Source organism: Xiphophorus maculatus, chromosome 16 (genome assembly GCF_002775205.1).
Source record: "Xiphophorus maculatus strain JP 163 A chromosome 16, X_maculatus-5.0-male, whole genome shotgun sequence".
NCBI classification, from domain to species: domain Eukaryota; kingdom Metazoa; phylum Chordata; class Actinopteri; order Cyprinodontiformes; family Poeciliidae; genus Xiphophorus; species Xiphophorus maculatus.
Window position 1 is genome coordinate 14173657 of NC_036458.1, and position 72089 is coordinate 14245745.

Here is a 72089-nt window from a genome sequence, read left to right on the forward strand (position 1 = left end):
TTAGGTTTTGAGTTGACAAACGATAAAGTTTGACTTAACTGTATGTGAACTTTGCAGCTTTTGTCAAATCTTCTGTCACTGAAAGAATATCCTCTCTCCTTCAGTTGAAATTCTGGCTTTAGGACAGATATGTGCCTCAAATCCAAGTTACACAGATATACAAGCTGCAAGCATATGTGGTGGTGTTAACATTCAGTCCTGGTATACTTAAAAAAAAATTTATTGGAAAGGACGAAGGGGCAACTGAACCAGAGCCATATTTGTAGCTAAAAGCAGTATGGTAACTTTTCTCTGCTATGAGCTGCAGATGGCTATCCTCTATATTATCCAGTAGATTTTCTCACAATTATATTTTTAATTATTAGTATTATTCAGTTGTTAAACATGTAACCATAAACATCATTCTAGTCATTCTCTTTTAAGCTTTGTATGCCAGTGATGAGGCAGCTGCTGTCATGTACAGTTTGTGAATGTATGGCTGTAAATGGAAACTATTGTTTAAATAATGGCAAAATTTGACAAAACATGAATATGTCTACAAGATATCTCACATAATAATAAAAATTAAAACAACTGAAACACAACATGCTACTCCTGGCTGCCTAGACAGAAGTCCATTTCATGTTGGGTGTTTAGTCAGCAGGCTGATAATCTCATCTGTCCTGACTTTCTGTTCATCGGTCTCTGACAGTCCCTATAAAAATCAGCAGTTTTCTGAATTACTACTGTTGAATTTCTCCTCTTCTTATCGATCATGAAGCCACACTGCAGATAAGTACTTTCTGGGCCTCTGATCATCCCATGATGCTGAGTTCCCTTTTTGCACATTTCCAACCATTCTGTTTTTATGCTATGTTTATGCTCTCTTTATTCTTTTTTTATTTTTTATTTTTTTACTTTTAGTTTAAAAGCCCTTAATATGTTAACCATAATTATCTTTCATCATTTCATCATACCGTCCCAGGCAATTTATGTTACACTTTGTTTTAAAGTGGTTGAGTGTTAGCTTGAAGAACGTTGTGAGCATTTACAGTTAAACAATGGTCAAAGAGAAAGAGAAGGTAAGGTAAGGTAGCAAGAAAGTCTGACCAACACTTATACCAGGGGGGCTTATTACAAATATTGATCACTGTGGTGTATCGTAATTGCTGAATATAATAAAGGATTGATTAAGGCAGTCAAGAGAAACAAGCTCAACTATAGAATGAGAAACATGGGTGAACTCCTCAAACATCCACATGTTACAATCATCTTGTGCTTGGTTCAGCAACTTTGGATGAGGATTGGCAAAATATGATTTAATTATTAATTCATTTTCTAATTTTCCATTTTGATTTTCATAATTTCAGTTATACACTTACACTATTTCCTGTTCTGCTTCACTTTTCCACGACCATTGTCTTCCACTCCCGTCATTAATAATCAAACAAACCCCCTCAGGAGGAGAAACGTTTATCATTTGGAGATCATTTCAGCAGTATTCGTCTGTCCACAAACATTTTAGTAGACCCTCAAGAGTCAGGTCTTTATGTAATGCATCAAGGTATCAGCACCAGGTCCCATCTTCTCCTTTTGCACTCAACATTTAGTGTTATAACACTGTACCAAAGGTATCATAAAAATATATAAATTTTTTATACATTCTTTTTTATTGAAGGATATATTCCTTCAATAAGCTGAATATATTTTACCGTATAAGTAATGGTCAATGTCAAAGTCCAATCTTTTACTTTACTTTGCAATTCAGATTAATCCTTTTACTTCCAAATTTGTTTGGAGTATCTCAAGGAAATTTGCAAAAATCTTCACATCTGTCCTGTAAAAGCTTTTGCATTATTTGAGTTGTATTTTTTTCTCCATTTGAAGACATTAAACAGTGATGGGGCTTTTTGTTGATTTTTCAGGCAAAGGGTCTGAGGCCAAAACTCCCAACTGTGTGTGAAGTAATCAGGTTGAGAGGTTGAAAGTCTATGGGGGACAGATAGATTGGGACTCTGTAGAATAATGGAAAGTAATGTCTTGAGGCAACTGTGCCAGTCAGACGAGCAACTTACTAAACGTACTGATCCATCTATATGCTCCAATCCACATTTGTTTTCATAAATATGTTATATTTGTAGCCGGGTGGTAAACTTTGGTCGAATAAGTGTACTGTTTCAAAGTGTTGGTTTTCTTTTATATTACAGTAGCAATGCTACTGAATTATTTTTGGTTCAGTTATGTAATTTTATTTGTTTTTCACATTTAAATATATGCAGGTAGTTGGTCTTGGGTGCTGCACATTTTGACCACATGAGAGCAGTGTTTCAAGGTGATTACTGTTTCCCAAGACGGGGCAGGAAATGCATCTTGTTGTCTTCCTGTGTTGCTATGTTACATGTTGAACTTGGATGTGAACTGTACGTGTTTTATGTGCGGGATTTGGCAGAAAATCGGTAAATATATACATGACTTGTTGAAATATGTCGGTACATTCTCGTTTATGTGCTGAGCAGTCAGTATTTTAATAATATGGTGTATTTCTGAAACAGAATGGTTCAGGGAACCTGTATGTCCATTTCCTGCACGTGACAATAAGATGTCTGATCATCGATGCGCTCCAGTATTAAGAGTGAACTGAAATGTTACTGGAATGTAAGTGTTGATAAAATAAGTGATATCACAATTCCATGTGCTCTAAATCAGTGTGATGTAATGCAGCTCTGTATTTTGTTTGTGCAGCCAGAGGCCACTGCCGTATTTCTTTTCTTGTCTTTTATATATTGCATTTTCTTTTTTGTGCATTTTCTCTGTTATTTTAGAGATTGCCACATTTCAACAGTAGTTACGTTTGGTACGCATATGTTCTGATTTTTGAACAAAAGTAAGAAACAAGACAGCGTTGTTAAATATACTGCACCCAGTTATTGTGTCCTGTGAGGCTAAGTAATTCCCGGGTCTACATATTGCTACCAAAACAACAACATCGTACACAAAAGTGGTTGAAAAAAAAACAGCCATAGAGTAGCTGTGATACAGTCAAATTTCTTATCATGAGACCCTGTCAGTTTGAAATTGTATCTATTTCTTTATCTGGTAAATCAGACCAGCAGCTAGACACAAGTTGAACTTTAGGGAGTACTAATCGGAAAGTTAGAATATCTTCTGAACAGCTTTCAAATTGCAAATTTGCTGCTTTAGGAAAGGGTAAGCTTATATGACCAAAATAAAACAACATAAAACTATAAACAAAACAAAAAATCTCATTCACCTTTCAACATCTCTTCAAATGTCGAAGAGATGTTGTGTATTGATACTTAAGACCTAATTGTTTAATGCCAGAAACTATATCTACATCTGAGCAGCTGGCTTCTTCTTGGGCAACAACCAAAACAGTCAGTTGGCAAGAAAGAAAATATTTGCTGGATTTACAAGTAGGAAGTTGTGCCAAGTGAGAAGTGTGCTACGCTGAACTTGCTAAGGAAATAGGTTATTCATTTTAGTAATAATTACCAAAAATTTTAATTTCTGATAAGATTTATGCTTGTAAAGTAGCTGTACATCACTAGTGTCATGTGTTACTGTCCAAGCCAAGCACATGACAACAACCTAAAGTCCACTCATGCAACAATTAGCAGTCTAAATACTGTACTTTGCTCGCTGAAGACTAGCTATGAATATTTCACAAGAAACAAAACACATACAGTGCATGTTAGAGAGCAAAATAGTGCATTGAGAGTCAGTCTAACAGAAACCGTCCTTAATGTACAAAGTGGTTTATCAAATCATTTACTGTAGAAAATAGGATACATCAATATTTCAATGTACCTGACCAGAGAAGCATTTAAAGAAACAACACAGCAGAAATCCACATTATGGCATAGATTCTGTATGTGAACAGCGTGAAATACTGCAAACAGACACCTACTACAGGAATACTGATAAGTTATTATACAATGTGTACCGAGCTGTCTTGAATTATAGATCAGCAAGAGTAAGCAACAGTAGATGTATTCAGAGACTGAAAGATAAAATCCAGTGCCGCTAGAATAAAGAAATACAGACCAGTCCTTTGATCCTTTCATGTAAGAAGTCAAAATGGGTTTCTAAAATTATGAAACATCAGGCACATACAGAGACATGAAAGCAACAATTCACATATTGTACACACACTCAATTCAAAACAGACCAACACTCCTACGCCCAAAGATGAGAAAACATTCACACATACAGAGTAAACGCACACACATGCTCTCAGAACCTCCAAACCTACATGACTCATTTCTTAACTTCAGCCCACTTTTAACCTCCTGTTGTGTGATTCTATGTCTCAGTTCAAAATCGTGTGTTTCTGTACAAAGTAAAAGGGAGCTGATTGTAATTTTTCACATAACCTTACTTTGTTTGACGGGAGCATGCACATCCCACTCCCTTAGCTGCCAATTAACTTTAATTAATGAGCCATGGTACTTTACCTGCTAACAGTGTCAGACTAATCTACTATAAATGTAAACAAAATTAAAATTAAAACAAATGTGAACAGAATGAAGCAACACAATTAAATCAAGCTCTTGAGGCTACAACCGCGCTACTGTTTCACGTTTCTTGTTTGACTGCAGTTCAGTGACATTGAAATATATGAAGTGCAATTGTTGTTTACTAATGCTGACAACAACTGTAAAAAGAAAACAGAAGGATGTAAAGCAGCTAAAATTAACAAGCATAATATATTGTTGCCACAACGTGTATGACATTAATTTTTACATAATTCATTCAACCCAAACAAAGTTTATAAAGAAGAGCTAATTCAGTTTGGACCTGTTTTCTATTGCAAATGAAGAGAAGTAGTGCCCCAGCTGTCTTTATTAATCTTTTCTCACTATTTCCATTTCTGAAGGGGAGGTCATGTGGGGTTCATATTCCACATAATATATAGAAGAAGCTTATTCAGGACATAGCTTCTTCTAAACTGTGTCCTGAACAATTTGAGTTTGAAATAACAGAGATTCAGTTGTTAAAAAAAAACAACAAACAAACATAAAAACGGGTCAGTTAAGAGCAGCTCTTAGCAGGGAAACTCATTCTGACCAGCCATTATTAGCAACCAAGTGCTATGCATAATGAAGCTCCTTCCATACCATATTACTGCTACCTCACAGCTCTAATTTCATAGCTCCATAGAATTTCATGGACAAACTATGTCATTTATTTTACAGCAGATATTCAATCTGCCCAATTACTGTCAGGATCCTAGTATGTGTGTGTGCCATGGTGACATCTTCCAATATGAGGTCAAATAAGGAGCTGTCAGACAAGAAACCTTGATTCTTATTGGTTGAGTGAAGCTTCAGAATGTCTTGAGTTCCTAGTTCTACATACTGGAGCTTATTTTATGTCTTTGATTTTCCTGCTCATATTAGAGATGAAATTGTCATCCACTGAAACAACAAATAAATGTGATTGAGAAGTTAAAGCGGCAAGGATATCTATATAGAGATAGATATCCTCTATCCTCTATGTATTACTTGCATGTTGCAAGTAATACCACAAGAATGCCAACCAATATAGGCATGTTGATCAGTAAAGTACAGTTCTATAATCTGGTTATTGTAACATAACAGCTGATATTTTATAAGGATTGAAAAAACAGTGAAATAAATCACATACAGGACAATTCGTAATTAAATGTGACTTGATAACTACTCAACTACAAGAAACTACAAAATTGCCAGAAGATCAGATCTACATAATTGACTGTATACAAAATATCACTGTGAATAAGAAAAGGGAGATGTTTCTACCAAAGATAATTTGCATGGTTTTAGTATTTAATTAGTAAGCTATTTTATTGACATAGATCTAGGGAGAAAACTGTGTATTTCCTTATTTTATTGCATTTTTTTATTTTGACTTCAGTCTGAATCACTCATATCTGTCTTCCCCAATCAGCTTAATAAGGTCAGATATGATGCTGATAGCAATCTAAAATCCATGCATGGTGCCTCGATTGCCTTTGAGGTCCCGAGACGTTATCCTCGTGAGGCACGGGAGAATTCATATAATGACTGTTTTCCCAGAAGTGCTCCGCTGTCCTCGCTGATCCGGCACCCAAAGCATAAGTGACTACAAGATAAATGAATCTGCAACAATATGAAACCTTCAACTCTCTGTGCTACTTCACTACCTCACCATTATTACTCTCTTGCATGATTCACTGAGGTCATTCCCTTATGGGGCAAAGGAGGTTACAAACAAAAGAGGAAGTGAGTCCCTACTTGATAAACTCATCATAAGAACATAGCTTCTCTTTGGTTCAACTAGTTTTTCTCTACCTTCAGGCACATATGAAGATCTGACGGTTCAGTAATCCAGGACAGCCTTTCCCACCAATTTAGACACAGGAGAGAGTTGGTGGAAGGAGATGAAAATGATGAAAACATTTTCAAAGGCAGTGATGCAAGGCCATTCAAATTAGGGTTCTAATGTGGCGTTGCCTGGTAAAGCAAAATGGCACAGAGCTAGCAGGCACTAGCAGTGGTGTTGCTCTTAAAGATCATTTTCCTCTTTTAATGGCACAGACACCTTGTTTAATAAGCTGGGATTACAGGTCATAAAGAGCAGCGGAGCGTGTGCTTCCACACAGGATGGCAGACAAATAAAAATAGACAGGCAAGAGTAGAAAGCAAGTGGAGAGAGAAACATGATGGAAATCTTAAGTAAATAACATAGAGGTGAATGAAACACAAAACTAAGTTTTTCAACTAATTATAAATTAATGCAAAAAATGTAAATCCTCTATTACATAAGTATTTCTTCTGACTTTGCCTCTTGTAGTATCTGACTGATGAACCTCCACAGCGACTCACCTGCAGTTTGGTTTAAAGATCAAAGTAGCTCAGAGGGGCTACGTCTACTTTTCTAGCACCTCTGGGAGATGTCAGTTGTACAAATATTAATTTTGGGATACTATAATTTAATAAATTGCAGCACATTTGGCTTTCCATAGCAGGGGGGCTCTTAAACCACAACCACAGGGACAATTTGGAGAAAAATAAATAAATAAATAAGAACAATTTTATATAACCTTATCATCAGGAATATATTTTATCCACAAACAGGTGTGTTTAAAAAATTTTTCTTGCCCATAATTTAATAGCTCATTTCTGAGTCTTGATCTGAAGTGAAGTGTGACATTTTTCAGCTAAAACAGATTACTGTTTTAGATATTTTCAAAATGTACAATGGACAGAGACTGGCAATTAGAAAATCTTTTTGATAATCTAAAATTGCAGCTGCTATAAAAACTTCATGTCCTTGCTCTGCTTTTTTTCTCTGCACAATAAGACAAATGATTAAAGTGAGACAATGGTTCTTCTTTGTCTCATCTGGCTCTTTATTTTGTATGAGCCATTGATCACATTGAATATGTTTGAGTGAGACATTTCTTCCCCCTCACATGTACACTCTTGAGGAGGTGTCAGAAGTCTTAATGAGTTGTGCGTTAAGCGTTATGTGGCCTCCTGGTAGGATAAACTCAAACAAACATGTATCAAATATTGTTTATTAGATTAAGAGCTTCCGACAGTTGAGTTTTTTTGTTTGTTGAAATATAGTCAAATCTTGTATGTGCAAACATTTCAGTATTATCATTTCAACTCAGTTGTCAGAATGGAGACTAATTTGATCAGTCTACTATATAAATGGAAAATACTATACTATCAGAAAAAATCTCATCAACTAACATCAACAGTTAAAGCAGTTACATTTTTTTGTGATATAAAAAGTCTGCCAACTTTCTACGCATTTATTTTGGACCTTTCTGTGTGGAACATAGGGGGGAAAAAAGGGAGTTTAACCTAAAATTTAAGTTATGTTGAATAAATTAGATGACTGAAGTCCTAAATAAAAGTGAAATTTCAAAGTTAGAAGCCCATTAAGACAAGCATGATAATTATAATCGAAAGGCAACTTTTCAAATCAAGAAGAAAATTATAGTAATATGAATTTACGTGCAAAAGAATGAATAGGGTAGGTGTTTGTTTGTGACTTGCTCCTAATTTGACTTTCTTTCTTTGCTTGATTATAACTCCACATAGAAAGTTATTTCTTGGAATGAGTAGGCGTTCACACCTCTCAGTGCGCTCCATTTGAAACTCCATGGCAACACTCTCTTTTCAAAGTGATGAAGAAATTTAATCATTTACATGATATAACGTTTTTTGTGGCTTGAGCTTTTTTTTTTTAGATGCTCAATGAGTCAAGATAATCTTTTGAGTTTTTTCAAACTGTAACAAGAACAGCACATGAAGAGATTTTCTTGAAATATGCAGGTTTATTTTCCGGCATTTTTAGGAAAACATATTAAGATTTTTGTCCAGTTCTTTATATGTGTAGGAATTTGAAAAGGCTATGGTTTTTGGATTTTTTCTATTACTATTACAACCAATAAAAAGGTTAATATTTTTTATTGAGAGAAAAAGTTTTATAACCTGCTCAGGTAACACTTTTCCAGTTAAGAATAACAGAAGCTATGCGAACGTCTCAAAAACTGTTAATCACAGGTGTTATCAATACTACACTGTTCACACAACAGTATGTCTTCCGATCTTGGACTTTTCATTTACTTCCATTCTAACTTCAGTCCTTACCCTAAACCAAATTATTACCAGTGCATTCCTAATCCTAACCTAAACTCAATTCACACCTCAGTCCTAATTCTAACTCTTAACACAAAACAGCATCTTTTTTTATGAGGCCCGAACATTGGGCCCCATAAGGAGCAGTCGGTCCCTACATTGTAGTATTTGTTAGAAATAGGGACCTTACACTGTGTAAAATACAAGGCCACACACACAATTAGATTATTCTGAAACCTGAATCTACCTGGAGTATGACTAATCCTGGTGTTAATTAACCATGTATAGTTTTGCTTACAATGGCCACATAAAGTTGCCTTTACCCACACATCATTGACATGTCACATACAATATTGGTGTCGGTTTCCTGCCCAGGGATATTTTAACATGCAATCTGGAAAAACAAGGGGATCAAGCAACTAATCTTATTAGAAACTGACTTTTATCTTTTTTCCCAAGCCACTGTTGATGGTTTTGCCCTTTCTCCATCCCCGATTGACAGCAGACTAAAGGTGTAATTTTTCAGCTTCTGTCACTTATAATAGGCGATGTGCAAAAATTCTACATTACTTCAAAGCCGTAATATTGAAAGAGTTGTCTCAATTGTAGCAGCACATCTTTTTTAAAGTCTGCAGTTGATAAGGATAAGAATTATTAACCACAGATCAAGCCAACAGTGCCAAGAGAACTCCAGTTTTTATGAAAGCGTTATCAATCAAATAATGCTGTTGAACAGAATCGCAGTAAGGGCCATGTCAATAGATTCAGTTGAAAGGAATAATATTTGTATCAAATACTGTGTTAGCTCAACCAGAAATCTGAACAAAATAGATTTTTCCGGACAAAGATAATAAATTTCTCCCCATTTAGTTCAGTTATTTAAATCTTGTTTAAATCAATATACAACACTGTGCAGCACTAACAAGCATTATACATGATCAGCAGTGTGTTGATGATGAAAGCTAGTGAATTTTCTTTCTTAAGGGTATAAGCAAACAACTGAAGCCCAATTTTTTCTTTTTTGCTGTGCAGCATTTAGAAAAGAACCCAGTGGAGCGTCTGTCATTACATTATGCTGACGCTTTCAGCTAAATACGATAAAAACACTCGCTAACTGGACCCCTGCTATCTCACATGCGTCTGTGATGGATAACAGCAGAGTTTTACAATCTGTTCTCCCACCTCCATTCACAGGGAAGAAAAAAAGAAGAGAGAGAGATCAAACTGGCTTAGCCCCCTCAAAACACTTTTAACCAGTTTCTGCGCAGTCAGCACAAAATTCTGATCGAAGGTATTAGATAGCCGGTCTTAATACCATAAGCCCAGGCACCACTTCACATTGGATAAAAACTAAGAATGATTTGCAATGAATCAGCATTCAGCCACCTATACAGCTTTGTGATGGGAGCAGACCCACAGCCTTCATCTCTTGCCAGGATCTTCAAAGACTTTATAGGAGCAGCAGTGAGGCAGAAGTTTAAATCCTGTTTCTGGTTTACAAAATCATCAGTGGCTTGTTTGCATTAAAAATACAGTGCATAATATTCATAACCTATGAAACCTTCCTCAATTTGATACATGATTTTGTTTAGATATTATATGATTGACTTTATAATTAAAAGTCACTACTAATTTCCTTCTAATTCCCTTCCACTAATTTTACAATTAATGGAAAGAAATTTATGTAATTTCCTTCCATTAATTGTAAAATTCATTTGTAATGAATTCATTTGTAATGAATTTTACAAATACAAATATGAAAAGGATATAATTTGTTTGTGTTCAGTCCAGTTTTTTTTTACCCCCCCAAAATAAAATATTTCTGAATCTGTGAGCAAACAGTGTCAATTAGTGAACTAACACATTCTTAGAGACCAGGAAATACTACAGAAAGGTCAGGAAGAACATTTTCAATAAGCACTGTTAGGTAATATAAACAACATACCAAGTGTTCAACATCTGTTCAGCAAGTCATCAGAAAATGTATGGCGCAATGGCGAACCTACGAAAACGTGTCTATCCAGCTAAATCGACAGGCTGGACAAAGAGAGCATGCCATGTGTAATAGCAAAAATGGTAACAGGAATTTATGAGGATGATGCTGACAAGAGGATATAACGAAAACAAAATGCATACTTACAGGTATTACACAAAGAGAGCAGATCTTCAAACCAGAATGAGTGAAACAGAAGAAACCAGGAGAGAACAAAGCAAATCAAGATCTTAAAAACTGAGGATGTTAAGACCAGGGGAGTGAACTTAGTCTCTGACACTTGCACTTTTTGATTTTAGGGTGATTTTTCCCAGTCTTGTTTAGTACGTTTTATAGAAATTCTACTTCATTTGTCATTGAACTAGAGTTTGAAGTGCACTGCTTACCCTTAAAAAGGACCTAAATCATTACAAGACCTTTTTTGCCGAATGAATGTTAAAGAAACTATGAAAAACCTGTAATCGACAGGTTTTCCCTGTCCCAAACATTTTGGGTTTTGACAAAACAGCAGATAAATAAAAATTACAGATCACTTCTGCAGCGGTGGAATGGATGGATGGATGGATGGATGGATGGATGGACGGACGGACGGATGGACCTTTGTTATGACTTATTTATCTCTGTCACTGAATCGCTGTTGTGCTGAAGAGCCACTTTTACAGCTGCACTCAGCTGAGTTTTTTGTCTCAACAGCGTTATTGTTTAACAAAAAAGTATAAAAGGACAACATTTTCTTACTTTGGAAACTTTTCTTTTTCTCTAACAAGAAAGTTTAGGTGAAAGAAAATATAATCAATGTTTTATTATTATTATTTGATGATAAATGATTCTCTACAGTGTGTAGTTTAAGCCAAATGGCATTACACTCTGTCAAGAGAAATTGATGATAGCACTGCTTTATGTTTACTTATCTCTTCTCATCATACAAACTGTTATCACATATGACTGTCAGGAGCAAATTGTCCATATGCTGCTGTCTGCTGTTAAAATGCATCAGTCTGCTGCTCAGCCAGCAGCAAATGTTAGGCTGACACTCATCACAACCAATATGGGAATCTGATTCCAGCCTCCCTATAACCAGTTTCATTTACACAGAGCTTTGTACTGAGTGCACACCCACACACACAAACACACACACGCGCGCACGCCTACACACACACGCACACCCCAACCCATCTCTGCATCTCAGTCAAACTACCCAGGGACCTTCACTCTCTGCCTCATATATCACCTAGATAACACAATACTTCAGGGGGATGCCTGTTCAGTGGCCTGACAATGTCAGTAACAAATGAAATGGCTTCTTGTATCCAGTTGTAAATATAAAATATGGTATTTTTTACAAAAAAGATAAATCATGTGATCATTGCACTCAGCTCAACATTGAGATGAAATTCGTTTTTAGTTCATGGTAAGTGGGACAGATAATGCTCAGAAAGTTGGAGAGAATGTGTTATCTGACTTTGGAGAAGGACAAGAAATGACATGGTCAAAGTCGCTACTTAAAAGTTGTTAGTTTTGTAGTAGTTAGAATGACAAAAAAAGCTTATTTAAGAAGCAAAATGCCCAATTTATTGCAAACCCTTAAAAACAACAGAAGTAATCCTTTTTGTTAGACTTCGGTGAGAAGAGTCTCTGATAAAGGTACAAAATAGAGACAGGAGCTCTTTAGTCTAAAGAGCTCTTAAGGGCTCTTTAGACTGAAGAGCTGAAAAGGGCTGAAATACAAAACAAACAAATGCATTTGTCATACCACAGCATTCAGTTTCTTTTTATATTGCAGATTTTGTTTTTCTATGAACTGCTTTGTTTGAATTAGAAAACTGATTGATATTAATGAGGAACCTGTATGCTGTCCTTTTAATTGTTGCCCGGCATAGAAAACAAAAATGAAAATTTTACCAAAGTAAACTAGTCAAGAATTTCTTTTCAACTGTAACAGCATGCTCTGCAGAGGAAAAAAAATAAGATACAACCTTGATGTTTTTAGCAATTACTTTCTTTCTCATGCTTGCAGTTACCAAAATCCTGAGCTGCTGTGCTATTATCTGTTTGTTTTTTTATTGACTGCCTTGTAGTGAAGAATAACTTTTACCACCTAACAGATACATATTCACAGATATAGGACCATTGAGTTGGAATTGCATATGTGACATATGGCAGTACTACATTTTAATATTATGCTTATGCTAAACTCTCCAGTTAACTAGATTTTAGATGTCTGTCTGTCACATAGCGACTAAACACCCTTTTTGCATCCAGTAAGAACTTGTGTACATATCATGAACTAAAGATTCAGTAGAGAGCACAAATATTGGCTTCGGCCAATAGAAAATCGTTTCAAGCGGCACATTTATAGCTTTTACAGTTTAAAGATAATGAAAAGTTAAACATGAAAAGAGTTGTCCACTCAAACCATTCCTAGAATGCCCGCTCACAGTGGTCTGGATGTTCATATTTTATTTCATGTTGTTTGTTTTATCTCGTCTTTTCAATAGCAATCAGAATAATATTTGATGAAAGGATGATGATAGACAGCTTGCTATGATAAGCTGCATGATCAACCAGCTGAGCAAGAACTCACAGAATAAGTTGTGCTCAGAGACTGAGGCTGTCCAGCAGAACTGTTAGCCGGGCCCAACACAGAGCAGCCCTTTTGGAAACAATTACACCACTGATTTCTTGTGCCACTGGTTTCATGGGTATTGCTGTGACATTATTCTGCCTGAAGTTAGATGGAAGTTGCAGCACATTTAAAAACAGTTTTTAAAACTGATTTCTTTTATTTTTTTTTAGATACAAGGCCATCGGTGACCACAAAAAAAGAAGAAAAAAAATCTATCAGCAATCTAAGAACAATAACAATAAGTAATTTTCCCAAAGTAACAGCATTGATGATGTGATGCTGGCTGCTATCGGTGGCAGATTTTTTTTTACAAAGGTCACTGATGGAAAATTGACTTTTTGTGACAGAATAAATTATTTTCTTGCAAGTCTGGCTAAAAACATGAAAGACAAAGAAAAAGAAAAATGTATGTACAGTATATATTTGATTTAAGAGATCTTATCATTTTTAGTTTATTGTCAGTAAGTCTGAAGCAAATATTTTTATTAGTCTAAGATGTTTTCACTTCTCAACATTCAGGAGGTTGAACATAGATGGGCAGCCTGTCAATCAGGTAAAGACTGTGCAGGCTCGTATGACTTCTTAAAATTGTCTTTTGAAGCTGATGAAACAAAATAGTGGCTTTTAGAAATCAAGACTTTCTTCAGCACTGAAATCTTTCATATCCCACCTGAAGATTCAGAAGCTTTGGGTTTTTCTGTCGTGAATGAATAAAACTAGAAAAGAAGAAAAGTCATAAAAGATGTGGAAATTCTTTTTTGAAATTCTTCCATGTTTAATGAACGGTTGATCCCTTAAGAACAGTTGATCCCCTGCAGAATGCCTGGCAAGTCACAGTAGTTGCCTTTGCCGTACTGTGTAATGCTGACATACAGCTTGGCTACAGAAAAGAAAGGCCTTCACAATTCCTAGCTCATATTTTTCAAGCGAAACACACAATAAGCTGGTATATAGAACATGTCTTGGTTGTCCAATTGTACAATAAAGGCTTTACGTTTCTGCTAAGGGACTCCTTGTTTTGAAATTTGAAACTGGAAAGAAAAAAATAGAGAATCTATCTTACTTTGCAGGTTTATTTCTTGAAAATTCACCTTGGACACTGAACCAATGAAATTATGTTGTAAGATCCCATTGAGACCAAAAGCAACCTTCCTAAGGTCAAACCACAAAGTATATATCCTCTGTTTCACAAAGATGAAAAGCCTCCAGAGGGCTGTTAATCCATGACCTGAGTGATATCCATCTGACCTTCAGCTGCTACAAAACACCCATGAGACTTGTGCTGTTAGCACGCATCACAGTTCTCTAAAATGGGACAAACTGAAACAGAGTTGATGACAACCTGTAAAGGAAAATGTAGGAATCAGGGAAAAAAAATGCTGTTAATCTCTTGTGGAAAGGGGTGTAAATATTAATTCAGCTCAACAAATGACACCATGTGCACCATGTTGGGTTTGCAAAGACAATATGAGATTTCTTTTTAATGAATAAATAAGATTCCCCTCTTTTTTCAAGATAGCGTGAAGGTTTCATAAATCACTAACATTGTTTGAAAGAATTGGTAATCAAAATATAAAACCTCAATTCAGGCTTGACCCTTCACTGTATGTAGCACCCGTTCTGTTTCATTCTGTTAATGGCAAAAGATAATATTAAAAACCACAAATCTTAGGCTGCTGTTTTAACAAATCTTTGCACCTTTCTCCCATTCAACATTCATCTTCTCTGACAGCGTAAGCACCATAGGCTGATGCCTGTTTCTAGTGTTCACTGGACATGTGGCTGGATACACTCAGCACTGGTAATCTTAATACATGACTCCTGAAGAAAGACAGAAATCATACAGATTGAATATAGATCGATTTTAACTTTCTTTAAAAAGAAAGGAATGAATAATCAGTGTGCAGTTGAAAGGCCTGGTGTTGACTCCAGTTTTTTTTAATGTTTTGAATGTTATTGCTGTCAATCATAAAGAATGCCAAATTAAACCTTATTCCTGCCTTACATAGCTCATGCGTGCCACCCCTTAATGACCAGTAACTATAATCAGATTACTCACATTGTTTGCTCTGTCTGTATGTAGTTTCTTGAAATAGGTTCAATGTGCAGGGGTAGAAGTCTTAGGGCAAAGTTTGAAATGTCTAGCAAAAACATGAACACCAAGCAACAGAGAAACAACTCTGTTTAATAAACTGCTTGTTGCTATATGCAAAGGTGTGTGTTTATGAGCAGTCCACACTATTACTTGACATAATTGCAAAAAAGCAATCCACTTAATGTCTAAGAAGACGGTGAGGTCAGAACAGAGTGTTTTCTAAAAACAATGGTGTGTCTTAGAAGGAAGCTCTAATAACCAGTTGCCTGTGTGCAAATGTAAGCATGATTTAGCAAATCCTGTTGTTGAGGTAATAAGATGACAAATGCAACATAATAATGGTGGAGTTTTCAAAACGGATGTGCACACTTTAAAATACTGCTGTAGCACTTTTAGGAAACCCAAACAAAGCCAATTACTGCTAGCAGGGAATAAGAGTAGTGAAAGGGTTAATTTGCTCCAAGTATAAAGTGCTAATCCCTGAAGGTTATTTTTTATCTCACGTCTTCCTCTTTGCTGCTCTCCCTTAATCTCTACTCCTTCATATCTTTCTGCTGCCTAAATGAAGTAGAGAGACGACTGGATTTCCCATAAAACTCTTTGATGGCAAATGCACTTTGACTTTGAATACAAATGCCACCTTTCACGAGCACCTCAGCCAGGGATTATTATAAGGCATTTTATACATCTATCCAGCTAAAGGTCTTACAGACTCATAGAACAGAATAGAGTAGCAGATTGTATGAATACATTTGTGTTTCCACGACTGCTTTGTGTTTTATACAAAAAAAATCTCTTAACAGCATTTCCCATGTTCACTACCTTTTATGGGAATGTGAGGAATTTCCCTCACCCAAGTCAAACACAACATACAGAGGATTCTTTTCTGTTGTTTTTTTTTCTACATATGTGTGCCAATCAATGTCTTTTTTCCTCCTTTATGGAGCTGCAGTGGCTTTACAGTAGGATGCTGCTCCCTCGATTAAAACAGGATAATGTAATCCTGCAGCACTGACATGGATTATATGTCTCCCTCATTGATCTATGCATCAATACCCCAAAGAGCAGACATCTTGCGGCGCTGACACTGAGCATAACTCTGAAATTGAAGCAGATGGACTGAGACAACACTGCTGAGGACGCGTCACATCAAAAGCAAGCTCACATTTCATCATATTACATTTCTTATAGGGCATTGAAACCATATCTTTTCTTGAGTGCTGAGAGTATTAATAATGAAACAACAGAACCGTTTTTTGTAAAGGTTCAGATCCACCTAGTTTTTTTTCCCCCCTTGTGTAATTTGTTGTGGAAGCTGCAAATTTAGATATTTTAACGAAAACAAAATATTTTATAAAGATTATATAAAGATTGTCCAGAAAGACATGTATTAAAATCCCTTGCTTTGGAAATAATTATTTTGATGCCATATATTGTATTTTGCTGTAATTGGGAAATTATTTTACACAAATGAGAACATTTATGTGAATGTGAAATGTGAATTTGCTGCATTCACATTTAAATACATTGAAATATTTGAGATTAGTGTTAATTTGCTATGCTACATACCATCGGTTGGGAGGGATCAGTTCCTTTAACTCTGGTTCTCTTACCTCTGTTTTAGAGTTTTTTTTATTTTTTTTTACAGCAGTTGATATGTGTTAATAAATTACTAGGTTCCTGGAAACAAAAAGATAAAGTTTCAATAGAATAGACTGCTGCTTAAGTATTTGTTTTGTAGGCTTTTTGTCTCAAATGTAGTGAATTTTGTGCTTGTTACATTTTCTTATTTGGTTTTTGACAAAAATATCAGATTTTTTTATTTGTTTAATCTGCTCCATCTGTTAAATTAGTTATTTTCTTTGAAGATGTTTAAAATTTATATTGAGGAAGATGGTCAAAGGACCTAGAATTTATGGCTCTGGTCTGCTAGCAGTTAAAGGTCCAGTGTTTGGGATTTGGTGCCACCTGCTGCTTAAACTAAAACATTCAAAACAAATGGATGTCACAAAAACAAGGAAAAACCCTAATAAACAGAGAGTGCCAAAAAAACAAAAACAAAACAAACAAAAAAACATTTGAATGTTACTGTTGTAAAGAAACACATTTATGCATAAATAAACAGCAATCACACTTCTGCTGATAAGTGTTAATCATTGTTCTTTTATGCTTATTTGACTATTTCATCTTAAAACATGCCAAAGGCAATGAAGCCAGACCAATTATTTTATCGACATCCCCTTCTGTTAATCAAATCAAGACTAGAGGCGGATCCTGTACATGGTTTCTTATCTTAATAATTAATTTTGTCTTTCTGAATCCATCCCCATTGGTCTAGCCGATCAAAACATGCATGCCTTTTTAATTACAAGAGACTCATTATAAAAAAAAGTGAAACATACTACCTTCAGAAATTATCACTACTTTTAAGAAAATAATTTAACACTAGTTGTCCTGAAATATATATAGGTAAAGGAGGGAAGGTATTTAGAGTTTGATTATTTATTTATTTTGTTTTACTTTTGCTTTGGGACATCCCTGTGTGTCGTACATCTGATATTGCAGATGGCACCAGAATGGCTGAAAAATTATTTAAAACAAAAAAAATCAACTACAACACTGGAAATGGTGGAGACTACACTGAGAAACGGACACCAAAACAAAAGAAATAACATCGGAGACAGAAACAAACTATGCTATGGTGTTTAAAGGCTGATTTAATTCTCCTGCTGACATATTAGAATGGCCATCCTGCTGGATCATTCTGATTTGTATTAGTTAGCTATTTAATGCAGCTGCTGGGATAGGGATTTCACTTTTATTTTATAGTGCTTTCGTGCTGCAAGACAGCTGGGAGCAACTCCCACCCTGGGGTACTGATTACTCATCCCACCATTGAACAGCAAGCATTACTATCGGATTCAGGGATTCCAGTGAAATAAAGCAGCCTGCACTTAGATTCCCTTTAGGCTGAGCAGTGGATGTAGCCTACATCAGAGCAGGACAGCTAATGGAAACGGCTTTCATTAGCTGCCGTGAGAAATTCTGGACTGCTTTAATGAGGGAGAAAAGATGAGTAAGGCAGTTCTCAAACTTGAAATATCACCTCCGGATGTGAGCTGAAGTAACACCTGCATAAAGTAGGTATTAAAAAAAACTGTAGTAAAAAAAAAATAATTATTGCTCCTTATCTTGAACCTTAAACAGCAGTAAAGAAATTCAAGTATGAAAGAAAAAAAAAAGCAAAATAAGTGCAGGTTAAAGTATATAGATCTCAAATACATCTTTTTTATGAGAAAGTTTTAAACAGAACACAAAAAGACAAAAATGTATGTCCCATATAGTTGCCCATTTTTTTCACCATTGTAGCTGACAAAGAACACAACGCACTTTGCTTTGAAGCAAGTTATTTCAGTTTTGAGGTCACAATTCATGTTTCCTTCTGGATTTCATGTTTATTCCTGAGTTGCAGCAGAAGAAAGTCACTTGAAACCGAGTGTTCCCATTTTCACTCCAAGGTTTACGGCAAATCCTAGCATGAAACCAACTACCAGCAGCATCATGCTTAAATAATAATTACATCTCAGCGGAAAGTAATTAATGTTTACATCTGATTGTATTTTTCTGTTAATAGATCTGTTGAATGAGAATTTGCCGTTTCATCTTTACCAGTTTTATTGAATATTATCAACTTTTTCAACTGTAAATAGCTATGCCTCATCAAGCCTAATTGATGCAGCCTCAACTAAGAGAAATACCAAAAAAAAAATGTCATATCCTATTTGAGGTTGTCAGTTCATGCTGTGATTAACTAGAGGTTCTTCATATTACACTGTAAAGTTTACTAAATTTTAGCAAAGCATGCTGCACTTTGACCAGCTTTATTGTTGTGTTTAAATGCTTCATTAATGAAATTATCTCATGTCAGACATTTCAGACATTTCATAGAAAGACCACAAAATTTAAGGAGTTAAGGTCAACCTTATGCGGCATTTGGTGAAAAAGGAAACATTTAAAACAAAATGGGCACACAATCTCATATCTTAGTTTTACCAAATACAAACAGGCGAGATGCAAATCTTCTCATAGAGTGTTGAAGGTTTTTTTGTAAGTTTGTTTAAGATATCAGAATTTCAACTCTTCTCTTTAGTTCTGTGCCACATTTTTGCTCTGCTCAGACATTTGCATGCCTCACGTGGCACTTGTTCTGTCCAATAATACTACTTTTATTGGACATTTGGTCAAAGTTAATTTGAAGATCTTAATGGTAAATTTTTACTGCCAAGAAGTTGGAATGTTTTTATACTGGGTGTGCTGAGGTTTAAAGGACTTTATTCATCTGAGAGAAGGTTTTAGGAAGCATTATGCAAGCCAGCACGGCATGTTCTTCCTCAGGCTTTGCATTGCAAATTACATATTGCATAATGAAGGCACCAATATTGAAATGTTTAAATGCACAACCAACTCTGAAGCAGAATGTTTTCTGTCAGAGTTAATAAACCTGGACCCAGCGTGTTGTGTGACATTTTGCAAGATGTTTAAATGCAGTCACTTTCAATGGGTTAGCTGCAAGAGCATATATTAACTTTTCTCTGGAGCGTTTCCTTAAGGGAAATCCCATCACTCAAAATTATGAATAGTTGCATTTACATATATTATAATGGTTAGGTTATTTTCGACCCGATCTTTCAAGACTTTTTGAGTAACTTTTCAGTATTTATCCATATAGGTTTGGCACCACAATGGAACCAGTATGATGTGTTGTAATTAAGTTGCTTTTGAATTTGTTTAAAAAACACATTTAACTGCGTTAATGGATAAATGTGATCATTATGTGGTTCTAACTGATCAACAAGGTCAAGGATTTATAAGTTTATAAATAAACACAATCTTGTAAAATCTGGTTTTGATGGACGCCAAGACCAAATTTGATGGCTGAGATTAACCCTTGTGCTGTAGTTAGCTCAAGAGCAGAAATAATCTAAATACTATCCAAGATTTTAAAGCTTCAAAAGGGACACTTTGATAAATTACCGTATCCTTCTTTTGTTCAATCAGAAATGCATTTTAACAGTTAGAAAACAGTTATTACAATAGTAAAATATGGCCACATGGACAACACATGTTAACTAACTTATAAAAACTGCAACTACTGTTAAATCAGGAGTGTATCAGTAGACCTGATTTAGGAAAGCTTTGACGATCTGTTCTTTTTACTTGTGTTATCCAGATATCCCTGAGTTGGCTCGATGGTGCGATTTGCAGACTGCAGAGAAGAACTGGGTCATGTTGTCCCCAGTGAAGAAGCCAGGTGGGAGAGACCCATTAGCCAGTAACTGAATCCACTCGTCAGGTGGTGGTAGGGAGGGCAAAGAACAAGCCTCTACAACGTAATGAGACATCGTCACCCAGAACTTACTCTCACAAAGACAGACAATAAACATCACGCTGCATTGCAGGGTATACACACTCACACACACACCCACACACACACACACACACACACACCCCGTACAAACTGATGAGAAATTATAATTTTCACTCAAACACATCAAATCACATATACAGACATATATTTTGCCTCAAATATTTTATTTCTAATTTTTCTGCTTTCTGGTGTCATCTAAGTTGTAAAATACTGAGCAATAGTGCCTCAGTATTCTCTGTGGTCTCAGAGAGACTGCAGAGAAGTCTCATGGATATGGATATGTACCACAATTTTAAGAAATATATTTATTGTTATTTTTACTTAATCCAGTTAAAGTAAATTAACAAATTACTAGCTACATTTCACCACCTTCTACATGAGGATGGTGAAACCTTTGGCATTTTACCATTATGACAAATCTATTGGTATCGTACAGCATCTGAAAGGTAGAAATGGGCATCGTCACAGTTTTTCAGGTTAAGATCAGGTTACCAGGTTCAGAGGTTGGTCAAGCTGTTTAAGGAAAAAGCTTAGTAGTTGCAGTGGTGGACTAACTTCCACAGAGCACACTTGTATGCAAACAACCAATGATTTTACAGTTTTTACATCTGGCTGGCTTACAAAACTGTGCTGCTTGGTTTGCGTTGTATTCCATGGAGAATGGAAAGATTTCCGTTCACCTGCTGGTTACTTGATCTCAATGGGAAAAATGCCCAAATGCTGTTTTGCTTCCAGGCCTGTGAAGCCTTGTACTCCGTTGCTAATACACTGGGGTGTTTGTGTTGCTCTCTTCATTTTAACCGGATGATTTTTGATCATTTGTGCTAATGTTATTATGTACCAATGAATGGCCCATTTTTGTGTAGGAGGAGTTTCCAGTACAAAAGCCTGGAGTAGAAGATCTCTCATGAGGATTGTGCAGTCTGTGCCTAAAAATGCACAGACTGTGAGAGCTCAGTAGCCAAGGGCAAATGTTGCTATAATTTCCATTTTATTACTTTGAAGATTTTTGAGTTATTTTTCCATTCGTTTCTTGGTTTTGGTCAACTTTTTTTTTTTTTTTTTGCAACCATATGCATATACTTGCAAGCCTCACAACTCAACCCATGTTGTTCCAGTTTTCGCATGACAGGAAAGTTTATTGTCATTCAGCCCCTATTCATTAATCTTCAGATTTGCAAAGTCATGTGTGTTTCAGTGCTGAAGTAGTGGAATAATCCATATCCATCATCCCCAATTCCAGACAAACAATCCCTTATGGCATCCCTCCCAGGCCACATCAAAGACAAAACCTCCCTTTTTTCAGAGCATCCTGCTGTCTGGACGCCCATGTTTTTGGTGAGTGTGTGAAAGTGGCAGGGAGGTGATGCAGGGATGATCCAGGCTCAGAGTAGAGAAGCAGAGACTGCTAGTGAGGAGAATGAATAGTGACTGGAGCTCAGTCTTGTGGCAGCTTAATGACTTGCGGTCAGTTGACTCTGTCTCAATTAATCAGACTGCTCTTTCCAGCCTGCCTACTTCCCCTTCTCTCTCCTCCTCCCACTTTATTCTCCTCTTGGCTCTAATTTTTGCCCTCATCTCCATCCCTTGAGGGGGAGACAGCATCTTGCTTCTAGTCTTGTTTTCTGCTTTTCTGTCCCTGCTTGTGTATTTCCATCTCCATGTTAACTCATTACTTTTTCTTTCACATTCTCCTCGACGGTTCCATTTGACTGAGCAATTTTTTATTTTTTTTTTCTCAGCTCTGCATCAATAGGAGAGTGAAAGAATGGGGCCATTTTAGCATCATCCTCCACCATCCATGCTTTTTTGCCCGTTTAAATCTATTGAGACACAGGGTCCTCCAAGTCTCATGACATTAGGTTTAGAAGAGGACTTATGCAGGCATTGGCTGCTGTGAGAATTGTGTTGAATATTAGGAGGTGAAATGAAGTTTGGCAACACAAGTGCATCAAACGCAGTAACTTCTGGGAAACATGGAAGTGTGGGTAAGATGCTGGTCAGCTCTCTCTTGTCAGAACTTATCTGCTTTAGTGGATTTCCCTGGAGGGTCTCGCTGGCTTCCCAGGGTGGTCCTGACTTGGCTGACATTTGGAGGACTGGTCTGTGATGGCCTTTAGGGCTGCTTTGTGCAGCAGCCTGTTGTTGCCCCAGCCTGTCTCGGCTTTACCCCTCCCTTCGTCTCTCTTTTTTTTTTTAGTCCTTTGTCTCTGTGGATTTTATCTCTAGTTGTCACACATTTCTCTCTCTCCGTCACTTTTCTTTCTGGCTTTTTCGTTCTGCACTCATTTCATTTCTGTTTCATTTTCACATTCTCTCCCTCCTGTCTAGCTTTCTCTCTCACTTTCTTTGTTTGATAGCTTTTCTTGGTTTTTTTAGGGTTTTTTTCAGTCTCATCTGCTCTCTCTGTCAGCAGGGTCACTGCTGGCCAGGCTGCCTTGGGGTGGGTTTTGGGGGTTTGTATCCGCTGCCACATGCTCGAACGAACAGAGAGCAGGTATGGGTCTTCTGCATTAACCGGACTGACCCCACCCTTTTAGCTCTCCTGTGTAGAAAGCAGGAAACAGGGAGCAAGCAGAGGTCAAATACTCCAGGAGGAATTATATTGTGAACTTGAAGCAGCACTGATCCATTTGTGGGGACTGTTGCTGCTGTTTGGGCCCCTTCTGATGAATATCTTGATTTTGCATGTTCAATGGATCTTCTTCTTGAAAATGTTGATTTACAAAAAGTGAAACTGATGAATGATAGAAGGAAAAGCACATAGAATCAAGTGAGAGGTAATTCCTCCTTGAACTGAAGTGCAATCAGTACCTCAGTTCTTGTTTTTTTTTTTTGCATAAAATGGTTAAAATGTCTCTTTCATAAGAATATTTTCTGTTGGTTTCTTACTTTTTGTCTGTGTTTTGCGAGTCAAATAAACAGACAAAAGGTTTAAAACTCTCTTAAGGAGAAAAAATGGTTTTCAAGGTTTGCTATTCTTTAGCTGTGAAGAGTCACAATCCCTGAGCTTCTTGTTTGGATGTCAACTTGAGGAGGATAAACCTTACAGCAACCGGGTTTTAAAATGGAGATGCAAACAAAATATTTGGATCCACCAATTGTCATGCATCTTTTCATTGAGCTATTGAAAAGTATGCTTTCATGTGAAACTTGTTGAGAGTAAAATAACTGATTTGCCTCACTCTGTCTCTTAAAAGTGATTAGATTTTTATTTAGAGTCTTTTACACAAATTGTCTTTGTTTAGATTATAGAAATAATATTTTCATGCTTTACTTCTTTGTCCCATACACAAGTATATCGTAGATATATGACAATTTGTTGAACTTCACCTGTGAAGCACTTCTACGCTGACAAAATGTATTGAATATGAATAAGTCCTTATTAATAAAAGTGCTTGATATTTTCCGAATAATAATCCAGCAGAAAACTAGAAACTAAACGAATAGTAAAATGTTAGCATAGTAGTGCTTCATCCAACCACAATATCTGTTAAAACACAATAAATCCTGGATGTGGAGAAAAAAATAGTATTTGCCTCTTAATAGTAAATCTGTGATTTCTTAAGGCAAAGAGTTAAAAAAAATAGTAAAACAAACATAATAAAAAGAGATTGGATGTGTAATTGAAGCTAATGTTTTGTTCAAGCAACAGTAGCTCAGAAAGGTCAAGAAAATGCAAAAGCCCCAACAGAACAGTCTTTTGCATCTCGTTGACTCTTCTGTGCCACCGTACTAAATATTTCATGAAGCAAAACAAAAACTGTGTTTACGTTTGTGGTGACTTAAAAACTCCACCACCTGAAGGTAAAACCTTTAAGTTAAACTGACTGACCTTATCGGGCATCTGAGAGAAAACCTCCCACTTCTAACAGCCACAAGCTAAGGACAAGCAGAAAAACAAAGGTATTACACGGGCACAAAGAGTCAGCTTAAGAAATACTTTATAAAGTAGCTCCAAACTAAGCTTTGCGTGCACCTTCACAAAGAAGTGAAAAAAGTCTCTCCACCCTTCTTCCCCCTTGCTCTTTAGCCTTCCCAGTGGTGTACCAATCTGTAATTACAGACTCTATTTGATTCTAATCACCAGGCTGAAAAGACAGATACCACATCCCCACCTATAAAATCCTCCTACAAAGACCTGGGACCGTGCAAAGCTATATTTCTCCCAATTATCTAGTTGGGATCGACTGGCTCGGTGCTGAAGTTCTCACAGTGTGTTTGCCAATTTGCTGTGTCAATTAGATTTTCTCCTAGGTAAGTAATCAGACTCGGGGAGAAGGTGAACGAGGGAAAGATGAAGGGAAAAGTAATTACAGCTTTTTGGGAGGTTGGCAGCTGCTCCAAAGTTTTTTCTGTACCACCCTTTTCTTTTTTAATCCCTTTTATTGTTTCCCATCAAGAAAACAGACTAGATGTGAGAACAGATAGCTTGTACACAAATAAAAAAAAAATGTGCAAGTAGAGTGCATTCGAAGGCTTTATTGTTCCGGTTCAAATTCTGCGGAAAGACAAAAAACAAAGGAAGAAAATAATTAACAAAACACAAGACTAGTGTTTAATGAATGCAAAAATCTACTGGCGAGTGAAAATGGATGCAAATGTTAACATTTGGACATAAATTTCTTGTTCAATGGTACATTTTGAGCGGAAATAATGAGATAAATAGAGAAAGAGGGAATTAGGTCAAGCTACTCTCAGCTGTCCTGCCTGTCCTTGTAAAAAGCGTTCCAAGTCTCTAAGGTTTAAAGGCCTCCTTGCAATCATCCTAATCTTCCCTCTGCAGATTTTGCATTGGATTCCAGTCAGGACTCTGTCTGCTCCGAAATGTTATCATTACTTCTGATCAAAAGAAACATTAGAAAACTACTTTAAACTTAAATCTGACAGGGATATGAGGGATTTTGGTCTTAACGGTATATTTCTCCATGTTAACATGTTAGATAATGCTAATCTAAAACAAAACAAATAAACAAAAGAAACAGTAACACTTTATTTGACAGAGTGTGCATAAGACTGACATGACACTGTTATAAACATGACACACCTGTTATGAACATAAAGGAGTTTATGAATGTCTATGACTGTTGTCATGAAGCGTCATTCAGTAAATAATGACACGTTTAATGAAAGTCCATTAAAAGTCTAAACTTTGCATTATTTTGTAAATAATTCCACTTTAATGCAAAGTTGGCACTTTTAATGAACTTTCAATGCAAATTCTAGAGCAACTTTTCATTAAGAGTGTCATTATTTACTTGCTTTTTTCATGCTTGGTGATGAAATGCGGTGCTTTCCTCTAACATTAGGAAATTATAAGTTTGGGTCCCATTTTTAATGGCAAGTTGGGAAACTTGTTTTATTATTAGAACATTTTAAGTTAGAAAACATTCTGGTAATTCAGGACAAATTCCTTTTTACATCAAAATAAACACTGCAATGTTACATTTTGATTTTGATTGAAATGTTTTTTTGTTCCCAAAGTCATACCATGTGAAGAGTTTTGAAGTCATTTTAACTGACGTGCACAAGAACAATGTTTTTTTGGGTTTTTTTTTTTATGTTTATGCAAAATAATTACATGCTACTTTCTTAGCGTGACGCTCAGCAGGAGTGCAGACAGTAGGGAAGTGGGGGCTTGTTCTGTCAGACCGTCAGTTCCCGAAACTACACAAAAAGAACTTGTAGGAAGACTTGGCTTTATCTTAGATCAGCAGGAAGAACTCTGCTGTACACGTAACATCAGTTTTGCGCCGAACCATTTGAACACAGAAACCAGTTCCCAACTATTGTTCAAGTCTTTCAAACAGCATTTTATGAACAAGCATGTCAAAAACAGCACTGGAATTGAATATTATTAAGACAGAAATTTTAAATCCATCACTCTCAAGATTATTCAAAACTCTTACAAAGGCATTCTCGGCACTGTGATGTGGTCTACAACCTGACTGGAAAGCACCGAAGAGAATAATTTTATAATGAAGCGGTCCATTTGTTCACAAACTGGCTGTTTGGTGATCTTTGTCAAAACAAAGTGAGATTGTTAGATTGGATATGGACCTTTAGTTACTTTTTGCTTTCCATAGTTCAGTTATCAATTTATGCTTTTCTGTAGAACCTCTTTTACTATTCAAGAAGCATAGTAGTTTAGCTTTATTTGCCCACATTTTCCAAAAGTTGGGAATCTCTGGAGAAGTTAGCATGTCTATGGGTCAACAAAGACTTACTTAGTTGTTTTTCTGAAACCTTACAAAAGAAAATGGTTTGTAAACCTCAGAGAGGCCTGGGTTTCCAATGTGAAACTAAAAAAATAAACAGCATCAGTGTCATTAAAACTCCTTCACTGTTTCCAGCAAAGCGTTGGCTTGCTGGCTGATAAAGCAGGCACTAATACAGAATAAAGCACCGGCTTTAAAAAACAGAGCTGTAGCGTAAATGGTTTTGGAGGATTAACGTGGGTTAATGTCTTTGTAGGTCCTTCAAATCAAATGCCTGTTAATTATGTGAAATGGCCAAATGACACGAACGTCATTGAACAAAATACGGAAATGCAACTACACTAAAGCACATGCACACACAACTAACTTTAGCACCTAATAACGTCTTATCAGCCTTTTGTTAATTAAAAGACAAGCAATACATTCCATCACTTTGTCACTTCCACAAGAGTGAGATACTTCCTGGAGTAATCACTCAATATAGTAATCACTTAATTTCTTATTTATGTGGTGTGTGTTTGTGAGTGTGTGCCTCCATGAATAAATGTGTAGGTGTATGCCTTTGTGTTTGTGTGTTATTGATTTACATTCAATCTGTGTAATTGCTTTCACTAAACTCACATCTGGCTGAGTCCATGTCAGCACACAGATCAGCATGAAGAAACAGTGAACTTGTATTCACATGTTGAAACCATGGTTTTAACATGTTTTTCATTAGGCACACATTTCTGTATTAAGATGTTTTAATTGCTCTGGTATAATATTCTAATCTTAAATGTCATGTTTTCATTAGCTGCAAGCAAGAGATTATTATTATTAACGTAAATAAAATATTTAAAACATAATTCTATGTGGAATTAATGTATGCAATGTGCTTAACTTGTGAGTTACTGAGGTACATGAACTTTTCATTATTCTAATTTATTGGATGGGTCTGCAGTTGACAAGGACTGCCAGAGTGAGGCTGGCTCAGAGGTAAACTATTGCACACATTTAGCGACCCCTTTCATTGAAACGGGAGAGTAAAATGACATAGGTGAAAAAAATAACATCTGGGAGTGTGTGTTCCACAGCTGGAGACACCTTACGTCTTAAGTTTGAAAAAGCAAACATGTAAAATTGTCAAGCACAAAAACTGTTGATGTTCAAAAGTTGACAATTGCCATTACATTTGATGTAAAAAATATTCATTTGACACAGGGATTTAATTCTTTTAAGAATGCAAAAATTTTGTTTGAATCAAATTTTTAGACATTGTTTTTAAAGATTTACATAAAAGATTTTTTTTAATTAATGTGCAGTGTCCAGTACAATATGTGAGGACACCTATGAGATAATGACAACTTTATCTCCATTATGAACCCAAAAGTTGGGTAGAGAACATTGGTTTCTTTCAATGTCTTCATTGCCCAATAAAGATGCTGGTTTATGAAATTGTTAATCAAGCCAAGAATGGCAGTTGGAAATGACAGATGAATTTAAAAGGATCTGGGATTAAAACTAACAGTATTACTTCCCACCGCACAGAGACTTCAGACACTCGGTCCAAGACTAATATAATGGGGACGCAGCAGCAAGACAGAGAGGGTGAAGTCTTGCTGTGAAGGTTAGGTTAATAAATCAACAAACACCAGGGATCTGATGGGTCTCTGAGCACTTTCCTTCAGTTTGTTTTCTTTCCATTTTCTCTTCCTTCATCACTTTTCATCTGTGCTTCTGTTATCTGGTGTTTGAACTGGCCTGAAGGAGTTGGGTTATGACAGACTACAAGCTTGTCCTGTGTCAGACTTAAGTGTTATGTTGGAAAATCATGGTTACAGAGACACACATGCCTCCACATAAGAATAGGACTGACACATTTTGAAGTGTTTGCTCGATGGATTATAGCAGTAGTATGATCACAATCCATATTATAATACAGTGGTAAGGAAAATCAGGAAAATGCAAACATCTACAGTCTTCCTTGTTTCCGCTCATGAGGGTACAGCCAATCAGCACCAAGGGAGATAAATTGCACTCCTTAATTGGCCAGTTTGTAAACAGCAGCCAATAGTGGTGTATCAACTAACATTGTGTAAAGGTATTTAAGCTTCCTAAACTGACTTTTTTGTTTGAACATTCAGATGTGCTCTAAGAAAATAAAATCTGAGAATAGTTGTGTTTTCCTTGAATTACACAACTGTTCAAGGAAACAGTTGAATATTTCCTAGAATACTCAGTAGGTGAATAGAAGTCACCTATTCACAGTAAAATCTTTGAATAGTTGAGCCGTCGAGGTCCACCGCATATAGTTTAGCTTTTGCATATTTTTTATGTGAATCAGGAAATAGATACCATCTCATTGTAAATCTGTGTTCTAAGGATGAGAAGAGTGGGGGATTATTTTTCACCACCAGACATTAATTATTTCAAAATGATCAAAATAATGAATTGGGGAATCAATAACTGCTCTGTGGGCTGGAGGGTGGAGGTGGGGGGCAAAGAGGGTCTTTAGTACGTTAATTAAACTCCAAATTGCATAAACTGAAAGTTAGGAAAAAGAAACTTTGATCTTCTGAACTATCATACTCTCATGATATATTTTAACTTTTTAAATTTTCATTTAATCCTTTCATTTTCTTTGTCTTTTATGTCGTTTTGCAGAAATGTATGAGTAACACAGGCAAAACTGCAACCAAGAGGAGGGCAAAGTAAGGCAACATAAGAGAGTCTGAGGCTATGAAATGAATGTCAGAACTTAAGCACCAAGTGTTGATGAATATGATTTTGACCTCTCATGCACACATCCGTCACAGAATAAAGGAGGAGTACAGGAAAAATGTTCTTGCATAAGCAGCAGTTTTCTGAAAGCTCAGACTGACATTGTTAAAGAACCAGAAAGATATCTGCAGTCAGGACTGACGTTTCAAAGCATATGGCACCTCTTTAAGTGTGCAGGGAAGGACAGCCGGTGGAACGCTTCCTCTCTCAACTCCATCAGGAGAAAGTGAAAGTGACTGTTGCATATTCATGACCATATTCATATCAGCATAAGGTATCTTCCAAGATGTCAGAGGGGCAGGTCATGGTTTGAAAGCATTTATCTCTCAGTGGATTCTGTTAAATAGCAGCCCACAGATGATTTCTATGAGATCCCGAGCTTGCCGTGGTTTTGCAAGAGGTCAATGAATCAATGACCCGGGCAGGTAGGAGGCTGAACGGAGCCAAAGGCCAATCAAATCGATTCCACCTGGCCAAGACCGAGGTCAGAGGTTTCGTTTGCTAAGAGTCAATACTCAGTCCTAGAAACTTGGTGTTAGTACTTCATTATCAATCCCTCTCAAAAAGATGGTTCATTTTTTGTTCGGTATTTACTTTTTACTTTTCACTCCACTGAAATGTGTGTTAGCTCTAAAAGGATGTAAAAAATATTGTTTTTGTTCCAGTGAATCCATTTACACACTCTCCTCTTTTCATTTGTTATGAGTCAAGACAACAGATTAATTGATGCATTATAACAGACTAAAGCCTGAAATGAAGCGAGGCAAGGAAAGAAGTCTCGGAGGTAAACGAGGATTAGGAGAGTAAGCAGTTCGAGGAGAATAAATAAAAGCAGTGCTTGTGCAAAGAGGGAGAAAGACACATGAAGACAAAAAAAAACACAAAAATGATAGAAAACAAAGCAAGTATCATCGAAAACATCAAGTTTGAACGAAGATTTTAGAGATTTTTGTTCAATTTTTTCCTGGAGGGAAAAAAAAAAAAAGATAACACACAGTGAGCTCTGTTGGCTGAGGCCATTTCAGCAGTCACACCAGGCCTGGCAGGAATATCGTCTCTTTGATACCAGGCTCTCACATTACTTGTTTGTGTGGTTTTCTATTTCTATTTTCTCATCCTCACACCCACTTCTTGGCTGATACCTTCAATAGTCCATGCTTTGAGAGCTCTCACCTTCTTTGTATCCATCTGTGATTTTTTCCCCTCCAGATGACCCCCTGTTGCTTTAAGTTGCATCTACTTAGTGTGCCGATGATACCGTGCGACAAAATGATCTGCATAATTTGCAGCTTTTCACATATGAGAGCTCCGTATTTCATACTGGAGAACAGACATTGTAAATATTGTATGCAAGTGCAATACATGACCCTGTTACATCCTTCAAAGTCAGATGGTGAGTCCCAGCTGTCTGAGGCTGTCATGTCTTTTTAATGTGTCTGTCAGCAAGTTAGAGAAGCCACATTAAATAAGTAAAGCCTCGTCACGCATCACAGTGCTCTATCAAACAATCTAATTTTCTTTCCAGTGGCTTTCCACTGATCAGCTTAGTTTTTGCTAATATTAGACGTACATGTTTATGTGAGTTCAAAACACAAATTAATATTGTCAGGAAGGAGCGAGCTGAAACATGTCACTTGGTTTTACAGATTATTTTCTCCAGGCTGATTTATTACCTAGCTGCATCAATGACACAAGTTCAGTTTCTCTTAAATGTGGAAGAGCCACTCTTACAACTAAATTTCTGGAAACAGATGTCTTGCAATTTCGTGTTTTCTTAAAAGTCCTGAGCCAATCTTAATGCTTTATATGAAACCCAGCAGTTTTTCTACACAATCGTCGCTGCAGCAAGATGTTACCTGCTATCTATTTCATGCACACAAAATAGTGTCAGACATATATAATGACACAAATCTAATATTATTGCAAAATAGCATTAATGACTGGGTTTGACTTTTACATTCTGTCAGGGATTTAAAAAAAAACTTATTTTCTTCAACTAATAACCTATTTTTGTATGCATGGCTTGCAAAATATTATATAATTCACATTATTTGGTAGATAAATCAAATCAGTTTAACATACCTGAACTCTGTTGGCTGAGGCCATTTCAGCGGTCACCCAGGTTCACACAAAATGTTAGCGTAAAAGAGCAGTAAAATTATTTGTCTGGGCGTCCTGCTGCAGCTTCCTCGTGTGCTGGACTGTAGGTTTCCTCCTACTGAAAAGTAATGATCGCAGCATAGTTAACTAGTCCAAAGTTTTTTAAACCAGAAGAACAATTTTGTATTTGTTTATTGACACACAGGCCCCAAAAACTGCTAAATAAACTTGAACTGCCTGGTTCTATGTTACTAGCAAAATCAAGAACGAGCAAGCTTATGTAGATGCAGATATGGTCTTGTTATAGACTTATAATGTATAAAAATCTCTGAAGCATCTGCTTTCTTGTATACGAGCATCAGACAAACAATGTAGCCATAGATAAGACATATTATATACAGGTTTCAGCTTATCCTACACAGATAACAATAGAGAAGAGCAGAACAACATCAGAAGGAGATAGATTTTTTGTTTTTATGAATTTTGAAAAGTTTTATTTCCTTATTTCTACGTTGAGTGTGGTGACAATCTTCTCTTCAGGTTTGCTGCACGACACTGTTTTCAGGGCATCCGGGCATCTGGCATTTTTGCAAAACGACTGGCGTTGTCTGGCACTCACCCTGGCCACGACAGCTGGAGGTGGGGCAGACCGACAGTCACAGACCGCAAAGATCAAAGAGAAGCAAGGATGGAGGGACAGAGCCCATCTGTCAACCTTAGCAGTCATATCCTGGATAGTGGCAGCTGGCTTGAGCCTTCTGCTGCAGCCTGGCACATCACCAACAAATGTTTTCATGCTTATTATTAGCAATAACCTATGAAAGACTTAATGATTAACCCAGCAGGTTTATTAAAAAATACTCATCTTGGCATCATTAAATAGGTGGGACATCCATCCATCCATCCATCCACACACACTTGTAACTGCTAAATTAGGCCAAAATATAATCTCTGAGTGAAATTAAACAAAGAGCCAAAAAAGCAGAATCTTTAAAAAGAGCCAGACCTCCTGCCATTGAAAGAACATCCCAAAGTATCAACAATGGTCTGTTGCATAGTGATATTAAAAGGCATAATTTGAAGAAATTTAAGAGACAAGCATACGTTGTCTCTTATGAAAACTGCAGCTTGTGTTGCTGATTTTTAGTTTTATTCACTGAAAGTTATTGTTTCCTAAGTGTTGTGCAATAGTTTTCCTTCAACATGCATTCATGCCATCATTTTCACCCTATACAGCTCATCTACTTTGTTTAGACATTATTTTCAGATGACTGTGCTCAATGCAGTTTCCATGAATAACCAGTTCCATTGCGTGCACTGCTTGTTTCTCGTGCGTCCTCTGGATTGTTTTCTCTTTGTGAGTAAGTAGAGCAGTGACTCCCTGGTTGTAACTTAAACTGCACGTAACACAGCTACGGTTAAGTCATGTGCAATGGGGAATACTTGGAGGAGGCAAGAAAATAATTCCACCATCCTAGATTCTCTGAGTGTCAGTTTAATCTTTTAAGCGGTGTGTGAAATTTGGGGCAAAATGGGTTTATTCAGAGGGAATCGATTGGGGTTTTTTTTGGATTCCATATAAAAGTTGCACAATGTAAGGAGAATATGTGACTCTAACACTTTAGCAAATGTGTTCACACATTATATTTAGGCCTTCACAATACCTCACATTATGTGCCGCCCCCATCAACCTCTCCTATGGAGGTACTGTTGCCCTGTGATGTTTTCTGATAGATCTCGGCTCCAGTCTACCTGGCCTGTCTGTCGCATGGATGTATGATAACCCTGAAGCAGTCCACTGCTGCAATTGTGAAATGCAGGACATCTTCATGTATTTATGACTCTATTAAATTTCTGCACAAGGACAGGGGGATGGGGGTAGGGGAGGTAGAGTGCTATGGCCTTTCAGTTGTTTTCCCTCACATCCATACACGTTATCCTCCCAACTAACTCCCAACCATTTCACCATTTCTGTCAGTCATTAATGTAGATTTATGTCACCACCTGCTGATAAAAAGTGAACAAATGTGTGGTTACCACAAAATAACCCTGAAAAATGTGAAAACATAAAAAAATGAGATGTGCACAATTTATTATGAGCTGTTCCTACAAACCTGAATTGGGAACCATCTTCTCCTAACTCGATACTTTCACATCATCATTAGTATATTGGGATTGTTTATTTTGTTTTTATTCAAATTTTGCCAACATTAATGCCCAGCCGTTTATTAATTTCATTTAATAATTAAAGCAGTGTAGTTACGGTAATTTGGACCAAAACTGCAGTTTATTCACAATATGCTAAAGTACTTATTTTATATTCAAGGGTTTTTGTCAGTATGAAAACCCATCCAGTTTTGTGTTGTTCTTTTTTTGAGATTCCTAGTTTAAAGCGTGTACTCTGAAGTAAATCAAATTTAACTTTTATGTTTAATTTTTAGAAAAATTAACAAAATATAGAAAACTGAGATTGATAAAAAAAATTTTAACTTTAATTTTGTTGAAGCTACCAAAAATTGTAATGTTTTGTCACTTGTAGAAGTGTAATAGTCCAAAAGTGCAACAGCTTTGGAATGAAGCAATTTTTATGAGGATAAAATAACATACAAGCCCCCCCGCCCCCCAAAAAGACGTATACTATGAGAATGCAGCACTGCATCAACACTTTCTTTTCTGATGGAGCTGTTTGTGTTACTCTGACTTCAGCGGGTCCATTTGACCTTCAATCATCCACAAATTCAAAATAACAGTCTGTGACTCAGCATGAGTGCTCTCCAACAATAGAAATCACCAAAGCTCCAAATACTTCAACCAAAACCAGCCAGAATACCAAAGAACACAAAACGGAATCTAAATCAAATATAAGCAGTTGTTCAAAATGTGCTTTTTGAGTGGGTACTTGAAAATGTTTTTTTTTTCTTTGTTTTTTTCCCCCTTTTTTATCTAGGTCACAGCAAATTTTCTAAAGCATTCATTTTATTTCACTTTTAACTGTTCTGTCCCAGGTTAATCTGAAAATAAACTGAGCCAATCAACATCCAACTTCCTTTCACGTATGTCACTGAGATATAAATGTACAACGGTACAACTGCATCTCAGCATGAAATTCCATTAAAGGACTACTAGCTGAAAATAAATGTGACATTTGCAACTGTATTACAGTAGCTGATACAAAACTAAAATAGAAATAGAAATATTGTTGATACAAATTTGAACCCTGTAAACATTTTGACTCAGAAGAAATTCAAGCAAAAAGAACCAGTCTGAAAAAGCTCACAGAGCAATATAAAATACACATTCAAATACAATATTCTACTTTTTATTTGAATTCACACAGAGCAATGATAAGCTTTTTTTATTACTTATGTTTTGATAGAGAAATATTGCATCAAACTTATGAATAGCTTCAAAAAGCATCTGGATGGAAGGTTTCTGCAGTCTCCAAATCCACAGAAATATGTCTGTAGTCCTATTTTACTGAAAACTAAAACTTAGATTTGCCTTTAAAAATCAACCAAAATCACACTGTAGTACATATTTTTTATAAATAAAGTAAATGGAAATCCTTGTGATTCATTTTAATTCACACATTAACCTAATTTAATTGAAGTGTGTCTTGCAGGCCATCTATTATAATCCAGACAAACGCCAAACAAAATAACATAAGCAACCTCCTTGATAGATGACTGCCTGACAAATAGACAACAGTTTGTGAGACTGAGAGTGTGTGTGTGTGTGCGTGTGTGTGTGTGTGTGTGACTGGGTGGTCAACTGAACAGGACCGCCACAGGGCATGGTATTCTCACCTTTACTTTTCACTCTGTAAACTCCACAATGAAATAGGAAGGCAAAGCAAACTAATTAAAAACAAAACCAAGTTATTTTCAAATGTCTTTAGGATGTTAAAATGTCTATATGCTTTTGTTCCCCATGTGCAAGCCATTGGGACCTCACAGAAGCTCCCATGTTAAAATGTTTTTGGGGTGAACCGAATCCTATCTACTTTCTCAGACAAAGTTTTCTGGAAAAAAAGAGGTGCGATCTTTATTCCTTTTTTTCCTGTTTATGAGTTGAGCTACAACCTATAGGGTTGGAGTTTAGTGCAACGCAGTCTGCATTAGCACAAAAATCTGAACCGCAGGTGGATGGTCCCTAGTCGCCTGGTACAGATGAAGAAACGTGGTGAATATTTTGGTGAATAAACCCTAAAAGATTATTTACACATTGCACATTTGTAAATGACATAAAACTTAGCATATGAAAATATAAATGTTGTTCATGTTAGATCAAGCGTATCAAAAATGGAACTTAATCACATTGTTTGACAATGAACACGTGATATTAACAATTATTAACATCACCAACCAAAAGTTAGTCAGGAAGTGCAGATGCCCTGGGCCTAAACCTGAGACCTGAGGTGAAATGATGCTTGTTTTGTAGGCTACCATCTTCAAGTAAACAGACGCCAAAGCTTTATCAAACCAGAATTCCCTTATGAGTACACTTAATCATGATGAGTTAGTCGGGACATGAGGTGGAATACGCATTCACACAGACATTATCCTCTGAAGACCAAACACAGAGGCAATTAAAAAACTGATAACTATTACATGACAAACAGCTGCCATAGAAACCCAGACCTGAGGGGCGGACAGCTCCCACTAAAGAGCTGCTTCAAAACACAGACAAAAGTGTGATAGTTGGTATCATACATGCAATACTGAAACAGTGAATAGATTCATACACTGAATTATGAATCCCTTTTCATATCCGATGTAGCCACCTTTGGAAGCAATGATCAAAAGTAATTGTTCCCGGTAGGGAAATTCTTGCAGAAATTCATTGATCTTTGTGGACATTTGTTTATGCAGAGCTCTGTTATGGTACCACCACAGGATTTCATTAGGAATTGAGGTCTGGAGTTTAAAGATGCTTTTAGACATTATTCTTTCTGTCTGGGATGTTTATTTTTGTTTTGATGCAACCTAAAATATTTTTTTGAAAAATTGCAGTTATATTCAAAGTTGGGTTTTTTTTTTTTCCATTTTTGCCATAACATGATCTCACAAAAAAGTTTACATTTCTGCACATAACCTTCCATTCCTACTCTTTTTCTCATCAAGTTATAATCCCTCCACCTGAGAAGACCTTGCATCATCATCCTGCTGCTGGCCTCTGGTCGAATATCTCCGCCCCCTGAGTCCTTGCTCTCTCTATTGTGGCAAAAAAGGATTTATTTTTAATACGTGGGAAGCAATAGTAAGCACAACTTCTGAACAAGCATTAAAGAGGATTGTATGTATTTCTGACAACTGGCAAGGGATGTAATAAAATAGTTAAGAACAATATTAGCATCCTTGTTAACAAGCTTAACATGATATATTTGTGTCAATTAACTAATCATTTTCTTAACATTATCTGTATCCACTCAACTTACACAATACCAATAGTTTGGAAGAAAACTATGCAAAGGCTTCTGCCTTTTGGCTCTGACTAGTTGCTGAACATGACACAGACCATGCAGCTTTGCTCAGTAGTAGGTCTCCCCTCTGTGATCAAATCCACAGGTATCGCTCATGGTGCACTTAAAGACAGAAAATCACGTTATCACATTTTAATAACCGATCAAACTGCTGTAAAGGCTGAAGAAAGTGCAGGGTGCAGAGGGCGCGGGAAGTGCAGGAGCCAGGTGAAACAGGAAGTTAAATTATAAGAGAGCTAAGGGGATTTGTCAGAAATAAGGAAATATGGAAAACATTAAAGAGTTTTTTTCAGATTTGCAGAAAAATTCCAGTGACTGGTGAAATGCAATTAATTTTTGGATGATTAGTGAATTTGTATTTATAGCGATCCCAACTTCATGGATGAAATGATTAAGAGATTGAGAACATAGCCTGGACTGAGCTTATAAAGGAGTAACAAAGATAAATTGATGGTAGACCCTATGACATGACAAAATGTTGAAGGACTTAAAGATTGTTATAATATTAAGATTCTTAAAGATAATAATTAAACATTCATGTTTTAATTTGGTTTTAATTTTAGGAAAAACAGAACAGGGTCAGATTCCTAACCTACAGTGATGCAGGCTTAGTGACGCAATGGATATTATGGATTGAAAAAAATTTTTTTACTTCAGTTTCTGGAGATTTAAAAATTGACTTGGACTAGAGGTGAAAGACTTGAAACCAGAATTGGAGTTGCAACCTAAAGTCTGAACTTGACTTGGACTCAGAAAAGATGCCCTGTGAACATGTCTGGTTTCAAATGGAATTCTATATTTTATCTTTTGTGACGAGTTCCAACAGTTTAAGGTTGGAAAACCTCCTTGCTATTTTTTTGCTTCCTCCACGGATTCGCTATCAGATAAAAGTCAAAACTCAGATTTTACACATGGTCATTTTGATAAAATTAAAAGATTGTTATAAACCTAAACCTGCCAGGTGCATGAATTATTCTGGGCTTAACTGTGTGTGTAACTAGTGATCGCGAACATGAAAGACAATTAAGAAAAATGTTGTCTCGACATTTCCGGTTCTGATTAATCCAACAAAGAACTGCATGTCTTTCAATAATGTCTTATCAAATCACTCACCCATAAAAGTATGTACAGTTATACGTGCACGTTTTTATACACATACATGCACACACGGTTCTGCTTGTTGGCTGCAGAGAAAGCCTTACATGCTCCTCCTCCATCCTCTCTATTTACCGACAAAATTAAGACATTGATTTCTTCTCTTGTTCTTAAACCTGTATTGATTTAATTCAGGTGTCTGAAATTACCTCCAGCCTTCTTGCTCCATGCACACACTCACGAATATTTTAGGACACAATGATTGCAAATTTCTAGAGCGATGGTGTACAGCACTCAAGTGCAAAAGAAGCCAGCTTTGACTCAACAAAAAAACAGCACATCTACATTCAGCTTTAGGGCACACAGTCCCTTACAACTCTAGGTGTTGAATAATGTTATTACATCCTTCTGTGTGCTTCTCATATTTCTTGTTCAACACCCCCCGCCCCAAAATATCTAAAAATGAATTGAAACTCTGAGGTGGGCACACGAGCCCACTACACTTCCAGTGTAACTGTGTAGCTCCGCTGGGACGGAGCCTTGGGTGGAGCTCATGTGACGGGAAAATAGCTTGATAAGTAGAAACCAGCTGGAGAAATTGCCTCTTTTCTCTCTGCTTCATATTCTTTTGGTGTCAGTCCTTTTTCAGGGCTTTTTGCCTGTACAGCTCCAGATGTGATAGATGAGTCGCTTCGACCGTAGATGCGGCAATCTTAAATCATATGCTGCCTTTGTCCGACATAATATCTAAACAACACTCTCTGAGATGAGGAAGGAACCTGGCCTCCAAGAATGGAAAGAGACACGTCTTGCTTTGCGTCAAATATTATGGGTCGATGAATATCATTATTTTACAGCTGCTTCTGCAAGAGGTAGGCTAAAAAGCTTGGCTTCTATCTTGTAATGGTGTGATATAAAATGCACAGCATAATGTGAGGTCCAGTATGTATCTAAATGAGGCAAGATAACTGACATTTGATATGTATGTATGACAGCTGTCTCCCAATAAATAAATTTTTTTGGCATCAGGAAATAAATCAACAAAAATATTTCTGAAAGGAGGCAAAATAACTGCCTTGAATGCATTTGTAACCTAAAGTCAGCAGCTTTTTTGGTTCAACATTACTCAGAACGGTGAACCCAGTTCACTTTGCTGCAATATAAGAAGAAGGGAGAGCACTTTAGAAAACTACCAAACATAGAAGTTAATCCACCAGGAATAAACACAGCTGTTAGATATGAAATATGGCAGTGGATTAAATATTTACTGTTTTAGATCCACAATTATTTGCACTCCTCTTGAAGACACATAAAGCAGAATAATCACAGAATCAATCTATGTTATATATATATTTTAAATTAATATTAGGTTTTTGTTCTTTTTAATTGTGAAATGATAATTGCCACCCCTATTATTTCTTATAAATACAATTTAACTGATGCCTTTCCATAAAACATACTTTTCTTCATTTTAAACTTGATCATAGTCCATAGGAAGCTTTGATTATCAATCTATAACTATTTTTTTCCCCTAAATTAGACATATAATTGGTGGTCAAGGGGCAAAGAGTATTGAGGATTAGGATGTGAGATAACAAGTTGTTATGGGGATGTACAGCAGTTAATTGAGGTATTAAGAGATGAAGTTACTAATTGACAACAATATTAAATGATTTAAAAATTGATGCGATTTTTGATTGGCTGTCAGTCAGACCGCCGCAATACAGGAATGATGTGGCTAGTGGATAGGGCAATGCCAATCAGACGGACAGCTAATGTCTGTGCTGACTGAATTTATAAGGGATAGACTGAGATGATATAATGCAGGCTTAAATATATACAGAACAAAGAATGCTATTGATATGACAATGGGAAGGTAATGTGGTTTGAAGGATGACACCCAGATTCTTAAGCTAAGGGAATGGGCAAATCTACAAATAGTGATTTTTTTTTTTTTCTGATTATTATAATTGGATTGAGAACCTATGAGGAAAATGTCAGCGTTATAGATGCTGTTTGAGAACTGTATGTTTAATTAAAACAACAGGGTGGGAGAGACTTTTGGTTAATTGAAAAGATAGAGCTGGGTGTCATCTGCATAGCAGTTAACATCAATACTGGAATCGGTCTAAAACAATTAAGATGACTGATAAACAAAGTTTCAGGAGGTAATCTTGGGGAACCCTGAAAAAGGTTGAGGTAGACCTGAAGGAGTGTTATCAGACGGTTAAGTTAAGAACTCCAGTATGTAGGTAGCTGCCAATCACTTGTGATATGGTATCAAGTGTCGTTCTATGCAGTTTTAGCAGAGGTGCTAGTAGTTATGGAGGACATTGTATGTATTATGCATGCATACTTTCTCTATATGAATTATTAGGCAGGTAATGGCGATACATCTGTGAACAAACAAGCCTGTAATCCTTTATATTCATTATTGTTTAAATGACAAATACCTTCTTAATTAGCAAAGTACATTGAACAAAAAGGTACTGAATGTCTTACAGAATTGTAGTCTCTCCAAAACAAGTGCGGAAAACCATCAGTGAGAGGAAAAGGTGAGACTTTCCACACTGTCAGTAAGCCCCACTCTTTCCTCTCCAGGGGCTGTACCATTGATCTGTCTGAGAGCAGAGCTTCTAGTAGTTTGGGAGTGCACAAGGGGAGATGGCACACTGACTAATCAAAGGGGCCAAATGAAAATTGAGAGGCAATTTAGGGAACCAATAGCACCATGGGAGCCTGCAGTGAGTGGGACTTAGCAAAGAAGAAGCATAAAGGGGCACTGATTCCGAAGGAGGACTCAATTCGATAGAACAGACTAGTTCAGTTCGCAAAGAGAGTACCTTTTAAAACCACTGACAGGTGAAGTAAAAAACATTGATTTGTTCCTTACAATGCAATTCCATGCAGGTTCAAGCATATATCTCAATGTTTCTTTGACAGATTCCACTGTCCTTATATTCACTGCAGCCAGGTCAACGACACTTTACTGTGATTCAAAGTGACAAATGCACCAAAGCTACACTGAAGTGACTTGAGAAAAACAAGGAGCCTAAGGCAATACTCTAGAACAACTGTGCTGCAGATGGGCAAAACTCGCAAACATTGGAAGCACCAAAGCAACAGATAACCTCCAGAAAACCTCGACCGAAGATTTCAGACTTATTCAGGGTTTACATAAGTGGTTTCAATCATGATGTTTGTCTTGCTTCCTTATTTCTCTATCTCTTCTATTTTCTTTTTAAGAAGGAGGTCTGAACCTGCATTGGGCAGCATGAGGGCACAGTTTTTATTATTGTTCTAAAGTTGTATGTTGCCTGTGGTGAATTCAGGATAGTCTAACGAGCTGTTACATTGCCATATTGGTTTCCTCATCACTCAAAGAGCCAGACTGGCTTTTCAGAGTTGGCATGTCACAGTTGTCATCTCTTGTGTTTGCGCTCTTGTGCTATATTCAGCTCTCCATTTGTGGGCAGCTTGAGAAGTTATATATAACGTGACATTGGCTTCATTTCAGGCAACTGTGTGCAGGTAACTGTCCAATATATATTAATCCTCACAGGTTATTCTGAGTACAACTTGGACATTTCATTGATTGAAGAATCAATCAATGAAATGTTTGATTCTTCAATCAATCATTGAAGAATTAATGTTGTGTTGTTACGACCATTAACAACATAAAATACTAATTTGCATCATTCTTATAGACACTAGATCAGCTGTGTACACTTGCTATTAAAATTAAATTGAAGTTTGCGGACATTAGAAAATACATCTAACAGTTTCAGTTAATTTCACACCCGTAATGGTGTACCAGCTTCAAGTCTAAAGCTTTTGTTTTCAATACATTCGCAAATCTAAGAAGTGATAAAATGGGCCGGATTGTGAGAGCATCAAGGTGAGAGGTTTCCCTCTCTTTAGATGGATAGAGCTAAATCCAAGACAATCCTGGAAGAAAATACTTGAAACCGGGGTGGTTCACATTCCAGTGGGAAACACACAGGTAGAGCTACAGAAAAATCGTTTAGATCAAAGTGTATTCATGTGTTTGAATGCCTCAGTCAAGGCAATTATTGTTTTTTATAGACACCCTCTATCCAGTGTGACAGAAGTTGAGCTATTTTGCAAAGAAAAAAATCATGCTACACTTTTCAGATTTTCGTATGTGGACATGCTTAAGAACGTTGTATTTATTTTCCTTCTGTGTAAGAAATACTTTGGGTTATTTTCACCTAAAACTTTTAAAAAAGCACATAAAACTTTGTGGTTGTAACATCACAAAAATGTGAACGAACTGAATTCAATAGCAGCGCACACTTTTGGACACTGTACATTGCTGGTATTGCTGCTGCATTTCCACCAGTGCTCTAGTTGCTTGAATGTCTTGGGTGCAAATATTCTCTGTAAGGAAGAAAAGTTACTTCATTTAGCCATGCATCCCTGCCTACTGGTAATTATAGCTCTATTGGCTGAATCATTAGGGTAATTTACTTACAAAGTGCTCTCCACTCTGCTTTCAAGAGTCAAACTGCTGCACCATTTCCCCGTGGCATCACACCATCACGCTCACATTTTGACCCAGTCAATTTAAACGGTCACCTCCTTCCAGCTCCGAGCTTTAAAACTCTTTGCACTCAGCTGCACTGTTTGTAATACACCCAGGACCTGGATTCTATCGGCAGTCCTGAAACACTTTAAATCAATATGTCAGGGTGGAGGGGAGGCACATTAACAGAGGTATTTTGTCTCCACTGTTTTCTTAGTTCTGAAGTTCAAATATATTTCCTTTCAATTATAGAAATCATTTCTAAAACAATGGCAGGAAAATTATTTTAATCTTTCCTGTTTACCCCCAATAATGTAATTATAAAGCTAATGTTTATCTATCTACCTACCTCTCTGTCAACACTGTTCAGTTAAAATAGGCTGCACTTTCAATTGAAGATTACTGTTTTAAGAACATCTCTATCAATTGATATTAACATCTGCTTAGCATGCTCAAAAGCTGGTGAACACATGCATTACACCCAGAAGTAAAAAAAAAAAAAAAAAAGGTTCACAATTCAATGTTTAACATTCAAAATACAGTAGATAACTGGTTACTCAAGTGTGAAATAAAATGAAAAATATCTAATTAAAGTAAAAAGTAGAAACAAAGATTTAAGCCCAAGTACATAAATAAATAAAATATAAAGAAATATTTACATAAATCCTAGAGAATGCTGATTACCTACACCTGTAACATTATCTAGTAGTTGACAATTATAAATTTTCCAGTTACTTGTCAACTAAGATAAGACTGTCTATTCATATATCTAGCCTTAAAATGACAGAGAAGAATTAAAAAACGCAGCCTGGCAAGGTATCCATTTTTTACATGAAAAATGGTCAGGAACCTAAGTTCTATTAGTTAACCAAATTCCATGCAACTGCATTTGTTTTTCAGATTTAACAAGCTTATTTTTAGACAAAAGACTATACATAAATACAAACAATGCTGATGAAGATTCACCATCAAACTTCACTAAAAAAGATAAAATAGTTAAAGGAAAAAATCAAGCACAGATACACAAACCTAATATTCTGCATTTCATTTGGACAGATATATGTGTTATATGGCATTTCATGTTAAATCGTTGAGTCAGCTGATCAAATGTCAGCCTGAGAAAAGCAAATGTCAGGTGTTGGCTGATAACAATGATTGTTATGGGAACAAATTGGTTTCTGGATATTAGTGGAAGACTTGCGTTCTGCTCCTGGATTCCAGGGGATAAGGTATGATTTCAGCAGCATTAGTACTGAAGGGCTCTTTTATACCATAATGCCTAGCTGGGGCTTATGAAGTCTAAAAAAATACATACATTACCTGTAGTCGGTTCAGATTGAGGTCGGTTTGTATTCACACCAGAAACGAACCCCACCAGAGTTTGTTTGGACCACCTCTGAAAGTGGGTCTTGATCCAATTGTTTGCACCAGAGTGTATTCAAAGACCAATAAGGGTCCATTTAAAGTGACCCACATGTGTTGGGTGTGAATAGACCCTAAAACATCAATGCATTTGGACTACAGTACAATCTATGCACTGAACATATGGTACCATCATACGTTTTGGTGAAGGAAAAGCAAACAAGGGAAGTGAAACAAGATTTACAGAGCTCACCCATCAATCCTCTGTGTCAAGTGAAACAATATTACTTATGTGTGACATCTTTATTAAGAGCAAACAGACATGGCTCTTCTGATTTATCTTTTTGACATTTGATCAGTAACATATATCCATTCATTTCACAGGCTTTACAACAGACAAAAACGATTAGGGTGTAGCAAGAGTTTTTGTCTTATAATCCAGAAGTTGCCGGTCTGGGGAAAGTGCGGGAGAGGGTTTGCCCTGTGAGTTGGAAGCTCAGCTGGAAGATGAAGCTCCAAGGAGGAGCATTGTGGAAATTCTGAGGGCAAACATTTAGGAATCCCTGAATAGTTTCTACAGGAGAGTCAATGGTTCCTTCAATGTGCATGAATGAAAGAATCAAAGCAACACTCCAGGTACTGTATGCTTTTGATGAGGGGATAACATTACACCATGATATAAAGCTGCAAAAAGTTTATCTTACAAAATATCCTCCTTCAAATGACCCACTGCTAACATCTTGGTGCCAAATACCACAGCACATGTTCAGACATCTAGAAACCTAAGGAAAGGGGGTTTGTCAGATTGAATGTTTAAGGTGAAAGACACAACAAGGCAAATGGCTATCATGTTATGCGACTGGTGCAATTTTAGACATCCGTACACAATTAGAATGACAAAAGGATACGTTCATGTTCTGAACAAGCGTGACTCAGATTATATAACGATGGTATCCGTACTGTTTCTCTTTCTAGTAGTAGGATGCATCAAGGTTAAGTACCTGTGTGATGCAACAATATTGACCCACTTGAATATTATTCAGATTTAAAGAAACAGCTAACAATGGATTCATTTGCAAACTGCTGTAATTTTTTCAGACTACTTAGCAATAATTTATGGCACACCTCCTACAATACAAGGTTTGGATTTCTTTTAAAGTAGGATTCTGTGAAGAAGTCAACTGTTGTTGGTATCTTCACTGCAACCTGCGGTCACAGTTGATGGTTACTCACATAAAATGCACATTGTATGTGAAATAAAGAAACATTAGAAATAATTTGGCAGAGAAACCACCTGATGCAAAATTGATGTGCTTAAAACTGAAAAATTTAAAGCAGTTCAACCGAACATTATTTGTACATTGCATAAAATTTCGTCAGATAGTCTCTGACAAGTCAAGCATCACATAATCTGGATTTTAATGCTTTTCATGTGGAAGCTAGTAGAAATTTCTGCCCCTGCTGTGCCCTACAGTCAGATCCAATTTCAGGTTGTTAAAAGTTTCATTGATGTCAGGTAAGATACTAACTGTCCATAACCTCTTCACAAAACACCACTTAAAAATACCTGAGGTTTTCCTTATACTGTATGTTACTTTGAACTATGTATGCCTTCTTGACAATCTAAGTTTGTAAAGAAATGTGATTGTCATTGTCACCACCCCTACAGTTCCTAGCCTTTCTGCAGCTGATTTCTAGTTTTAGTTTTACCTTTTTTCTCTCTGTCTCTCTATGCCTGTGTTTCTCATTTCATTGCAGCGACTGTTGAACCTCTATAGAAAGCCTGTAGGGGGCACAATGTCTCCATGCATGATCAGCAAAGCTCTTCTGTTAGGCCCATCAGCATGCCAGGAGAGAAACAAGCACACTGCCATGCCCCAGAGAATAACAGCATGTGGCTCTATCAAACAGTTCTGGCTCTCTGCAACCTTGATGGAACTTCTTGCAAACCTGATACATGGGTTAAAGTGTTTCCTTTTTTTTTTTTTTTTTGCATATGGATTACATTATGGGTTACACAAAATTGTGTAATGTATTCAATAGCTAGGTTTAGAAACAGTATAAGAAATCTGGCTCTATGCGAGTTTCTGATCTAAGCTATGAGCGCCCTCTAGTGTGTGAATGTCACATGTATCAGACTAATTAGACAAAGGTGGGAGATGGTGGTCCAGGAAGGCAACCCTCAGACTTCACATCATTAATAATTGCTCCGCATTGATGTCTGACATTGATGTCACAGAACCCATGTTTGAAAACCTCATTGGGCGATTGATGCAACAAAAGAGCACATCAGTATTATCTTTAAAACAAATGAAATAAAACGACACACCTTCACAATCGCCTGCCATGCAAGCACAACTGGCTCCAAACTGCATGCTTAACTAAATAAATTATTTTAAAATGATATCTCGGGTTCATAAGATTGTGTCATGATAAAATATCACAGAAGCACATCAATATATATAACAAACATATTTGGTTTTTTTGCTCTGGAACTTAATGGAGTCCTTCAGGAAATGTAGTAAAGTAATCATAAGACATAAAAAGGGTCACAGTTACAGTAAATCACAGAGAGCCTCACAGCAGCTCCTTGATGAATATGACTCACTGTGATGCTAATGGATGATGCAAATCACACAGTGTAATAACTTCAATACTGCTTCAGTCTAGCTTATTTTTTTTTCCTTTTCTACTCACTTTATGTCTTTTCTGTCTCATAATTGCAAACACTTCCAAAATATATACACAATCTGCACACAGACTCATGGGTAGCTTGTGCATCTTTTACTCTGTCCAGCAGTGATGGATTCACTTTGATAGAGCCATTAAGACAAATACACAGATGGAAAATTGTAAAGGGAAATAATTCCCTCCAGCTATAATACAACTTGCCCTTTTACTTTCATTCATGATGCATTCTGACTGCATCACTTTCCCTTCAAAATTCTCACTTTTCTGTCTTCAGTCTGTTTCTCCCTGACATGTAGACAGGATGAGGAAAAAACAGAAAAAGAAAGAAAACTGAAATTCGACCTGTTCGGCTGTTCTTTCAGAAGAGTAAAAATAAGAACCTTCTGCAGAAAACCTCTAAAAATATGAAACAATAGTGTTTAATTATGGGAGAAAAGGTCTTCAACATGAGAAAGTTAATCAAATGAGAGTGGAAGTGGAAATGGACAAGTTTCGCAAGGACATGTCCGTAAGTGTGAGATCATCAAAACAAACAAAAAAGAAAATGGGAACTCTTTCCTTTTCTCTACATCAGTGCAAATTGAACACAAGAATAAGTTGGATTTCTGTGTGTTTTCTTGTGGCATTTAATGTGTTGTGGTGGTAAACAAATCTTATTTCAGTGAAATTTAACATGGATATAATGGCTTCATCAATGTTGTTTCTATAAAATATGACAAGATGTCATAAAGGAACAAAGAACTCCACCTTTTAGCCTCCACTGCTGGTTTTTGTTGTTGATGGGCTTGTTTAATCCAGCTTAAAGAACATTCTTGTATTTTTAGATGTGTTGTGACTTTATCATTTTGATTCAGGTTGAGTTTTATAGCACATCAAAATTAAATTGATAAAATCTTGGTACTCTACCTGCAAATGTTTTCCAATTCAGTGGAGTCAGGTTGAAGTGTCAGACTTTGGCCTTATAGTACTCAGGGATTTTGTTTTTTCTGTATGACCTCACCAATCGATGATCAGAATCTGAATTATACGTTTGTTTGCCTCCTTTTTAGCACTTCATTCAAACATCTAAAATACATCTGGAAACCATATATAGCATTTCTTGCAACGAATAACGCAACACTTGCATCGACGATGATTGAACCCACAGTTTGAAGTGAGACACTGAGTCCAACAATAAATAAAGTATGTGTGCTAACTAAGAGTATCTGAAATCTGGACCGATTAGACCAAACGGATAATTGTTCAATTACAGTGAAGTGTTACTAAACTGCTTAAGTCTCAAAGAATGAAAACATAAGCTGTGATGACCTAAACCCAAATCTTCCTTAGTGCATCTCACACTTACGCTGTCACCATGTTCACACTCAGCTCTGTGGAAACACTTCCAGGCGCACATCAAGCACACTCTCAACTTGGTGATGAATCATTCATTTGGAGGCACACGAAATAACAAATTGTGTCATTTCACTTGCTGCTTGACTGAATCCAATCACTACTCATATTACTTGTAATATGAAATTATGCAGATAGTCTAATCTTTCTCGCAAACCCTTGGCTCTCTGTAGTTTTAAAAGACACTTGTGGAGACAGCGCACAAATGTGCCCACGAACAAAGCAAACAAGGTAGTCAATATGGTTGATACAAGACAGCCATGATGCCTATCCAGAAACACTCTGTAAGTGAAGCTTTATTTGTGTGGGACTAGTAAATAACTTGCTGTAATGTAATCAAGAAAACCATTGCGTTGTCTGTTGCATTACAAAATGCTGTAACCTTAATTACGGCGATGTGGTGAAGCATTTGTACCCTAATAGATTTCTTGTTTCTTGTGGGGGTTTTTTGTCACATTTAAACCTTTCACCTGATTGATGTTTGGCTTTGTTTAGAGACAAATAAAAAAATATTCTTCAAATTATGATTTAATTTTTTCAGTGAAAAGGGTTTCCTAAGGCGAACCGGTTATATCCTTTATGTACCATAAAACAAAGGGAAGAAGCCTAATACTGACATAAAAGTGTAAACAAAAATAGAAAACAATAAGTAAAAAGCTCCACGACAAAAGATTTAAATGATATGGCAAGACCTTAATGCCAATAATAAAACAGTAATATTTAGAAAGTACACATAAATAAAAACTCAAACCACAAACACATGTGGCTCATGAAAGTGAGAGCCATAATCCGCGAATGGAGAACACTACATCTGGTGTTTAAACTGACACAGCCTGTCAGAAAAGAAAAGTTATATATTGTGATGGTAGTGACATCTTTAGCTGCGTTAATGACTCGGGACCTGGACAAGTTTCTTTAACTCATGGAACTCTGCTCTTTACTCTGCCGTTAGTGCACTATGGGTATACAGCAGGACAATGATGACAAGACAAGACAAGACAACAGTAAGTTCACCTTTGAATCACCCTGAAAAACAGATGACTTTGGATTTATTTTAAAACGGCATTTTGGGATTACTCTGGTTATCCTTTACTGGTATCTGTTTTATTATCTGGAACACTTAAGTGTAGCAAAAAAGCTAAAACCAAAAACAAATAAATTATTATGGGCCAGACACTTTTTCAAAGAGCTGTTCCTCCATGCAATAGTATAACAAAATGTCCCTGTTTTGTGCCAAGTTATGTACATATCTCATCTTTCTTTTCGGTGTGATTGCATACCCCTCAGTCCAACAGCATTTACTATGGTTTGTGCAAAGAGTGCATGCAGTCACGCAACACCTGTATATGGTACTGCCTGTTCTCCTTTGTTTTTCTCTTTGTCTTCCTACAAAGCTGATGAGACAGGCCCTGTCAGCCTGAGTAATGACAGCTGATCTCCCAGACTTAAAACAGTAGAGAGCCTGCAAGGCAGAGGCACAAACAAGGAATAGCAAGAATACATCAAATCATTTGCCTTTGTCTTGCTTTGCCTTGTAAGCTCGCTACCTTTTTCTCCCCCCAGCTTGATGCTTTGGTTTTTTTCCAAGAACTAACTTAAGCCTCCCAGTTATGTAGTGCTCGGGGTCTACGGCCTCTCCATTCACAGCCTATTAGCACAGGCAGGCCCCATCACCCAGCTCAGCCATGCATGTGATGGACCCTCTGTAATACAAATTGTCTGCACCACTTACGGCAGCTCCAGCAGAGAGCAAACATGACAGCCATTAATTGGCCCGGCCTTCGGTCTGGGACAGGCATCAGGAAGGAAAAAGAGCGAGAGATCCTGCTGCCCAGCAGAGGAAGAAAGAGCCAGAACTGTAGGGAGGTGGAAGGAAGAGACATGTGGAGTCACTAAGGTGCAGGAAGAAAGGAAGAAAGGAGAGAAAGACTTGTTATTAAGGAGATGGGACAAAATTGTCAAGAGTGGAGAGGAAAGGGGATCAAAGATTTGGGGTGACAGAGAGAAATCCACAGAAATGGGTGCAGCTGAACCTGATTAAATCTTTTTTCTGACAAAAGTTTCTCAGCATTTTCACAATATAAATTAAGAAGTCAGGAAAAAAGTGTTTTAAATTTAATACAAAGGTTAACAGCAATATACCAGAAATAATAGTATGTAATTGTTAAAGCAGTTACATTTCATATAATCTGAGTCAAGATTTATGGTACTTATGGTGTAAACAATATAATTTTCTTTACTAGAAATAAACAAAAAAAATATTTAAAATAATATATTTTAAGTGATATGTTTAGTATATAGAATAGAATAGAATAGAATAGAAGTACTTTATTCATCCCAGCAGGGAAATTACTTCGCAGTTACAGCATAGAGACAAGACAAGAGACAAGACACGATAACAACGTCCGGGTGTTGAGTTTGGCTGTGGCAGAGCTGATGACGTCACAGGCCACCACTGCATCAGCTGATGGGGGAATGTAAACAGCGATCAAAATGGCGGACGTAAACTCCCTCGGTAAATAGCACGGCCGCATTCCCACAGCCAGAAGTTCAATGTCCGGGCTACAAATCTGTTCCTTCATGTTAACATGTCCGGGATTACACCACCTCTCACTCACATAAGTGCAATCCCGCCGCCGCCCCTCTTCTTCCGACTCTTGGAAAAGTCCCTGTCCCCGCGCACCAAGGAAAATCCAGGAACCTCCACGCTGTATTCCGGAATAAGCGAGTGCAGCCAGGTTTCCGTGAAGCAGAAGATACTGCACTCCGAGTACTCCTTCTGGGTCCTAACCAGCGTCGTGAGTTCGTCTGTCCTATTTCCCAAAGACCTCACCGCTGGCCTTCGCCGTCTCCTCTTCTACCTCCGTTTAACTCCAGACCCGCAGCCCCGTCGTCTCCTCCGTAACTCCTCCGGGACCACAGGCCCCGGGCAGCAGCAGAGGCCCACACAGCGCAATCAGCCGTTCACGCAAGCAAACAATGCCGCTACTCCACTCAGCGAGGTTCTCCGCAACCAAGAGTATTTAAAAGTAGCAGAAGAACGCGGAGAACATCGACAGAACCACATCCAGCCATTGTGGAAAGCCCAACTGATGATCCATGGGTTCTTCAAGCACGGATCCTTAATCGGTTACAGCAAATATACACAGACAAACACACACGACGGGAGCTGCGTCTGCAGGCAGCCAGCTGCGCCAGTGCCATCTTGACGAATATATATTTGTCAATACGAAACAGTAGAGGAGTAAAAGGTAAATTTGAAAAAAAAAAAGAAGAAAGCACATTGCCTCTCAATCCATGCTGGTCATACCACATTATGTTATCTTTCGCAATTTTACAAAGTGTGCATTAAAAAGGAATTTGACCGTTTTGCAGTGCTGAAGTTCTGTTTGCCGACTGTGATTGGCAGTTTTTCCAGCTAAAATTCAATTTCACAAACCCTCATCAAAAAACCTCTACATTTCTTTGGTACTCGGTATTTCCCAAGAATAGAGAATCGGCTGTGTGTCCTATCTACATCTCACAATAGAAAATATTTGGCCATCTACATCAGGTATCTTTAAACTAAGAAAATACAAAAGTAAAATCAACTTAAGCAGCATTTTTTGAGACACAGAACAACCTTAAGTCATAGAGAAACCACTGATAAGGAACAACAATGAACTATATATATATATATATATATATATAATAGAATGTGGCAAAATGTCATATGTGTGCTATATTTGTGTTTTGCTTGATTATTTTTACTCCAAGATTAATGCAATGGCTTTAAAATGCTGAAGTGATTTTAAAGTAATAGCAAACAAGTAAAATTATTATTTTTTGGTAAGCTATGTTAAAGTTTCCAGAATTCACAAACAATTTGACTCAGATTTTTTACACACTGGGGCTTAGTTGCTTATTATAATGAAAAAGAATGACTAAAAAGACCCAAAGTCAGTTCATAAAGGTCGGTATCCTGTAAATCTTAGTTCTTTCCCTGGATCACCACACCTGAATCAAGTAGTGGTTTATTATCAGACTCCTGTAGCACTTTACATGCTGAGGAGGAGGTTTGACCATTTGAATCCGAAACTGGCATCACTGCAATTGGACACCCATAGTCTACCTTCAAGATTATCCCGCCAGTCAATATTGCTATCTCAATTTTAAGAAGCACATTTTTTGAATGTCTGACAACTTATATCAGTAAATCTGTCCTTTATTATACAAGCGGATAAGAAAGTCTCTGTCGAAATTCCGTTTTTGAAAACTTAAAAACTGGAGATCAAGGTAAATCATCTTCAGATTTTTTCCACCTTTAGTGTGACATTAATTCTGTACATTGCAGCTGAACAGAACAAGTGGTTTACAATGAAAAGTGAGAAAAAAAAATGTGCAGGATTCTGGTTCCACCCTGCACACCCTAAGCTAATACTTAAGAACATATTGATTTAATGCCAGCACTCAGTCTTGAGTTTTGTGAGTGATTGACCTGAAATTATGTCCAGCTGCCTTAGCATGACTTTATTCAAATCTTCCCATCTGTTAAATCATCAGTTTACAAACAGTTTTGGATCAAATTAATTCTGTTGTGCAAGGCAGTCGATAAACAACCTGCAGCACTATAGGATCATACATGGTTGGGTCCATATTTCTTAATTACTGAAATGAATCTGTGATCATCCACCACAGTTGTTTTTCGTGGACGTCTGGGTTTATGCATTGCTGGGTTCACAAGTGCCTTATTTTTCAGGATGCAACAAACTGTAGATTATAGCAATTTCTTGGGTGTGGTTGTTATGTTTTTCCATGGCTTGTTTCCCCTGCATGGAGAGCTTCTTTAAATGGATGTCTGTTCACATCAAAATCCTCCAAATACAAGCACTGTACCCTAGATCAACTCCAGGCCTTTTATATGCTTAATTGACAGGAACTTAAGGATGGAATTGGCCACACTTGCCCATGAAATAAATAGCTGTTGAGTCAATTGTTGAACTAATTTGGACCCTATTTAAAAGAGGGTGGCTCAGATTAAGGAAGTAAAGTTTCTAAAGTTGTCATTCAACTTTAATGTGGATACCCTGAAAAGAAATCCCATTATGTAGCTATAATTGCAATGTTTATAAAATTGTCTCTTTAAACGAGAAGTGGACTTTTAACAATTATTTGCAACTTCTAAAAATATTGGATATTTTTTTTAATAATCTGCATCATCGTAGTACTCTGTCATTCATGTACATGTCTTTACTGGCTTTGTTTGAAATATCCACCTTCAACCTGTTTTAAGCTAGACTTGTAACAAGTGAATGTACATATGTAAGATTTATAGCAATGCACTGAACTGGTAAGCTTTACAGCAGACACAACTGACTGAACAAAAAGTAAAGTCAAAACATGACTTATTACATGTTTAATACAAGTGATGTCAAATTAGAAATATGCAAATCAGCCGTTACAGCTTTTAGATGATGAAAAATGTAGCAACCAGATAAATGTACTCTGGGTAAGCATGGAGTAATTATACAGAACACATATACAGAAGCATTTGACTGGCATTACTAGCAGTAATACCAGCCTGGATTAAAAAAAAAAACAAACTCAGACTTGTAATGTCTGGAAGTCAACACCAGGGGTCAGTGCAAGCCTAAACATTTTTCTGGCTGCGTCTACAGATTATCTGCCTTTTCAGTGGCATAAAAAAAAAACTCATCCTCTTATCCGATACAAAGAGTCTGGAGAAGAATCTGTCCTTGAGCCTTTGTAATTTGTTTTGTTCGTGTTGGAGAATGTGAAATTATGTTTGGACATCTCCTCAGTACAGCGTCATCACTCTTCTTTAGTCATTCTAACAAGTTTCTGCAAAAGACTTTTATGCGTGTTCTTTTTATATTGTCAACATTTTTAAAAAAACCTCAAAACAAATATCATTTCATTGCAGTGAGAGCTACAAGTGCTAGTCCGGTTACATATTGCAGACACCAATGCCTCTAACCTTTAAGGTTTTGTTGCTGTGGTCTAGGGGTAAAATACAACTAATGAAAAGGAGACTTTCCAAGCCTTTTCACCTTGATTTAAATGCCCCCTTCTCTCAGTTCCACCCTTCCAACACACAAACATACACACACGCACTGTTCACACACAGATCGAGAGAGTTCTGTAATCTCTAAATCTGTCCAGTGAGAATCAGGGTGGGTGTGTGGTGCAGAGGAGAAAGCAAAGCTGTATGACCTCTGGTATATCCATGTGTATAGTACGTGAAGTTGTACTTGATCTTTGGACCATGCAATTTTAATGTTTTTTATGAGCAAGAAGAAATCTAAAGCATCCAAGACACTGCCCCCAGAGGACTGAAGTTAGACATCCCAGGTTTAGATCAAAGCATTAAAATGACAAAAAAAAAAGGATGTTAATGTAATTAAGACTTTCTGCCAATGATTCAGGATGGATGGTTTTCATCCAATCGGATGGAGTTCAAACTATTTTGATAAGTAGAACTTATAAAATTTCAGTCTGTACGTGTTCAAAGTTGGTAGTTCAAAAGACTTCCACCTGAAAGTGCGCCAATAAGTGGTTCCAAAAAACATGGAGTTGAAAACATGTTGAGAATAAGATTTCATGTTAATTTTGGCTCAAAATCGCACTTCAGATTATTGCTCCAAAAATACATTGAGGCTTGTCTTTATAACATGATCAAATTGGGAAAGTTCAAGGGATATTTGCCAGGTTTTTTATTTTTTTTTTTGCAAATCACTGTAAGGTGTCTGAGAAAAGTTGTTTTAAATTATTGTTCTCCTACGAGACTACTAATTGAAACTGTTGATGACCTGATGCTTATTTTTCCACAGCAGCTATAGTTACAAGAAGCACTTAAAATGCTGTAAGAAAATATTTAATATTTACTATGCAGAGCAACCCTTACCCATTCAGGCTTCACAAACTGCAGTAACGTAGGAAATCTTATTACTTCTCTAATCGCCTGATTGTCTCGTCTCACAGGCGTAAACATATTTAGCATTCTGTAGTTCAGGCTGAACACTTTGTTAGCAGATGTTGCTCTGAGTGCTCTCCGTGCCAGTCAGTTTGAGACAGATGCAAGAAGACCTCAGTGAAATCTTAGCTGGAGGTAACAAGTTGCTGCAACAAGAATCCCTTATTTATGCGCTAAATTGTTTCACTAAGAGAATGGTTTATTCATGAAATAAAGAAAACTTGCTCTGTGGGTGGACGATCGAGTGCATCATGACTTGCGCGTGTGTATGTGTGTACAGTCACTGCATGTTTGGAGAAGAAATGAATAAGTAAAGCTACAATCTTTACTTGCAGTCAGATTTTAACAAATCAACCCCATTGGCGGTTGATGTGTTACTGTTTTTTTTTTTTATTTTTATTTGAATGATGGTAGATTTGAGTGAGATGATACATTTAAAACTCAATTAACTCGGTTTTTCCTATTTCAAAGCAATTACATCCAATCAATCCTATGACTCTGTGAAATCAGTTTAAACACCTTTGCTGAATTCAGATGAGCCAGAAATAAAAAAAAGAGAGAGAGAGAGAGAGAGAGAGAGAGAGAGAGAGAAACAATGTTTGCCTTTCAGTTGTTGGAAATCAAGTCAAGTGTTTATTGCAGAGCAGGAATGAGATTACGGTGATTTCAAAGGGGAGGCAAGAAATGAGAGCGGATATTTCGTGACATTACATTAAAACAAAACACACACAGACACACGCCCACAGAAAAAGGCACGAGCTGTGTCTGCGTGCAAGCGTTTTCCTGTGCACACAGAAATCAAAGGGTCTTTGAGGCGGCTGAGCCGCATCTGCATCGAGGCCTTCGGTTCTTTAAGCCAGAGAGTGTTGTGTTGCCATGGAAACGCCTGTTGAGCGAAGGTCCTATGAATCTTTCAGCATCTCCCCCCTTCTCTTCCGACCACTTGGGATCTTTTGATAACCCCCACAACATACAAAACTTTTCACAGCGGAGAGAGCATCCAGTCGCTGGTAAAATTATCGAGAGGGGACGAGTGGGAATACTGTCATGTTATTGAGAATCAGATGGATTCAATCTCAGCGCCCAAAACAACAACAACAAAAAAAGATCGAACCAAAAAAAATAAATAAATAAAACTAGTGCAGCAGTATGAACAGAAACAAATAGAGAGATGTCGGATAAAAACAAATGCTGGAAAAATGTTTATTCTAGCTAGGCAAACACTGCAGCAACAATCTTGACTATGACAGCTGGAGTTAACTATGAAATTGTCAACAAATATCTTTTCTGTTTTTGGGGGGTACAATTACACACTCAAACGACAAGACATACCTCTCCAAAATGAGCTTAAGGAGCTGTAAATTATTTACTAAATTTGCTAATTTAACAACCTGATCTCAGCGCTTAGCAAAATGGCCCATTTCGAAATTTAAGGGGTTCAGAAAAAACAATAACGTCGCCGAGTGCTGTGAGGAACAAACTCAGAGGTTTGTCTATGAGAATGTGACAAGAATGCAGACAGCAGAATCAATATTTCAGCTGAGTGTAAAAATAAGCAACTTGGAGATGTTCAGGCAAATACAGGCACTTTAAATAATGTGAGGCATGCACAAATAGGAATAGCTACTTTTGGTTTTACTTTTAGGTTTATAACACATTCACAATTGATTTTTCATTGCTTTTGGTTTTATAGTAGAAGCAAAAATGTTCTACCTGATCAGGATTGAAAACTTTCCAAATGGACAAGTGTATCACGTTTGATGAGGAGCAGTCTGTGTTCCAGCCAACGATATTAAGAAATCAGGCCAAAGAAGTCGAACTGTGATTCTGTGCTGTGTGATAAGATAGTATGAGTCTGTATGACCTTTTGTACAGTCAAATTTCTTCCAAATGTTTGGAAACTAAAACTTTTCTTGTGTTATATTTGCTCAAGTTACAGATTTGGAAGTTGCAGCGCACGGTAAAAGTATTGAGAACCCTTGAAAATGTCCTCACACTTGTCAGTTACAACAAACTTAAATTTATCTTATTGTGTGACAGACAGCAGCGAATTGGAAGAAGCGTAATACACGTTACTTGTTTTTTTGTTTTGTTTTTTTGGATTTAAAACTCTTAAAAAGTGCTGCATGCATATTTTTTATATCTCTTGTTTTTTGAGATATGTCTGCACATATACAGAGTAAGCTCATATGCACATATGCAGAAAAGCTCAGGGTCAGTCTGACTGAACAGAGAGTATTGATCAATCGATGTGAATGCTTTAACCTAAAATATTCTATTGTTGCTCTTCCTTTATGTTTAGGGTCATTGTGCTGTAAGAGGTTGGACCTTCACCCCAGGCTCAAGTCTTTTGCAGTGCCTCAAACGTTTTCTTGCAGTATTCTCTGTATTTAATCATGTTCCTATTGATTATAGACCGATTTCCATTCCTGTGCCCCTCAGCATGCTGGCTAGATTTTCGGAGGCGAGTTTTGGATTTGGATCTCTGCACCTCCCATATTTAGCATGGATCTCCTGGCTGATTCTCTGATTAATGCCATTTTTGTCCAGCTTTTCAGTTTTGGTCAGGGCTCAGCAACCTTTGCTATTCAAAAAGCAAATCTCCATGACTGACAGAAATGGCCTACAGCCACACAAAAAAACTACATGAGCCTTCTAGAAAGTTTTTCTCTCAATATGTAAAATGTTTACAAAGAAAATCAAATTTCCTTACACGAAACAATCCATATTTATAGAAGAGGATAAAAAACATGAGTTGTGGTATTATGACAAAAATAAATACATGAACAATCAAAAAAGATTTTCATGTATTTTTGTGGAATTCATAATATGTTGCATGAAAACACACAAAATTACCCACCTATTTTTGTTACCTTAATATTTAAAAACATTGCAGAGTTCTATATCAATTATGACAAAAACTAAGAGCCACTGCTTTCACTTGCAGGTCACATGACTGTCTTACTCTATGCATCATTTTCAAAGAATCCTTAACCGCAAACAGCAGACTTGTTTGTTTGTGAACTGAGCGTAGATTTTCCAACGTAGCAAACAGAATCTCCTTGGACATGCCCTAACCACAGTTTTAGAGGTTTTCATTATGAACATTGAAATGTTTCCAGAATCCAGCGCTCAGCTGATTTTGAGCCTTGCCCACCAGCTCAGCATTCTGGGAAATCCAATTTCCCTTTCATCAAAAAAGCAAGGCTTCATTTTGTTGGACAACCTCACTCTCAGTAGTGTAAAAAAAACCCCTGAAGATCAAACTCAGATGAAGAAGCTTTACTCCATCTTTTTCATTTTTAAGCTTGGGGACTTGATATAAAATCAACTCAAGGACTGTGATATTTATTTTTAGGGCTACTTTGCACCAGCCCCAAGATTACAGTAAAAAAAAAACAAAAAAAAAAACACACATATTGTAAATATGCAAGTAATTTTGCATGTAATTCTTTTTTGTTCAAATCCATCTAACAGTACTGCAAGTGTATTTATGCCACTCAGCTTTAGATAACATGCATACATTCCATTTCAATCACCTTCTTAATATCCTTGAATATACTTGAAAAATGTTGGTTTAAACAGCTGACATTAGTATGCCTGTAAGTGTGCTCCTACAATCAGTTTGACTTAGAGATTGATGAAATAGATTTGTCTTTTAAAATGGTGACATTACAGCAGCAAGAGCTATTGCAACACTCAAAGCTAGTTTGAATTTTTTACATTTGCAACCGTTTATAATCCTACATTTATACATAAATTCCATACATGACTTCTGTTTCAGTGGTTTCTTGTGCATTGTAGCTTTTAATAATATGATTAGTTTAATCTGTCCACCAACTATCATCCCCTTGTCAAAGGTGCAGGTGGGGATTTCGGACTAAAAGTCTCCAGGTCATTCTGAATAAACCCAAGCTGGGAAAAACCTGTGAGTGCTAGATTGTTTCCAGGGTCTTAACCTTGCACAGAAAACTTCCAAAGTGTTCAGGAGGTTGTTGTGTGTCTTTGCGACTGTTTGCAAGCAATTTTTAACCTTATCAGCTTGGTGTCACACACAAAACTGTTTGATGTGAACACTGTTTCCCGCTGAGGAGTTTACTGTGCAACACCAAGTATGTGTATGGTGTCGTAAAAATGTACCTTTGCACAGATAAAGCCTGAAAAGGTCAGCTTCGAGTCCGTATCGACTACACAAGGGTTGCAACACCGGGGTTTCCTAACACCAAGTACTCTTGTGGATCACCTTGTGGGTTCCACACGGTGTTTTTATGGACATCTCATGCATAGCACACTGTTCAGATTCAGTGGAGAGAGCTTGTTCTTCCAATATGCAGAATATACAAAATAATAAATATTTTAAATTAAATTCTAGTAATAACAGACATGGATGTGCTGCTCTCCAGAGTTGGCCTCAATTACTCAACAGCATTTAAGCATTTAAAAATATTTGCTTGTTTTCTGTTCCTGGTTTAACCTGCTAAATGTCATGGATGGGCAGGATCATATTACAGCTGCCAGGAGATGGCTGCCGTAAATGGATAGGGGAATCAACAATCTGTACGCCTTCCTGTTTTATTCATACAGATTTTAGTGAGTTTGAAATAACGTTGAAAATGTAACTTCTATGGAAGTTTTCAGCAACAATGAGCAGAAGAGATGTAAGATTTTTTTTTTTATTTGAGCTACATCACTTTTATACATTCAACCTTTATGTTTTTAGGTAACCTAAGGGTAAGCAGTAGCTGGATGTATAATCTTATAAAGTTGTCTACAGCTGCATAACTCTCACACAGCAACTTTAGGGGTTATGGTATATATTTTCCACGTCACCTTGTAAAACTGTAATACTCATTCCTTGTTTGGCTCCATTTTGGTCTCCCTAAGGGAAATATATAACACCGTAACTGTTACATATGGTTTTGCAGTTTCAAATGGCAAGGTGCTTTCTGGGAACAACCCAAGCTTGTTCACTAAAAAAGAAAAAGAGTAATCTATTGTGCCTGGTGGAGCAGGACACAAGGCTGATGAAAGCTGTCTGAAAGAAACAGCATAGTTGTCAGAAAAAAAGAAGAATCAGTGGTATAGCTCTGTGTGAACATGAACACCACACATCGTACACCGCTGTAAGAATTTAGATTAATAGTCACGTTACGAGCTGATCCAGCAGAACATTTGAGAAAAGTTTTCTTTAGATTAAAAACTGACCAAAAAACCCCCCTGCGAAGTTAATAAACTATGCATTTTAGTACATACTGCAAATTACGAACAGCCTAAATCTATGGGGTTTAAAACAAGACAAAGATTCAAACTAGAAAAACTAAGTTGCTGTTCAAATGTTAGCAGTTGGGTCAGTAACTTTTATCCTTGCTATTAAGTCAAGATCCTGCTTAAATCCAAGACTTCACTAAAGTTTTTACAGTCTCATACGTGTGATACTATCCCTTTAGTAGTAAACAGAGATGCAGATTAAAACAAAAACTTCTCTTGAGCCAAGGGTTTGAAATGTTTACAAATCAAACCCTTGTTCTTTGTCTTTAATTTTAGCAGGAAGGTCTTGGGTTGGGATCCCGGCCATGGTTGGTATACACATATTATACCTGGGCAGAAAACCTTGCCCTATACATTCGTTTCGCCCAATGACGGCTGAAGACAAGAATGAGATCCCTGACACCTTACACAGATAAGCTAGCAAAGCATACATAATGGACAGACTCAATATCGTTTTTTCCTAATGCAATTTCTGCCATGCTTATGTCAAAATATAAGCGATGAACTAAAATGTGCCTGTTTTGATTCAGAAATGAATCAGCTTTTGGGTTTTCAATCAACTGTGAAACTTCATATCAATACAAATTTAAACTGAACTTTTACACTCTTTCATTAAACTGATCCCAGTTCAAAACCAGTGCTGGTGCTACAGAAGTTTTATTCTGCCTTCACCACTAAAACTATATGCTCCCTCTGTAGAACCTTTTAGTTTTAGTTAGAACAGAGGAAAATGCTCCTTTTACAGGCACTAGAGGGGATTTCACTGAAACTGAAAAGGAGTGGAAATGTTTGACATCAACAAGGTGCAATGTTAAAAAAGCCTTTAGCTAGTTTCACTTTGATCTGCATATAAACAACCCTGAGTCAAAATACCATTGCCATAACAGAACCCCACTATTATTTTTCTATGCTTATTTCTATATATCACTCATCACATATTTTAGATATAGTACCTCTCAAAAGTGCACAATCCAGGTAATATTTCAGGTTTTTGATAGATAAAAATCTAACCTTGAGAAAACATTTCCAAAACATCCGCCTCTTGCGAAAAATCATTTTAAAAAATATAAAAGCTGCAATAACCTGATTGCACAAATGTGAGCAAACTTTGTTGAAGCAACTTTTGACTTAATTCCAGCATTTTATCTTTGGAGGTTCAGACCAGGCATCAGTTGAAATGGCTCTATGCACCTAAATTAAAGGTTAGCTGTCCCTCAGTTTTTTTCTTTCCTTTTACATCATTTAGCTGAAGCAACAGTTTGCAGAAAAGATACAAATGTGTGTGTCATCTGAAGGGGGCTGTAGACAAAAGATGTCCTCTATTAGATTTGGAAAAGTTTTCAAGGAAAACATTATCAAGCCTAAAATTGTAATGGAGACTGACTTTAACCAAAAAGGTCCATGTCCATTTTTGATTTAATTCTCAAATTAAATCAAAAGATGTTTGAAAAACTGTCAGCTTAAGGCTGTGCAAACTGATGTTACAGTTTTACATTTATGGTTTTCGGTTATACAGGATACATGTCCTGTTAGAAGTAAAAAAACTCTGTGAAATGATTCATCATGGTCTTTCACCTGCCATCACAGTTGCCATTGTTTGCTAAATACATACATAGTAACTTCAAAAGGTTTTTAAAATCACAGTCTGATGTTTTTGAATTAATTGTAGTTTGATTGAAGTTTATGAATTCGCATTTCTGAAAAATGCATACCAGGGAAAGGATCAGACATTCCCTGTTTTTAGTCATGTAATTGTGAAGCTTTGTGCTGGCTCTCCAGGTATCCTAGCTTTATTTTTATAGAACAATTTTAGAACTTAGTGTAGTATTAGTCTCTGTTAAAAACTGGAACTGCACTGGTCAAACAACCCTGAAAAATCTAAAGGTCACACTCATACATATAAAACCTTTATTAATTTGCATATCTACTATTTACTCCTCTGGAGTTTGGTTTCTGATAGTTGATGATGATGCTACTGAGTCAGTGGTGGTTTCTGATATGTTTCATGCGCAATAGGAAGGAGAAATGTAGAAAAACCAGATAGAAAGCATAACTTAGGTGTTGCAGCCTTAACTAGTTTTTGTTTTCATGCATGTGCAGATTAGAGAGATGACACTCTGTGGTTTGCTGCTTAGAACAGGGAGAAAATGTCACATGCTTTGTGCAGGACTGCACTGCATTCTGATCTGAAACAGAATTTTGATGATTCTTTTCATTTTGATTGGCTGGAGGATAGCATAAGGATGGGCTTGCCTGGGGTGCCATTCATGCAAGAACCATGACTGCTCTGAGTCATGCCTTATTTCCTCTGTGGAGCTGTGCCTCAATAAACCCTGCCTACACTGTTCATGCCCGTCTTTGTGCTTTCATTTACTTTTTAGAGGCCATCATTAAGAGCTGCTGCTCGTTGGGGAACATTTAACCAAACTTTAGATGGGCCTCTGATGTCATGTGCTCAGTAACACCTGGGGATTTTTGTCATCCTGTCATGAAAACATAAACGAAAACACCTACAAGGAGTCAGAGTTCATATTAAAGAAATAAAAACCCACAGACCACTTCCACAGCAATATTATCTTATTTCATCCGTAAGCTGGGTGAGCTATATTCTTGGTTAAGAGAATTTATATTTTATAGCATAGCAAAACCTGGCAGAGTAAATCCTCCATGACTTGAAGTTGAAACTGATTGGAGATAAAGATGAAAAAGACGGATAATTCCACTCTGAGCTGGGAGTGTGATGTAGAAAATCCCTTGCAAATCTGAACTGCTCAGAGAATGACAAAATTTCAAATCTTATCGGCCTGAGATGTCAAGCCTAGGTTGTGTTTTTGTGTAAAGAATCCCAACATTTCCATTAAAGGATAGAAATTTAAAAAAATGTCTTCATGTCAACCTTTTTTTTCCTCTGCTGGCTATTACACCAGTGAAAATTCGGAGATACGTCTTGTTTATTTGATTAGATATATTTTAGCAGAGTTGGTGTTGCCACAGGACAAATTCAAAGCGAAAAAATAGCTCTACTTCCTATGATTACATTTTAATGTATTACTGAAGCGTATTAGCATTAGCACCTCTTTTCTTACATCGTCTTACGACAGATCGAGGAGGCAGACAGGAGGAATTAAGAACCTCAGCGATGCCCTAAGAGACTGAGAAACTGTGAGCAAGAGAACACATTGAAAGATGAATGCATTTTCTCTAATTAAAGCACATGATGGGTTATCATTACTAATAGATGTCACTCACAGACAGTTGGTGAAATGAGCTATTATCTCTCCATGTGTCAATTAAGCGACCGCAGCAGATTTATTTGTTTTCTCCTGTTTGTGCTCTTTAGCAGCGAGACAGCCATTTTTCAAATGCAACCCCCAGGAGGAAAAGTTTCTTTGAGCAAAACCGGAAACAAAAAATTAAATGTCATTTGAAGAAATGTGTGAAAATGAAAGGAAACATCAAGTAACTAATCTCTATCAACTAGTTGGAGTTTAAATTCAAAAAGGGAATGGCTAATCAGCTCATTGAGGAGCCAAGAAAAGGGAAGATCTCCAGGCATTCCTTCTTGTGTTCATTAGAACATCCTGGCACTTCTCTATCTACATCTACACATAAAAAACAGATGCAGAGGCCTTGAAGTATTTTATTTTTTTTTTTCAATTTTGTTTCCATGTAGCTGGCTCAGGGAATTCATCAGAGAGGGACAGGAACATGATCTGACAGAGAGGAGACTCATTCAAAGTGGTTGTTCTGATCAAACTCCGACACCAAAACCAAACTTCACTAAAAAAAAAAAAGTTTGATCCTTGAACAAATTTGCCATTTCATGATTATCTGGAGACATCAAAACATGTTGCAAAAGCTGGAATTTGTCATTAGATCTTTCTTTGATGTAGCATTGTAGAAAGTGGTAAAGACCTAAAACTAAAACAGGAGCTTGAAGATGTTTCTCTGTGGTGCATTTATGAGCAGTCAGTATTATATGTAAAGGTATGTAATTTTTAGCAAATAGGCAGAAATTCATTACTTTATGCCCAACAGGTGACCGAAGCAACAAAGAGGAGTAAAAAATGTTGTAGAGTGTTTTCTAAAACTTCATTGTCCAGTTGGCTGGCTATTACCAGTTTGCCTGTTTGAATCTGGAAGTCTCACAGGTTAGTTATTAAGAACAGAGTGAGTTATCATGTTGTCATTTCTTTTTTGTCAAATTTAATTGTTGTCTGTCAGTACGGGGATGAAAGTTCAGTGTTATATAAACACTCCATGATTGCCACCATAGCATAAGCCACTTCAAGCATTAAGTATGCTGAGGTGACTGAGGGTCAGGCTCATAACATCCAATACAGACAGACCATCAGTGCTGCAACAAATTATTACCTTTTACATAATTTTCATGGTATGTGCGCACATCAGTCAGACGTAACATTATGACTACCTGCTGGTGACCCAGGGGTAGAGAGGCTTTGTCCATCCCTAAAGGAAGAGCTGACCAAAGCTGCAGATGTTTAGTATGTGCTGTATCTTTTTCTAGTTCTGTCTTCTCTCTGTAGGGGCTAAGAAAATACCCACTTTTGAATACAGAGTAGGGAAAACAAAAAAACATTTGTACACCTTGTTGCCTGTATCATGTGTGCAGGTGTTATGTGGATGAAATTTAAATGCTACAGAAAACACAGAATGCCATCTTTAGAGAGTGTTTAGAGCATTAAAAGAAATGTTGAACATCAGCAAACACAAAAACATTTAATTGAAATGACTAGAGGCCATTGAAACATTCCCAAAATAAGCATTAATTTTTTGGCCAACATAGTACTTTGGCCAAAAAGAGATTTTAAATGCAGATCATGTATGTAAATCTGGTTCATTTTCTGTAGCAGTAGAGTTTCTCTCAACACGAATGATTCTCTGGTTTCCTCCCACCATCTTAAATCATTTCTGGTACATTAATTGGTCATTCTAAGCTATGCTTAGCAGTTAGACTGTGTGTGTGTATATATATATAAGTGGTCTCTGTGACTAAGACAAAGCAGGTACAGAAGAGAATGCCATCAGTGTCTGGCTTTAAACATTATTGAAAATTATATTTGCACTTAACGGTCAGACTTTCAGAGTAGATGATCCTAGTAACTGGTTTTGTCACTTTTGGTGGCAACAGCTGGCGTTAAACATTAAATAATAGTCAGTTTTAAGTGGGATTAAAGAACTTCATTAGAATTTAAGCCCAGACTTTGACTAGGTCACTTCAGAACCTTTCCTGAGCCTTTCAGAGGTCAGCTTGCAGGTGTGCTTTGTATTGTTGCCCTCTGGCATGAAACAATTACACTTGAACTGAAAGTCAAAACCTGATGACCAGAAAATATTATTTAGGATTATTTAATAAAAAGCAGAATTGAGGCTTCTATCAAATGCAATTCATTGATATCCTAAGAAAGTATATATATTAAAGTAAACATATTAGCTTTAGAGGAAATCTATAATTTTTTATAGCATTTTCTACAAATATCAATATTCTGTACAAGAAAATGTATCTATCAATTTCACTTAAATAAATCTTGTGTTTTTCTTTATTTCAAAACCTAAAGAGAAATAAAATGATGGTCCGTTAAATGCCTGAAAACATTTTCCATAGTAGATATTAATCAAAGATGATACGGAGTCTTTTCTTCAAAAGGTCATGCAGTCCTAAACACATTTTATTTAGCTGGACAAAGTGAAAAATATCTTTAGATTACAAAGGTTGCAAACTTTTGATCTAAGGTGAATATAATCCAGCACTGTTTACCAGGAACTGCACTCACATGTACTTTATTTATAACTTGCCTGCTTCCCTTTATTATCATTAAAAGACAGGTTTCACAAAAAGAAAAACAAATAGCATATTTAAATATAAATAGTGTTTCTGCAGGGTTATTGCACTTTCATTAGAAAGAGCTTCTGAATCATTAAGTATTTGATGTAGAATGAAACAAGTCTTTGATTTGTGTACACGCACACACATTAGTTTGCGTAGCAGAGCAAATATTCCTGGAGGATATTTAATATAAAACTAACAGTCAACAAATCACATTGTTTTTATCTAAAATAATCAAAGCAATATCTTTGTTATTAAGACACTTACATTGTTCCTGATTTTAAGCGAAAAACTGCATTTAACCTGAATGGATTCAGCAAAAGCAATGTCCCGTTTGTTCTCAAAATCACGTCCTAGAAGTGCTCATAACACTGTGTTCACTCATTTTGAGCATGCAATCCCAGCAGGGGGGCTCAGATATTGACACACATATGTCGCTGACTTAATACTGAGCAAACAGGTCTGCAAGAGGTTGCACTCCCTCTTCACATGGGAGTAAATAAACCTTTTTCTGTCTCGGTTTTACCCCGCATGAACAAGCAACAATGCTTTGCCAACACAATGTAGCTGCTCTGCAAAACAATCTATGTTTTCAGGTCAAATCTGCAGAGCTGTTCCCTGAAAATACTGAAACCTGCCCAGCCTGGTTGAAGCAGGATTCAGTGTTATAAAGTGATGATTAGGCCCTTAGTAATTTCTTCACCAATCTCTGTAACAGCCCTCTAAAGACTTCTCCCACGCACTCTCGCTTGCTGACCTGACACTCAAGCTGATTTCATAAAACACCTCTTCATTACTGCAGGTGACGTCCAATTTCAGGAGCCAGAAACAACAGAGAGCAGACGAGTTAAACAGAAGAAGGAGACCGACAGGCGAGCTGACTCATTGAGAGCTTCTATTGAAAAAAAATCAATGCAATCATTAAAGCTTGAATAGACGTTGTGGAACATTTCAGGCTTACTACCCACAGTTGGGACATTCAGACATGACATAGCGAAATATCCTATGGCTCCCCACATCATCTCGCTTGGAACAGTGCGGTTGCATTGTTTCGCAGTAATGGTAGGTCTGGTTATTTCTCTGTGGTACCATCTGATTCATTGTTTAACATCACATGGTGGGCAGTAAACCCTTCATTCTGGACGTGTACCTAATCCAATAATACAACCTTCCGCAAGCCCACTTTGTGATCATGCTCCATTAATTTCTGGTAATGCTGCATAAAGCTTATGCTAGAAATTCTTCCAATGAGGCTTAATTAAAACCAATCTGCAAAAAGATTATTTCACAGTTATCGTAAATGTTTGATGACTCATGGCAGCACAAACCAATTCTGACCATTCTTCACAGACGTTTAGCTTAATTGACCACGACCGTGTTATGCTAGGTGATTGTGGTCTTGGTGTTGTTCCATTTTTATTACATTAATTGCCAGCCAAAATGTTGTAAAATATAAACCATATTTTCCAAACTGTCCTGGAGGACAAAATTATCTCTTGTCATTAATAAAGACTCAACACTCGATTTCTGTCAAGAGTCACATGATTACTTAAAATGAAATTGAGCATCCTCCCGGATAGCAGAGGGTGCCATCGACACAACTGAAATGTGGCTGAAGGATAAATAAGGAGCTGTTAGGTCAAAGGAAGACTAATTTGTCAAATAAATAACTTGAAGACTGTCCATTTTACAAAAAAAATGCATTGATGAATCAAAGCATGTTAGTTATAATAGTGTGTTAATGTTAAAAGGAATGTTCATATTTCATTACATAATCAAAAATATTCTACAAAAATGTGACTCAACCTGACGTTACCTGTGCAAATTATTTTTTCCAAGCCATAAAACTGGAGCTACCTGTCCCCCCGATGGACAAAATCAGTTTGGCAATGGCAATATTCTCAAAACCATAATTTTATCTTGAACATAAATAAATAAATCACATGTATTAGAGAAGAAATTATTTTGTGCTCAAGGACAATTTGCAATATGTTTTATTTGTGTGTAAAATGTGTTTTACACACAACATTTTTGCATAGTTAGCCGCCTGCAGTTTTGAGCATGCTCACATTTGTGCACATATCCCACACTTGTTGCTATGCCCAGCATATTTTATTTTTTTTTTACCTTTAATTAGTCTGTCCAATGTAGATCTGAGCAACTGCTGGACAATAGCTATTTTCTCGTAGAAATTTTCAAAAATATAACAGTCATTACACAGACGTCGACAGATATGTTCTCTTGACTTTCCCACTTTAAAGAGTGGCTAATAAAAATAGGCCTATGTTTCACAAAATATTTATATCAGGAAAATAGTTGTTGAACTAATAGAACATTCCCACACACTTGGATAGTTTTTTTAAAAAAAGTAAAAGTAAAGTATAAATCTCAAAGATTCATTTGGTTTATAGTACCTGCTCGGGAGTGTCTATAATCAAGGGACCAGAGATTATGTAAAATTCAGCTATTTCTTCACATTAGATTAGTTCTACACCAAATAAATATACTGAAACTAAAACTGAATGTATCTTCATTCAATAGTGTGAGATTATGCTTACTATAGAAAAGATGAATTTATTTTAAACCATTTTAGTGATTTTTCTTCTTTTTTATTACCAGCGGTGGCATTAAATTGGGAGGATGTATGAGAGTAGGGATTCCAAGCTTTTCCTGCCAATCTGTAGGCACATAAATTTATATTTACATTACTCCTCATTGCATGAACCGCAGAATGTCTTTATCCCAGTTGTCTTAGTCGAACTAATCATCCTGGTCATGCAGCTTTCTGGCTGCCGAGCTCTCTGTTTCAGTTTCATGCCTCCCACAGTGTGAACTCATTCTTATCCACATGTGTCCACTCAGTCTTCACTGCTGGTAGCTCAGACAACATTTTGCCAATATAAACACATGGCCCACTTGTTAGTACAAAGAAGACAGATGAGTGAAAACTGTGTTGGTGGAATGCATAAAAATGTGTGCTGCTCATCACTGAGACTGCCACATATTTAACGACCCAACATCATCAAGTTCTAAGGACTACTTACTTACGATGTAAAAATACTTAAAATTATATCTGATTTCTAAAACTAGAAGACACTACGATGGACTGCCGACCTGTCCAAGGTGTGCCCTGCTCTTGATCAGTAACTCCTGAAGTTCAGCACCATCCTGATTACCCCCAACAACATCAATGCAAGACATGTGAATATACACAATTTATAGATAAATGATTTGCGAATAAGGTATATCTGCAACTGCAACGACTGAGTATATTGTCCCCTTCCTAAAATAATGGCCTAAGTAATTTTTTTGCCAAAAAAATGAAAGTGATTTGTTTTAGGAAGGTGACAGTTGTGATTTAGTGTGCCTTGATTGAGGATTTGTGTAACACAAGGCTACACAAACCCTTCATTTAATTGTAATCTTCTTGTTGACTTATTTATTTTTCAAAGCAACACTTCAGATTTGATGCATATTTGCAAGCAAAACGATTTGAAATAAATGCAGAAAAAACTTTACGATGCAGTGTTCGCTACCAAATCCGTCATCGACTGCAAAAAAGGAAAATCAGGTTGTTGTAGTTTAATGTAAATATCCTGCATTGTAATATTTGTCTTGTTTATTCAACAAATATGAGCTGTTCCCATCAGAATGTGAGATGGTCCCATATGACATATTATGATAAATAGTTTGTATATGTGTTGACAAAGCCGACTTTGGATCTCAAGCACCGCTTTTTGACTTTGTCTGGAAAACATTTCAATTTAATAAAGGGAGTGAGACAGATTTCTAGCAACAGAAGCTGGATGGAGAAGATGAACGGTTGCCTGTGATGAGCAGAGAATGCCTCCCATGAATTTGTCTGTCACGGGAGGAGGTGATATAAGCCTGCACCACTGTCATGAGATGGAGACTGAACATCACCAACTTTGACTCTTAAGACCAATTACAAAAGGAAAAAAAATTATTTGTTCTGAAAGAGCAGGAAAATGAGTATCCAAACATGTCAATTTTCTCTCTGTAGTGATACTTATAGTAGAGCAGCTGAAATAAATTCTCATTAGATTTTGGAGAACACTAAAGCAATCTCCACATTTAAATAAAAAACGTCCCTGCTGTGAAATGTTTCACTGAATTGTCGTAAAAAAAAGAATACAAATTGTATCCTTCTACTTAAGTTGTCTTATTTTCAAAACATTATAATCACTGTAACATTGACTCTCTGCATTTGTCATAAATTTCATACATTTTCCAGCTGTTTGTAAGTAAAGTATGGTAATTAAAAAAATAAATAAATAAATTGACAGAGGCACTTTTTACACTTTTGATAAGAAGATGAACATGAAATAAAGGTGAATTGTCAGGCAAAACCATATCCCATTAAGAAAATCAAACTATTTTTTTTTTTTTTAAATCACCTGATTTGATCAATGGATAAGGCTGCTTTCTGCAATAGTCTTGAAGTTGTCCCTACAAAAAAAAAAAAAAATTCTACAAATCACTTAATAAATTAATAAAATGCATTTACTGGAAAAAGTTGACATGTTCTACAGGTTTTTTCTTACTATAATGTACATTTTTTTTTATAAATGAAACCGTAGACACATCCATGGAGTGAAAAACAACTTTACAGAGTCTGCATATCTTATTTGCGTGATCAATTTTAAGTTTTAAAGGACACCCATTTAAGATCTATAGTACTGATACTTTGTGAAATACAGCATCAATAAAAAAAATCCTCCAATTCACCAAAGACCTGATATCACCGGCAATATGAGGACAGTTAAAAGTAAGTGACCAAGGGTTAGAGGATCAAGATATATATATAATTTTTTTTTCCAGATTGAGGGAAGGTTTTTTTTATTATTTAATATCAGATTTAGAGACTGCACTCAAGGGAAATAAAAGTGGAATTAGCTTTCGGGGTAACTGTTTGCACCCTTTGTGAAAAAGAGATCATTGGGCAGAGGGAGGGCGCCCCCACGGTGAGTCTGGAGCAGTGGCGCTGATCGGATGGAGAAGAGAGAAACTGGGTCACAGAACAAAGGAGATGATTTTCAGGTTTTCTCGGAGTTGCACATGAATCTGATTTATGGTGAGTGTTTAACAGTGCTAAAGAGTCTGGCTACGTTCTGACACGTCTTATAAAAACCCTATTTGGGACATAATCACTGGCTTGCAAAGCAGTGAATCTATTTCACACACTGCCAGAAAACAATTCTGTTCCCATCACATATTATTTTCCAGGCTGTGAATCTTCTTCTCTTTTTTTTTACCGAGATCAAAAGAGCTCATACTGTATCTCTAGCGTATGCCCTATTTTTCACTCTTGTGCCTCGAGCTTGATATTCCAATGATGTGTCTCGGTTGGGGATAAGGAGGAACAACTTAGCAAATCTGTAAATTCAAAGATATCTAATGACAATTAATCTGAGCTTATTTTGTTCTTATTTTGTCCCAGAAAATGGCATTATGATATCATAAACAATAGGGAATATAAGTGACTAAGAAAAAGAGAATCTAGAAGAAAAACTAAAAGTTGCGATCGAAGAGTTTAGATACGGATAGTTTTTAGGTTTGTCAGCATACTGCTGAGG